General features: G+C 46.6%; 1 protein-coding gene across 1 annotated transcript; it reads right to left on the bottom strand.

The window, feature by feature from the left end:
• Window positions 1–13,668: 13,668 nt before the first annotated feature.
• Window positions 13,669–49,277, bottom strand: LOC129693517 (NACHT, LRR and PYD domains-containing protein 3-like). Its single transcript, XM_055630327.1, has 11 exons — window positions 48,893–49,277; window positions 48,041–48,133; window positions 36,754–37,038; window positions 30,309–30,401; window positions 22,578–22,744; window positions 18,714–18,885; window positions 18,548–18,613; window positions 14,816–16,553; window positions 14,293–14,379; window positions 13,974–14,141; window positions 13,669–13,805 (listed from the first exon to the last, which is right to left on the bottom strand). The coding sequence occupies exons 2-11, from the start codon at window positions 48,099–48,101 to the stop codon at window positions 13,703–13,705; spliced, it is 2,940 nt and encodes a 979-aa protein (XP_055486302.1). The 5' UTR covers window positions 48,102–48,133; window positions 48,893–49,277; the 3' UTR covers window positions 13,669–13,702.
• Between the last annotated feature and the right edge of the window lie 22,812 nt (window positions 49,278–72,089).

Here is a 72,089-nt window from a genome sequence, read left to right as displayed (position 1 = left end):
AGCCCCAGTCCCTGGTAAGGCCTGGTTAGAACCTACAAACCAGGAGTTTTAAATTTTGATGGCATGGATGACTCATGCCGGATACTGGGTGAGTCAGCAGTTGTGGGTCGCTATGAAAGACCATTGGTGACTCGACCACCATGTCGTGAAAGACTGGGAACCATGGTTGGGTAGGCCAGTCGGGTACGACCAAAATTCCAGAAGCAGAGTCTGTCTGAATTTTCCGGAGTACCCGACTGATGAGGCAGAAGGGAGGGAAAGCATAGAAGAAGAAATTTCCCCAATCCAGCGTGAAGGCATCTACCGCTGCTGCCTCTGGGTCTGGTTCCCAAGCCACATACATGGATAACTGGTGATTCAATCTAGACGCAAACAAATCTATATCTGGCGTTCCATATTGCTTGATAATTTTCGCAAAGATTCTTGGATCTAACATCCATTCGATGTTATCATTGAATTTTCGTGACCTGGTGTCTGCCACTGTGTTTAGCTTACCTGGTAAATAGGCAGCTGATAACCAAATATGTCTCTTGACACACCATAGCCAGATTGCATTAGCCAATTTGTCGCATGATAATGATTTTATGCCACCCATGTGTTTGATGTAAGCCACCACCGTTGTATTGTCGATCTGTAACCTAACATGCACGTGCTGCATCTTAGATGCATATGCTTTTAGCCCATAATAGGCGGCCAGCATTTCCAAATAGTTTATGCCTAGTGAGTGTAGTAGCGATGACTCTGAATTAGTCCATCTGCCACCTGTGCTGGATATAGAGTTAGTAGCTCCCCAGCCTAAAGCACTGGCATCCGTTCTGATGACTAAGTTAGGATTAGTGATGACAATGGGACTGTAACTGTGCCAAACATTTTCTGACCACCACTGTAGTTCTGATATAGCTTCAGTGGGTAAATACATTGTTCGGTCATAATGCCCCCTACTTTGATGTAGTGCATGTGCCCTTGCTCTTTGCAGATTTTGATAATGCAAGGGTCCAAATTGTGTAGCTGGAAATGCTGCTACAATACTTCCAATTACTCTAGCAACATGCCGGATCATTGTTTGTTTGTTAACCATTAAATTGTTGCATGCTTGTGCTAATGCAACCTTTTTATCCCTTGGCAGAGTAACAGTCATGTGGATTGAATCAATAGTGAAGCCTAGATAGTCCATGTTAGTTGACGGCTTCAATTTTGATTTATCTGGGTGTAGAACAAATCCCAACGTTTCAAGGAGCTGTTTAGTAGCTAAAACTGCTGCCACAGCTAATTCCTTGGTTCTTCCCAATATGAGAATATCGTCCAGATAAGCCATGACTAGATATTTTTGTTCTCTTAGCATTTTCATGGCTACTTTAAGGATTTTGGTAAATAATCTGGGAGCTGACGTTAGGCCATTGGGCAATGCTCTATACTGCCATAGTTGCCCCATCCAGATAAATTTTAGGTATCTAAAATGATCCTTATGAATGGGTACTAAATAGTAAGCATCTTTGATATCTATGCTTGCCATGAAGTATCCCTTTGAGATCAGTTGTCTGGCAGTGACAAATGTCTCCATTTTGAAATGTAGATACTCAACAGATTTATTTAGTGATGTTAGATCAATGATGATGCGACATCCACCATCTTTTTTGGTTTTGGTAAATATGTTTGATACAAATTCCAATGGCTCATGTCTGGTCCTTTCAATGACTCCTTTTGACATGAGCCTTTCTAGTTCAGCCTGTCCTTCCCGCTTCTCTTTTTCAGTGGGAAGGAATACCCTTTGGGGTATATGCTGAACCAGCGGTATTATGCCTGTTTTAAATTCAATTTTGTATCCACTAATACTGTTTAGTATATGTATTTATTGTTAGTGATAGTACACCAAACGTTTTTGAACAAGCGTAATCGCCCTCCTGTTAATAGAGCACCCTTGTTCAGCGTATGTTGACAGGAACCAGACCCACCTACCTCCAAGTTCATTTTTGGGAGCGTCTTCGTTTGTAGGTTTGGGTCAATGGTGTTGTTGATGGTACTGTCACAGGGCGGCGCATTTTCCCACGGCTCCGCTCTGGGCCCCTCTCTAAAAAAGAACTGTGGGGGTAATGAGGAGCGGTCGCCAGGCTTTCACCAGTCCGGTATCTGCTGGTGGATGCCGAGGGGTGCTGCCAACTGGGTGTCTTCGCCCTGCTTGGCGCTGGGCCTGCCCTCATGAGGCCCACAGGTTTGGCTGCCTCTTCGAGTTCCTTTAGCCTTTTCCCAAGGTCAGCCCCAAATAGCAGTGCCTCTTTCTCTGGCGCAGGGGCTCTACATAGCCCCGCATATTTGGGGTTGAGGGCAGGCCTGATGTTTTCCCGCCTCAGATTGTTCATTTCAAAGTGGGTATTGCACATAAGTGCGAGTACATCCTGTTGAGGGGTGGTGAGGTCGGTATTCTCAGCAGACCGAGCAAAGGCGGTGATGGCCGCTGTATGGAGCTTCAAGATGCGCTGCATCTTTAGTTCTTGGCTTCTGATGTGTTGGCCTAGCTGGCTCCAAATTTGGCCATTAACAGTCTTGACCCGCAGCGCCTCACAGTTCTCGGGTGCTGTGTAGGTCTCGAGTGCCTCTTGGATCACCTTCTCCTGGAGGGCTTTGTTCGAGAGCCCGTTGATACTTGCTGCCATTCTTGGGTCCAGCATTCTCCCAGCCCTCGGGGGTCAACTACACCCAGCAGCTCTTCATGCTCCTGCTCCCCTGGCATACTTGCGCAGTCGTCCGCCTGCCCATGAGATAAGCCAGCCCAGTCCTGGCCTCCCTTGCTAACCTCAAACAAGGAGGGAGCAGAGGGGTGTGGTGACAATTTTGAGGAGGCCTCAGCCCGTCCTCCGTAGGGATGCTTTTCTTGCATCTCCTGCTCGAGCATCTGCTCGAGGAGCTGCCTCATACAGCTCAAGCGGCTGTCTCTCCGTTTTGCAGGTGGAGACTCTTCCCGTTCCTCCGACGAGTCGGAGACCACCGGCCGGTCCGTTTTGCGGGTGGATTTCCTCTCTGTGCGCGGTGTAGAAGTCGGCGGCACAGGGAGCGGCTCGGGTTCGGGTGTATGGGAGCGTTCAAACAGCTCTCCCGCCGCCAGTGGCTGCCGCCCGGATATCGAACCCTCCTCGGGGGGAGTTGGGCAGGCAGTCCTTTTCGCTAGTCGCTTACGTGTTGCCATGTTAGCGACTGCTTTCTCCATAATACAAAAAACTCACTTACCTGAGGTCTCGTCTTTATCCTGCACCTGGAGAGCCTGACTCCAGCTGCCGCCGCTGTTGCGCTGCTGGCGTAATGCCGCGCCTGCGCACTGGGTGGGTTCTTCACGTAGTCACTCACGTGACTCCGAAGTAAAATCAAGCTCATAACTGTTGGAAACATCTTCCTTTAGTTTAGTTTCTACAAGTGGGGTTTAATTCATTGCAGATTTAACTTTCTCCTGTGAAGCATTATCTTGTCCATCACTCGGGTTTAATCAACATATTTCATTTCTTGAAATATCAACAGTTTCTTGTTGACAGCAAAGTTGGAGCTTGTGTGCGTTGGCAATGTAGTTCTTTCATATAAGCAAGACACCAGCCAAACCATAAAGGAACAGAGTGCTGCAGTAACTCAGCAGGTCGAGCAGCATCTATGGAGAACATGGGTGGGTGACTTTTTGGTTCAGGACCCTTCTTAAGGACCAGACATCAACGAGTGCTGGACTCATGATGACATAGAAACATAGAAAATAGATGTAGTAGTTGGCCATTCGGCCCTTCGAACCAGCACTGCCTTTCAATATGATCATGGCCCAGGAGCCGTTGGTGAGGGAGAAGCGACCAAAATCTGCAACATTCCATTCGCAGATCACACTTCAAATTAAGGGGGCTAGTGGAAGCCTCTGATTGGTCGAACGGACTAAAGGAAGCAGCCGTTACAGGACTAGAGGAAGCAGCTGATTGGCTTGTATCCTGGGTAAGGCTTTGTATTGTATCCAGGATAAGGGGGAGAATGAGGGCCAGGGCAGTTTACTGTTCTGGATGTCAGATGTGGGAGGTCATGGAGTCTGAGTGCCCTCCAGACGTCCACATCTGCGCCAGGTGCGTCGAGATGGGGCTCCTAAGAGACCGTGTTAGGAACCTGGAACAGCAACTCAATGACCTCTGTCTGCTCAGGGAGAGCGAGGAGGTCATAGAAAGGAGTTACAGGGAGGTGGTCACTCCAAGACCACAGGAGACAGAAAACTGGGTCACAGTTAGGAAGGGCAACGGGCAGAGGCAGGGACTTGGTGAGTACCCCGGTGGCTGTACACCTTGAAAATAAGTACTCATGTTTGAGTAAGGGTGGGGGAGACAGCCTACCTGGGGGCAGCGACAGTGGCCGGGCCTCTGGCATAAAGACCGGTCCTGTTGCTCAGAAGGGTAAGGAAATGGATATTGGGGGTTGATGCTGGCACATGTAACTGGGTCCTGAACTTTCTATCACAACGGCAGCAGACAGTCAGGGTGGGCAGTAGGATATCAAAAACCATTGCCGTGAGCACTGGCTCGCCCCAAGGCTGTGTCCTAAGCCCCCTGTTGTTTAGTCTGCTTACACACGACTGTACTGCTAGACTCAATAACAACTTCATCAACATGTTCGCTGATGACACAACAGTGGTGGGTCTCATCAGTGACAATGATGAGTCGGCGTACAGGATGGAGGTGGAGCTGCTCACAGGATGGTGCAAATCCCACAACCTCATTCTCAACGTGGGAAAAACTAAGGAGATGGTGGTTGACTTCAGGAGGGCGAGAAAACAACACCATACACCTCTGCACATCGATGGAGCTGATGTGGAAAGGGTCAGCAGCGTGAAGTTCCTAGGACTCCACCTGTCAGATGACCTGATGTCCACAACCAACACCACAGCACTGGTCAAGAGAGCCCAGCAGCGACTACACCCTCTCCGAAGACTACGTAAAGCAGGTCTCCCCACTACACATCTACGAACTTTTTATAGGGGGACAGTCGAGAGCACATTAACCAACGCATCACTTCCTGGTTCGGGAGCTGCAAGGCGTACGAACGGCACCAACTTGACAGGATTGTGAAGACCGCCAGCAGGATTATTGGTGCTCCACTCCCTTTCTTGCTGGACATATACAGGAAGAGATGTATCAACAGAGCCATCTCCATCATCAAAGACCCCTACCACCTATCGCATCACATATTCTCCATCCTGCCATCTGGGAAGAGGTACAGGAGCATTAGCTGCAAAACCAGCAGGGTGCTCCTCAGCTTCTTCCCACAGGCTATAAGACTGTTAAACGGACTTAGCCCCCTGCCAAAGTATCGCGCACCAACCACCAACCTGGACACACTGCAGCAGCTGTCGATCGGAACGCCTGTTAATGTTTAGTAGAGAGTAGAGTGTTTAATTTAATTTGTTCATGATATATGTATTTTTATTTCTATTTACTTGTTGTTATTTGCACTGCACACCGAATGGACACTGGTTGAGCAACATTTTTTTGTTTCCTCTGGGTATGTGAGTACTCAAGAAATAACAATAAAGATATACTGATACTGATACTGAAAAGAAGAGGAGGGCAATTGTAATAGGGGACTCTATAGTCAGGAGGCCAGATAGGCGATTCTGTGGACGTAGACAGGAGTCCCAGATGGTAGTTTGCCTCCCTGGTGCCAGGGTCAGGGATGTGTCTGAACGGGTCCAAGAAATCCTGAAATGGGAGGAAGAGGAGCCTGAGGTTGTGGTACATATAGGTACCAACGACATAGGTAAAAAAAGAGAAGAGGTCCTGAAAGAAGAATTTAGGGAGTTAGGTAGAGTTAAGGAGAAGGACTGCAAAGGTAACAATCTCAGGATTACTGCCTGGAGCGAGGTGGAGAATAAATGCGTGGATGAGGGACTGGTGCAGTGGGTGTGGATTCAAGTTTCTGGATCATTGGGACCTATTTTGGGGAAGATGCAACCAGTACAGAAAGGACGGGTTGCACTTGAACTCGAGGGGGACCAATATCCTGGCGGGGAGATTTGCAAAGGGTACTGGGGAGACTTTAAACTAGTATGGTTGGGGGGGAAGGACTCAAATTGGGAAAGCTAGCAGTCAGTGTGTGAGGCAGGAGGTAGAGAATGGTAGCACTCTGACCCAAAATGTAGGGGAGAGAGAAGAAAAAGACAATAAACAGAGAATAAGAGAGGGTGGGTTTCTTAAATGTGTATATTTTAATGCTAGGAGCATTGTAAGAAAGGTGGATGAACTTAGAGCCTGGATTGACACCTGAAAGTATGATGTTGTGGCGATTGGTGAAACATGGTTGCAGGAGGGCTGTGATTGGAAACTAAATATTCCAGGATTTCGTTGCTTCAGGTGTGATAGAATTGGAGGGGCAAGAGGTGGAGGTGTTGCATTGCTTATCAGGGAAGATATTACAGCAGTGCTTTGGCAGGATAGATTAGAGCGCTCGTCTAGGGAGGCTATTTGGGTGGAACTGAGAAATGGGAAAGGGGTAGCAACACGTATAGGGGTGTATTATAGACCGCCAAATGGGGAGCGAGAATTGGAAGAGCAAATATGTAAGGAGATTGCAGATATTAGTAGTAAGCACAAGGTAGTGATTGTGGGAGATTTCAATTTTCCACACATAGACTGGGAAACACATTCTGTAAATGGGCTGGATGGGTTGGAGTTTGTAAAATGTGTGCAGGATAGTTTTTTGCAGCAATACATAGAAGAACCTACTAGAGAAGGGGCGGTGCTGGACCTCCTGTTAGGAAATGAGATGGGTCAGGTGGCAGAGGTATGCATTGGGGAACAGTTCGGGACCAGTGATCACAATACCATTAGTTTCAATATAATTATGGAGAGGGTCAGAACTGGACCTAGGGTTGAGATTTTTGATTGGAGAAAGGCTAACTTTGAGGAGATGCGAAAGGATTTAAAAGGAGTAAATTGGGACATTTTGTTTTATGGGAAAGATGTGGAAGAGAAATGGAGTACATTTAAAGGTGAAATTTTAAGAGTACAGAATCTTTATGTCCCTGTTCGGTTGAAAGGAAATAGTAAAAATAGGAAAGAGCCATGGTTTTCAAGGGAAATTGGACACTTGGTTCGGAAATAAAGGGAGATCTACAATAATTATAGGCAGCATGGAGTAAATGAGGTGCTTGAGGAGTAAAAGGATAATGAGGGATAAAATTGGTCCATTAGAGAGTCAGAGTGGACAGCTATCTGCAGAGCCAAAAGAGATGGGGGAGATATTGAACAATTTCTTTTCTTCGGTATTCACCAAGGTGAAGGATATTGATTTATGTGAGGTAAGGGAAACAAGTAGAGTAGCTATGGAAACTATGAGATTCAAAGAAGAGGAAGTACTGACACATTTGAGAAATATAAAAGTGGATAAGTCTCCAGGTCCGGACAGGATATTCCCTAGGACATTGAGGGAAGTTAGTGTAGAAATAGCAGGGGCTATGACAGAAATATTTCAAATGTCATTAGAAATGGGAATAGTGCCGGAGGATTGGCGTACTGCGCATGTTGTTCCATTGTTTAAAAAGGGGTCCAAGAGTAAACCTAGCAATTATAGACCTGTTAGTTTGACATCAGTTTTGGGCAAATTAATGGAAAGGATGCTTAGAGATAATATATATAAGCATCTGGATAAACAGGGTCTGATTAGGAACAGTAAACATGGATTTGTGCCTGGAAGGTCATGTTTGACTAATCTTCTTGAATTTAGGTTACTCTGGAAATTGATGAGGGTAAAGCAGTGGATGTTGTATATATGGACTTCAGTAAGGCCTTTGACAAGGTTCCTCATGGAAGGTTGGTTAAGAAGGTTCAATGGTTGGGTATTAATGGTGGAGTAGCAAGATGGATTCAACAGTGGCTGAATGGGAGATGCCAGAGAGTAATGGTGGATGGTTGTTTGTCAGGTTGGAGGCCAGTGACTAGTGGGGTGCCACAGGGATCTGTGTTGGGTCCACTGTTGTTTGTCATGTACATCAATGATCTGGATGATGGTGTGGTAAATTGGATTAGTAAGTATGCAGATGATACTAAGATAGTAGGGGTTGTGGATAATGAAGTAGATTTTCAAAGTCTACAGAGAGATTTATGCCAGTTGGAAGAGTGGACTGAAAGATGGCAGATGGAGTTTAATGCTGATAAGTGTGAGGTGCTACATCTTGGCAGGACAAATCAAAATAGGACGTACATGGTAAATGGTAGGGAATTGAAGAATGCAGATGAACAGAGGGATCTGGGAATAACTGCACAGTTCCCTGAAAGTGGAATCTCATATACATAGGGTGGTAAAGATAGCTTTTGGTGTGCTGGCCTTTATAAATCCGAGCATTGAGTATAGAAGTTGGGATGTAATGCTAAAATTGTACAAGGCATTGGTGAGGCAAATTCTGGAGTATGGGGTACAATTTTGGTCGAAGGATGTCAACAAAATAGAGAGAGTACAGAGGAGATTTACTAGAATGTTGCCTGGGTTTCAGCAACTAAGTTACAGAGAAAGGTTGGACAAGTTAGGGCTTTATTCTTTGTGCGCTGAAGGTTAAGGGGGGGGGACTTGATAGAGGTCTTTAAAATGATGAGAGGGATAGACAGAGTTGACGTGGATAAGCTTTTCCCGCTGAGAGGAGGGATGATGCAAACAAGGGGACATGACTTGAGAATTAAGGGACTGAAGTTTAGGGGTAACATTCTTTAACTTTAACTAAGGGGTAACATTTAGGGGAACTTCTTTACTCAGAGAGTGGTAGCTGTGTGGAATGAGCTTCCAGTGAAGGTGGTGGAGGCAGGTTCGTTTTTATCATTTAAAAATAAATTGGATAGTTATATGGACGAGAAAGGAATGGAGGGTTATGGTCTGAGCGCAGGTACATGGGACTAGGGGAGAATACGTGTTCGGCACGGACTAGAAGGGTCGAGATGGCCTGTTTCCGTGCTGTAATTGTTATATGGTTATATGGTTATAATTGACAGTAATATTGATCTGCGAAGCCATTTAGACCATCTCCGTCGTCCTTCTTGTTGTCTGTCTCCATCTGACAACTTTGCTCATATTTGAGGAAAACATATTAACCTGAAACATTCACCCAGTTTCTCCCTCCACAGATGCTGCCTGGCTTTCTAAATATCTCCAACAATGCAATATTTTTCCATTTGTGGTTTTGCAGCAGCCACTGGGTGCAATACAATACAATAAAACAATACAATACAAATTTATTTGTCATTTGAACCTCATTGAGGTCCAAATGAAATGTTGTTTCTGCAGTCATACATACAAAAAGAAAAGGCCCAAGACACAACACAATTTACACAGACATCCATCACAGTGCATCTCCTCCTCGCTGTGATAGAAGGCAAAAACATATCTCTCCCCTGCACTCCCCTCTCCCCCCCGATGTCCGAGTCAAAGCCCCCGGCGGGCGATGGTAATTGTCCCGCGGCCATTAATGCTGCGCCGGGTGATGCAAGGCCGCCCTCCGGGTCTTGTTGTTGGAGCCCCCGGCGGGCGCGAGCAAAGTCCAACCGCCATTCCAAGCCACGCGGGGCGGTGATGTAAGGCCCCGCTCCAGGCACTCTTCAACCCCACAACTCGGGCGGGTGAAGTCGCCGTTGCAGAAGCCCCGAAAAGCGGTCTCCCAGCAGGGACCCGCGGGCTCCCGATGTTTCTGTCCACCAGACCTGCGGTTGGAGCCTCCGAATCCCCGGGATTGTGTCACAGCAGCGCTCCACCACAGCTCCACCCGCTCCGGACTCGGCCAGCTCCATGATGGTTAGTAAGTCCGCAGGTTCCGCGACTGGAGCCCCAGGTCGTTCCGGTTGGAGGCCGCTCCACGGTGCTAGGCCCCAACGACAACGGAGACCCGACAGAGAAAAGGTCGGGTTTCTCATGCAGGGGAAAGGTTTTAAAGTCCCCCCCCCCGCCCACACACACATACCCCGTCAAAAAAAAAAAGGTGGCACAAACCTGGCCCACACAGTAACGAGAGCAAAGGGAAGAGTTTTAGTGTAATACTAGACCAAGTGGAACCCGTTGGGTCCCTTCCCCTCAACGCCCGCTTGTGGGGGGGGGGCTACTCACCACCCACTTGAGAGGGAGGCGTGGGGGGGGTATAGTGTGAGGGGGGTATAGAGGGAGGGGGAGCAGAGATGGAGGGGACAGAGAAGGAGGGGGGCAAAGATGATGGGGCAGAGAGGGGGAGGGGATAGTGAGGTGGAGGGGATAGAGAAGGGGAGTGGACTAAAGAGGGAGAGGGTAGGAGGGTAGAGAGGGAGGTGAAGGACAACTTGTTCTATTTGATCTTAATGCCAGTTTGAGTGCATTGGTGGAAACAGAGCAGACCACATGACGGTTGCAATCTCCCACCCCTGTCCCATTGTGATGTCATTTGTAAATGAGATCCATTGTGTTTGGACATCTGTGAGATGACACAGTAACATCGTCATTGGAAAGTGTTGCAAGAGTCGTTCATTATTTGAAACAAACAATTACAACTTTTAAAACGTTGGAATGCGAAGGGAAGATGTCTACCCGTCGAGGGAAAAATGTGAGCAGAATATGTGAAAATGGGAAAGCTGTGGCCAAGTGTTTGGAAAAATATACAAATTAAGGAGATTGAAAAAAAAAATCCAGCACAACCCTGACACACACATACACGAGAACAAAGGGAAGAGTTTTAAATTCACATTTTATCCTTAAATAAATAACTTTTCCACTTACCGCTCCTGCGTGCTCTACGTCACAATGGGAAACCAATGGGTAGGAATGGGGGATCACGGGCGTCACAACGGGAACCAATCAGCCACGCCTGCGCAGTTGAGGGTTATAGGTGAGTGGTGGAATATTGCGTTGGGAGAGCAGACCCCACGGTTTCTAGTTTCGACTAAAATCATCAGCAATCCGACTGGAACACTGGAATTAACAAGTGTTTATTGATCTCACCAAATATTAGTAACCTAGCCATCCACTAAATTTACAGTTTTTAAACTAATAAAACATTTACGTTTCAAGTTCAAGTGAGTTTATTGTCATGTGTCCCTGTATAGGACAATGAAATTCTTGCTTTGCTTCAGCACACAGATCATAGTAGGCATTTACTACAAAACAGATAAATGTGTCCATATAACATGATAGAAATATATACACACATGAATAAATAAACTGATAAAGTGCAATAACAGATAATGGGTTATTAATAATCAGAGTTTTGTCCGAGCCAGGTTTAATAGCCTGATGGTTGTGGGGAAGTAGCTATTCCTGAAGCTGGTTGTTGCAGTCTTCAGGCTCCTGTACCTTCTACCTGAAGGTAGCAGGGAGATTAGTGTGTGGCCAGGATGTTGTGGGTCTTTGATGATACTGCCAGCCTTTTTGAGGCAGCGACTGCGATAAATCCCCTCGATGGAAGGAAGGTCAGAGTCAATGATGGACTGGGCAGTGTTTACTACTTTTTGCAGTCTTTTCCTTACCTGGGCGCTCAAGTTCCCGAACCAAGCCACGATGTAACCGGTCAGCATGCTCTCTACTGTGCACCTGTAGAAGTTAGAGAAAGTCCTCCTTGACAAACTGACTCTCCGTAATCTTCTCAGGAAGTAGAGGCGCTGATGAACTTTCTTGATAATTGCATTAGTGTTCTCGGACCAGGAATGATCTTCAGAGATGTGCACGCCCAGGAATTTAAAGACGATAAACCATCAATTACATATAACCATATAACAATTACAGCACGGAAACAGGCCATCTCGACCCTTCTAGTCCGTGCTGAACACATAATCTCCCCTAGTCCCATATACCTGCGCTCAGACCATAACCCTCCATTCCCTTCCCATCCATATAACTATCCAATTTATTTTTAAATGATAAAAACGAACCTGCCTCCACCACCTTCACTGGAAGCTCATTCCACACAGCTACCACTCTCTGAGTAAAGAAGTTCCCCCTCATGTTACCCCTAAACTTCAGTCCCTTAATTCTCAAGTCATGTCCCCTTGTTTGAATCTTCCCTACTCTCAGTGGGAAAAGCTTTTCCATGTCAACTCTGTCTATCCCTCTCATCATTTAAAAAACCTCTATCAAGTCCCCCCTTAACCTTCTGCGCTCCAAAGAATAAAGCCCTAACTTGTCCAACCTTTCTCTGTAACTTAGTTGCTGAAACCCAGGCAACATTCTAGTAAATCTCCTCTGTACTCTCTCTATTTTGTTGACATCCTTCCTATAATTAGGCGACCAAAGTTGTACATCATACTCCAGAATTGGCCTCACCAATGCCTTGTACAATTTTAACATTACATCCCAACTTCTATACTCAATGCTCTGATTTATAAAGGCCAGCACACCAAAAGCTTTCTTTACCACCCTATCTACATGAGATTCCACTTTCAGGGAACTGTGAACAGTTATTCCCAGATCCCTCTGTTCACCTACATTCTTCAATTCCCTACCATTTACCATGTATGTCCTATTTTGATTTGTCCTGCCAAGATGTAGCACCTCACACTTATCAGCATTAAACTCCATCTGCCATCTTTCAGCCCACTCTTCCAACTGGCATAAATCTCTCTGTAGACTTTGAAACTCTACTTCATTACCCGCAACCCCACCTATCTTAGTATCATCTGCATACTTACTAATCCAATTTACCACACCATCATCCAGATCATTGATGTACATGACAAACAACAGTGGACCCAACACAGATCCCTGTGGCACCCCACTAGTCACTGGCCTCCAACCTGACAAACAACCATCCACCATTACTCTCTGGCATCTCCCATTCAGCCACTGTTGAATCCATCTTGCTACTCCACCATTAATACCCAACCATTGAACCTTCTTAACCAACCTTCCATGAGGAACCTTGTCAAAGGCCTTACTGAAGTCCATATAGACAACATCCACTGCTTTACCCTCATCAATTTCCCGAGTAACATCTTCAAAAAATTCAAGAAGATTAGTCAAACATGACCTTCCAGGCACAAATCCATGTTTACTGTTCCTAATCAGACCCTGTTTATCCAGATGCTTATATATATTATCTCTAAGTATTCTTTCCATTAATTTGCCCACCACTGACGTCAAACTAACAGGTCTATAATTGGTAGGTTTACTCTTAGACCCCTTTTTAAACAATGGAACAACATGCGCAGTACGCCAATCCTCCGGCACTATTCCCGTTTCTAATGACAATTCAAATATTTCTGTCATAGCCCCTGATATTTCTACACTAACTTCCCTCAATGTCCTAGGGAATATCCTGTCCGGACCTGGAGACTTATCCACTTTTATATTTCTCAAAAGTGTCAGTACTTCCTCTTCTTTGATCCTCATAGTTTCCATAGCTACTCTACTTGTTTCCCTTACCTCACATAATTCAATATCCTTCTCCTTGGTGAATACCGAAGAAAAGAAACTGTTCAATGATAAACAGATTTACAGATGATAAACCAGTGGCAGACATTGCTCTGTGAATGAATAGTTTGAACATTGCTGCTGTTGTCACCATAAATCTGCAGCAGGAGCGGGGGGCGCTGATAATAAAGTTATATCCGAGATCCTGCAGCTCCATCTGCAATTCCAGTACTGGGTTTAAAGGCCGTTTCAAGTGGAGGGCCGCCGTTCAAACGAGAGGGAAGCCGTTTAAATTGGAGAGCGGGGAATCGGTCGGTCAACAATATTCCAGTCCCCAGGCTGGTGACGTTTACACGTGGAGAGGATCACACGTCACTTTCAGTCCTGGTTTCCGTTCCTGCAGCGACCTCAGTTCCTTCCTCCCTGTTGGACTGAAGCTATTCCCCCACAGCCTGAAACAAGTCCAAGAATAAAGAAGAAATAAACAGATGAAACAACAGTGTCAATAACAGGGACTGGGGTTAATATTTCAACAACACTTACAGAACAAAATCACAGGAGGAAGAAGCCCATGGATTCTCTGATATTTTATCACGTTAAACATTAACACAAACACTCACCAAATCCGCTCCAGTCTCGGGAGGTTCAGTATGAGTTGGCGGAGAGCGGGGACAGATCTGTATGTGAGGGAGTTGTGTCCGAGGTCCAGTTTTGTCAGTGAGGGCTTTGTAATGAGAGCGGAGACGAGATACTCGGCTCCAGAATCTGTGAGACCGACTTTGTACAGCCTGGAGATGAGAGAGAGGGTGAGGAACACAGTGAGACAGGAGACGGTGCAAATCCCCAGTGTTTATCAGTGACACAATTACTGATCATATTAATGTTCAGTGTCAGACACCCAGTGAGTTTAAACACAATCTCTCACAGTCTGGGACTTACGTCAGTGTCTGTAATTTACAGTCCGGGTTCATCAGAGTCGCAGCCACCAGTTTCACCCCGGAATCTCCCAGGTCATTGTCTCCCAGTCTAAGCACAAACAGACAGTATAAGAAACAAACTGATGCAAACACAGGGGCTGACATAACTTCTCCTAAACTGATTTTTCTGGAAGCACCTCTGCAAATGATTGAATACACCACTATGTTTGTGGTTAAGAAAGAACTGGAGATGCTATCAAAATCGAAGGTAGATACAAAATGCTGGAGGAACTCAGCGGGTGAGACAGCATCTACGGAGAGAAGGAATTGGCGAAGTTTGGGTATTCTCATACCCCGCTGACTGGGAATTGTTCCCTGTGCAGAGAACGGCTGCAACACACGTGACCAGCGGGGGGGACAGGTGGGGGTGTGGGGTTAGAATAGGATGGGTGCTGTGCCCAGTGACGGCCGCTCGGCCCCATAGAAGAGGTGCTGGACAGGAGAACAAAATAGTGAAACAGTGTTAGTGTCAAATGGACAGTTACCCCAAGTGCTGACACTTGTGCAGAGCCGGTCCCAGCCGCTGGAGACCTTCACACCGAATGCTGCAGTGATCCAGATCGAGGCGTTTGATTGTATCACAGAGCCTGATGGCATGAGACAGGACCGCACAGTCAATCGGGGTCAGTCGCAGGCCACTGAATGAAAGTGTTTCCACAGATCCCAGTGTCTGCTGAGCCAGTGCAGGATTCTGAGACTCAAACAGGTAGTGCATCGTGTTCAGGAGCCTCCGTTTACCAGCTTCATTCCCTGTGTTTTCTGCATGGCTTTTAACTTCATCCTTCACCCAGTCAATCACTTGGCAGATTGTTTCATTAGGAAATGGACCCAGAAACTCCTCCAGAACATGAGCTGCCCGTGGGGAGGAGAGACCAGCGACAAAACGGAGAAATACTTCAAATCGCCCGTCTGTCATGCTGTGGGCTTCAGACAGGAGTTCCACGATATTCATGGGATCTACAGTCAGGAATTGTGCGAGTGCGGCTACAAACTCTTGGATGGTGAGGTGCGGGAAGGTGTACACCACACTCTGGGCTGAATCCTCTCTCTCCAAAAGTTCCATCAGGAACCCGGACAGGAACTGGGAAGGCTGCAGATTGTATTTGATCAAATCTCCATCTGTGAACACAATGTTCTTATTGGACACTCCAGTGAAGGCCATCTGACCAACCCTCAGTAACACCTCACGGAGGTTCTCAATCTCACGGCCGTGGTTTTTCAGGATGTTGTAAATAAAGTAGCAATATAGTTGTGTGATGGTCTTGGGAACTTGCTGCGGGTCCCGGTGTGTTTGTGTGAAGAAGGGGCCCAGTGTCAGGACAAGGATCCAGCAGTAGGAGGGGTTGTAGCTCATGGTGTACAGGATCTCGTTCTCCTTCACATGTTTGAAAACAGCTGCTGCCACCGTCTGATCTTCAAAATACCTGGTGAAATATTCCTTCCGTTCCTCACCAACAAATCCCAGGATTTCAGCCCAGACACTGATCTCTGCCTTTTCCAGTAAATGTAACGCAGTGGGGCGGGTGGTCACTAGCACTGAACACCCTGGGAGCAGCTTGTGCTGGATTAAACTGTACACAATGTCAGACACTTTACACCGGGATTCAGGATCTGGGCACTGGTGCTGAGGTTCTGTGTCTCTCCGACTGTCAGCAAAATCGATTCTGCCCTTGAATTCATCCAGACCGTCGAATATAAACAGCAATCCCTCTGGGTTCTTCCAGACCTCTCCCAGCATATTCCCAAAGTAAGGATACTGATCCAGAATCAGTTCCCTCAAGTTTAGTCTGCAGTTAATAGTGTTCAAATCCCGGAATTTAAAACTGAAGACAAACTGGAAGTGTTGGTATATTTTCCCCATGGCCCAGTCATGAACAATCTTTTGCACCATTGTTGTTTTTCCGATCCCCGGGACTCCGGCCACAGCAGATGAACTCCCAGATCGGGAATTCCTCCGGGAAAAGCTGCTGTGGAACAATTGATCAGTCCTGATTTTTTCCAGTTCTCTCCGGAGACATTCCTCTCTCCACTCTTCATGGTCCCGACCTCTTGCCAGCAGCTCATGTTCCACCAGTGTCCGATCTCGAACAGTGGAGATGATTGTGAGCTCAGCGTATCGATCAAGCAACTGGAAAACCTTAACCTTCTCCTTCATCAGGATGGGGTTGACGCTCAGTGTTTCAGTCTGTGCTCGCAGAGTCTCCTTGTGTTTCTGTTGAACATCTTGCATGGGAACAGGCAGATAATGGGCACAATGTTAGATGAAGACTCAAAACTCAACATTCAAGATTACAAGAATGAGTTCAATGCCCTTCAATTAAATCAATTCACTGATGATTTTCAGTGGAGTGAGGTAAACCTGGTTACAGACACGCGAGCCAATGCTGAACTAATAACCAGCCAAGCACATTGTGATATTAACTGCGCTTTGAAAGTGAGACCATTCCTCGGACAGTTCACTGGTCCTTGCATGTTCTGCAGTACATTCTCCCATGACAAACATAGCTAACATTTTATTTTGGGTTTGAACACAGTTTTGAAGAAACCAGTGTTGATCTTCTGGGCACAGACAGGGTGAAGGACATTGTGTGTTCTGTCAGAGGGACATCTGGAGGGAAATACCCAGCAGCTCAGGCAGCACATGTGGGGAGGGGGGGAATGAGGGAGGGGGGGGGAAGGAGGTGGGCAGGGAGGAGTAGCAGAATGGGAGGGAGAGAGAGAAAGAGAGAGAAGGGGGACAGAGGGAGAGGAAAAGGGTGCAGGGGTGGAAGGGCGAGAGGGAAGGGTGCAGGGAGAATGGGACTTGGAGGGGAAGCAAAGTGAGGGGAGGAGGAAGAGATTGGTAGTTGGGGAAGGGGAGAGAGAGCGAGTGGGAGAAGGAGGTGGGAATGGAAGGGGAAAGGTGATGCTGATCATTGAAACATATTGCGATCAATGTCGAGTCCAGAAGGCTGTCACGCATTTTACTGGGAGATGAGATACTAATCTGTGATTCACCCACGGTTTGTGTGGTGGACCAAAGCCAGAGGGGACAGACTGGGACTGGGATGAGCAGAGTGACAGTCAATTGTTCAGAGTCATCGGTGAAAACTGCAAGTAGCTTCAACTAGAAAGACATGTTGTGTCCCTTCATGGTTGGAAGCAAAGTGGGGAAAGGACAGGTGTTCATGGGGAAGTGACTTTAGAAATGGAATAGACAATAGACAATAGGTGCAGGAGTAGGCCATTTGGCCCTTCGAGCCAGCACCGCCATTTAATGTGAGCATGGCTGATCATCCCCAATCAGTACCCCGTTCCTGCCTTCTCCCCTGATCCCCTGACAGTTTTGAAGAACCCAGTGTTGATCTGCTGGGCACAGACAGGGTGAAGGACATTGGGTGTTCTGTCAGAGGGACATCTGGAGGGAAATACCTCATGATAGGGCTCTATTTTTAAGAGCCCTATCTAGCTCTCTCTTGAAAGCATTCAGAGAACCTGTCTCCACCGCCTTCTGAGGCAGAGAATTCCACAGACACCACCCTCTGTCAGAAAAAGTGTTCCCTCGTCTCAATTCTAAATGGCTTACCCCTTATTCTTAAACAGTGGCCCCTGGTTCTGGACTCCCCCAACATCCGTAACATGTTTCCCGCCTCTAGTGTGTCCAAGCCCTTAACAATCTGATATGTTTTAATGAGAATGCCTCTCATCCTTCTAAACTCCAGAGTGTACAAGCCCAGCTGCTCCATTCTCTCAGCATATGACAGTCCTGCCATCCCGGGAATTAACCTTTTAAACCTACGCTGCACTCCCTCAATAGAAAGAATGTCCTTCCTCATTTGAGGGGACAAAAACTTCACACAATACTCCAGGTGTGGTCTCACAAGGGCTCTGTACAACCGCAGAAGGACCTCTTTGCTCCTATATTCGATTCCTCTAGTTATAAAGGCCAACATGCCAACACTCAATTCACTTTCTTCACTTCCTGCTGTACCTGCATGCTTACTTTCATAGACTGATGTACAAGGACCCCCCAGATCCCATTTACTTCCCCTTTTAATACACTAAACTAAGCTAAACCTGAATCTACAGTCAAAGAAATAATCCATAGTGAATCCCCGTGTCAATCTAACAATTGCTTAGCCTTTGATCTTCTGATTTTCCATTCTGCAAAGCTAATAAGTTTCAGTATTACATCAATTGGAAAGTCATTGGTGTGAACTGTACATTTCAACTCTCACCTTCCATATGAGAGGGTAATTCAGATAAACCTCTGATGATGTTCATGTATTCTTGTGGATCAGGACCTGTTCAAATCAACGAGCATTCATTAAACCAGACTTGCATAACATTGTTAACTCCAGTGTTTCAATGTGATATTCAGTTCAGTGTGTTGATTTACCGTACCGAGCTCCTGGATTTCTTTCAGTATTTTGTTCAGCTTTGGTAATTCATTCTGCATTTTCACAAAGGATTCCCACATCACCCGCCGGGGCCGGTTACCCTTCTCCATCACCAGACTGAGGAAGAGTATGGAACTGTCTCTGCGGTTCCCCTTTACCACCAGCTCAGCAACACTCTGTGAAGAACAACAATGAATATATTGACAAGTGTCTGCGACAATGCTAATTAGATGTTGAGTGATGGATAGTCTGGACGTTTTGAGCATAGTGGCAGGCATTGGTTTGTCCCTTCATACACCCACGACAAAGTGCTGACAAACTGTGTACTCCCAGCATCCTGACTGAGTGAAACTTGCTTCATACCTGGCTGTGTCCACAAACACAGCAGCTTCCAGCAAGCGAACAGGCCATTCAGACCATGTGCAGACGTGGCATCGACGAACGAGAAGCCAAAGCAAAGATGTGGAAGCCAAATGACCGAATGGAAACAGCTGAAACGCCAAATGACCGAATGGAAACAAAGCCGAAATGACAAATAACCGAAAGGATGGGATGCTAAATGCAAACTAAGCAAAAGGGCGGGACACCTAAAAGCCAACTAACTGAAAGGCTGCGTCACCTAAAAACAAACTCACTGCTCTGACGAAACGCCACCGACCCGAAAGGTGACGTCGCTTACAAGCCAACGAACCGAATGCCGCTGAACAGAGAAGTCCAATAACGGACATGACGTTGCTGGGGGCGGGACTTGTCAGCGATTGGTCTAGACCCCCGCGTCCATCACAACACAATGGAGGTATGAACATTGTCCTATACCTCCAATCCACCCTACCCGCAGCCCGCGGAGGATGGCCGTGGGAGTGTGGGGGGCTGCCCTGAGGGATGCACACCTTCAGCCGCTTACAACTTGGTGTTTGGATTCAGATTGCCCAGTCACCTATGGCTTGTGTGGGAAAAAGACCCCCATGCTCCCGTCTCCCCTTTCTCTCTCCCCTCTTCTCTATCTCTCTCCCCACACTCTCCCCCTCTATCTCCCTTCTCTCTCCCCTTCTCTCGCTCCTCCTCTCTCTCCCCCTGCTCTGTCTCTCCCCCTCTCTCCATTCTCTCTCCCACTACTCTCCCCCCCTCGCTCTCCCTTCTCCCTTTCTCTCCCCTCTTCTCTATCTCCCCCTCTCTCCCCCTCACTCACCCTTCTATTTCTCCCCTTCTCTCTCACCTCTCTCCCCCCTTTTTCTCCCTTCTCTCTCTCCCCTTCTCTCTCACTTCCTCTCTCTCCTCTTTCTCCCTTCTCTCTCTCCACTTCCCTCTTTCTCTCCCATTTCTCTCTCTCCTTCGTCTCTCTCCCTTCTCTCCCCCCCCCCCCCATCTCTCTCCCCCCCTAACTTATTCAGAGCGGCAATGGAAGTTGAGAAAACTGGCACCGACAGCAAAGATAGACACAAAATGCTGGAGTGACTCAGTGGGACAAGCAGTATCTCTGGAGAATTGCCTACTCCAGATTTTTGTGTCCATCTTCGGTTAAAACAGTTTCCAGATTCTGGTGTTTTGTGCGTGGGAGCTTGCTCTGTGTGTTCCGAGGGAGAGTGGGGGCTGTCCTGAGGGATGCGCACCTTCGGCCACTTACAACTTGGTGCTTGGGTTTGGATTGCCCAGTCACCTATGGCTTATGTGGGAAAATGAACCCCACCCTCCTGCCGGTGGAGACGGAGGAGAGAGAGGGGGAGAGAGAGAGAGAGAGAGGGGGGAGAGAGAAGGGAGAGAGAGGGGAGAGAGAGGAGAGAGAGGGGGAGAGAGAAGAGAGGAGGAGGTCAGAGAGAGAGAGAGAAGGGGGAGAGAGAGAGAAGGGGGAGAGAGAGAGGAGAGAGAGAGAGAGAGAGAGACGGGGGAGAGAGAGAAGGGGGGGAGAGACAGAGAGGGGAGAGAGAGAGAAGGGGGAGAGAGAGAGAGAGGAGGGGGAGAGAGAGAGAGAAGGGGGAGAGAGAGAGAGAGAGAGAGGGGAGAGAGAGGAGGGAGCTATGGACGGGAGAAAGAGAGAGGAGGGTACAGAGATGGGAGCGAGGCCAACACTGTACACAATACTCCAGATGAGGTCTTACCACATCCTTATAAAATTGCAGAAATCCTCTTTACCCCTATACTGAAATCCTATTGTTATGAAGGCCAACATTCCATTAGTTTTCTTCATTGCCTGCTGTACCTGTAAGCCGACTTTCAGTGACCGGTGTACAAGGATGCCCAGGTCTCGCTGCACCTCCCCCTTACCTAACCCCATTGAGATTATAATCTGCCCCCTTGCTTTTGCCGCCAAAGTGGATAACCTCACATTTATCTATATTATACTGCATCTGCCACGCATCGGCCCACTCACTCAACCTGTCCAGGTCATCCTGCAACGTCCTAACATCCTCTTCACAGTCCACACTGCCACCCAGCTTTGTGTCATCTGCAAACTTGCTAGTGTTGCTCCAAATTCCCTCTTACAAATCATTAATATATATGGTAAACAGTTGCAGCCCCAACACCGAGCCTTGCGGCACTCCACTCGCCACTGCCTGCCATTCTGAAAAGGACCCGTTCACTCCTACTCTTTGGGGATAGGGAGGAGAGAGAGAGAAAAGGGGAGAGAAAAAGAGATGGGGATAGAGAGAAGGGAGCGAGAGGGAGAGAGAGAGAGGAGGGGAGAGTGAAGGGGAGAGAGAATGGGGGGGAGAGAGAAGGGAGAGAGAGGGGGGCAAAGAGAGGAGGGCAGATAGAGGAGAGAGAAGGGAGAAAAAGGTATAGAGAGGAGGGAGAGAGAGAGAGAGGGGGGAGAGAGGAGGAGAGAGAAGAGGGGAGAGAGAGAAGGGAGAGAGGGGGAGTGAGAGGAGGAGAGAGAGAAGGGGGAGAGGGAAAGGAGAGAGAGGGGGCAGAGAGAAGGGAGAGAGAGAAGGGGGTGAGAGGAGAGGGAGAGGAGGGAGAGAGAGGGGGAGCGGGAGAGAAGGGAGAGAGAGAAAAGGGAGACAGAGAAAGAGAGGAAAGAGAGAAGGGGGTGAGAGGAGGGGGAGCAGGAGAGAGAGAGAAGGGAGAGAGAGAGAAGGGAGAGAGAGAGAAGGGAGAGAGAGGTTATTTGGCATTTCGGCTTCGTTTCCATTCGGTTATTTGGCTTCCACTTATTTGCTTCGGCTTCTCGTCTGTCGGTGCCACGTCCGGGTGCCAGTGTTGTCCTATTTAAGCTGTCAAATGCTTTCTCAAAGTCAATGGAGTTGATGTACAGGGACGTATTCCATTAAATAGACTGCTCAATGATAATGCGTAATGTTGTTAATGTGGTCTATGCATGAGCGATCCTTCCTGAATCCTGCTTGTACTTTTGTTTATTTTATTTGTGTAAATGTAATTTTATTTATTTTATTTGTCAATTGAATGATAAGCAAACAGTTCAATGTCTTAGAGTAATTCAGCAGGTCAGACAGCTTCTCCAAAAACAGAGTTATTTTGTGCAGTACATTGTGTGTTTTTCTGTAAAATAGGATCTGTGCTTATGCCCTCTATTGTTTAATGAACTAAACTAAATGTGACCAATGAAACTGGTCACACTTGAAAAGTATTCTCGTTTTTGGTACAGGTTTACTGCTCCTGACCGTTGAGCTAAGATGCATGGGTAGGAAGAACAGCTGGATCAGAATGGACAATTCTCAGATATCCCCAGGTTAAAGTTTTATTCCTGATAGCAGATCAACAGGATGCAAACTTATCAAAAATCAGCGCCTCAATTGCACTGTTCAACCCAGGGAATGCGAGGTGAATATGATTGCTTTGGTCACTCTTCCCCCCTTGATGCCTTCAGTTCTGTGACAAAAAAAATTGTCACCGTGTTTCTTCCACTTACCGCGTGTTCTTGTTCACTGAAATATCCCTGAGGCCTCATCATGAGACGGAGACTTTCAACCCTTTCTTCAATCGCCTGTTTCAGTCTCTCCCGATAGAATTTTGTCAGCTGGAACAATTGGTACTCGCTCCACTGTGTCAGGAGCTCAGAGAATGCAGACGTTAGATCTGTGTATTCAAAGAGAGAAACTAAACACCATCTAAACCAGTCCCATTGGCTCCCGCTATAACAGCAACCCTCATACTGACTGTTCCTGCCCCCTCATTACAATGATCAAAACTGAATATCGGAATAAGACAATGTGCTGGAGGAGCTCAGTGGGTCAACCATCATCTCTGGAGAACATGGATAGGTGACGTTTGGACCTTTCTTCAGGCTGATTGTGGTGGAGGTGAGTGGGGAGAAATATGGACAAGAGGAGGGACAGGTCAAAACCTGGTAAGTAAGGTGAATACAGGTGAGGGGAGTTTTTGATAGGCTAATAATTGGACAAAGACCAGAGATGAAAAGGTGGATGTGAAACAAGGAGTGAAAAGTTGCAAATTGTGAAGCGAGACTAATTAATGTATGTGGAAAGAGAGGGGAAGGGTGAATTCTGCGCAAGGAATAAAAATGGTTAGCAACCTGAAAATCCAGTAGGTCTTAGCGGAATGTTCAGCAATACAGTCACCGAAAATCCCAGTCGCCGAGTCTATGCATTGACTCGCCAATTGCCAACCATTGTAATTCTCTTCCCATTGACATTGCAACCTCTCTGTCCTTAGACACATGCTTACTGGAGGAACAGCGCCTTAAATTCCGCTTGGGTAGCCTACATTCCAATTGTATGAACAATGAATTCTCCAATTTTAATTGACAATCCAAACCGCACACCCGCCTTATTTCCTCCCACTCTCTCCAGTGTCTTGCACCGCTTACTGCCTCCCTCCCCCCCCCCCCCCCCCCCCCCCCCCCCCCCCCACCCCCCCACCCATTTTTTCCTCCTATATTCCTTTCATTATTTACGCAATTTTCAACACTCAATCCTTCTGCCTAACTGCGACAACGTGGGTCCCAGGAGGATGGGACAGTGTGTGACCCAGGGGGATGGGACAGTGTGTCAGCATTAAACTCCATCTGCCATCTTTCAGCCCATTTTTCCAAATGGTCTGTAGACTTTGGAAATCCACTTCATTATCACAACACATCTTGGTATCAGCTGCATACTTACTAATCTAATTTATCACACCTTCATCCAGATCATTGATGTACATGACAAACAACAAAGGACCCAACACAGATCCCTGCGGCACCCCACTAGTCACCTGCCTCCAACCCGATAAACAGCCATCCACCATTACCCTCTGGCTTCTCCCATTCAGCCACTGTTGAATCCATCTTGCTATTCCTGCATTTATACCCAACCATTGAACCTTCTTAACCAACCTTCCACGAGGAACCTTGTCAAAGGCCTTACTAAAGTCCATATAGACAACATCCACTGCTTTACCCTCGTCAATTTCCCTAGTAACCTCTTCAAAAAATTCAAGAAGATTAGTCAAACATGACCTTCCAGGCACAAATCCATGTTGACTGTTCCTAATCAGACCCTGTTTATCCAGATGCTTATATATATTATCTCTAAGTATATTTTCTATTAATTTGCCCACCACTGAAGTCCCTTTTTAAACAATAGAACAACATGCGCAGTACGCCAATCCTCGGGGACTATTCCCATCTCTAATGACATTTGAAATATTTCTGTCATAGCCCCAGATATTTCTACACTAACTTCCCTCAATGTCCTAGGGAATATCCTGTCAGGACCTGGAGACTTATCCACTTTATATATTTTTCAAAAGTGTCAGTACTTCTTTTACTTTGAACCTCATAGTATCCATAGCTACTCTACTAGTTTCCCTTACCTCACATAATTCAATATCCTTCTCCTGGGTGAATACCGAAGAAAATAAATTGTTCAATATCTCCCCCATCTCTTTTGGCTCTGCAGATAGCTGTCCACTCTGTCTCTCCAATGGACCAATTTTATCCTTGTTATCCTTTTGCTATTAATATAGCTGTAGAAACCCTTTGGATTTACTTTCACCTTACTTGCCAAAGCAACCTCATATCTTCTAAATCCATGCTGACTTTGTCCAATGATTTCACCACTTACCAAATGTGCTGCTATCCCATCTTTAATAACTGACTCTAGCAGTTTCCCCACTACCGATGTTAGACTAACTGGTTTGTAATTCCCCGTTTTCTCTCTCCCTCCCTTTTAAAAAGTGGGGTTACATTAGCTACCCTCCAATCCTCAGGAATTACTCCAGAATCTAAAGAGTTTTGAAAAATTATCACTAATGCATCCACTATTTCTGGGGCTACTTCCTTAAGTACTCTGGAATGCAGCCTATCTGGCCCTGGGGATTTATCGACCTTTAATCCATTACCTAAACTACCTACCACCACTTCCCGACTAACCTGGAATTCACTCAGCTCCTCCATCTCATTTGACCCCCGGTCCCCTGCTATTTCCGGCAGATTATTTAGTCTTCCTTAGTGAAGACAGAACCAAAGTAGTTATTCAATTGGTCTGCCATGTCCTTGTTCCCCGTGATCAATTCACCCGTTTCTGACTGTAACGGGCCTACATTTGTTTTAACTAATCCTTTTCTCTTCACATATCTATAAACGCTTTTGCAGTTAGTATTTATGTTCCCTGACAGTTTCCTTTCATCATCTATTTTCCCTTTCCTTATTAAGCCCTTTGTCCTCCTCTGCTGGACTCTGAATTTCTCGCAGTCCTCTGGTAGGCTGCTTTTTCTGGCTAATTTGTATGTTTCATCTTTTGTTTTGATACTATCCCTGATTTCCCTTGTTATCCACGGATGCACTACCTTCCCTGATTTATTCTTTTGCCAAACTGGGATGAACAATTGTTGTAGTTCATCCATGCAGTCTTTAAATGCCTCCCATTGCATATCCACCGTCAACCCTTTAAGAATCAATTGCCAGTCTATCTTGGCCAATTCGCGTCTCATACCTTTCTTTAAGTTCAGAACCCTTGTTTCTGAATTAACTATGTCACTCTCCATCCTAATGAAGAACTCAACCACAATTGAAAGACGGACCTAGCAGGTAAGAAGAAATTTATTCTAAAGTTTTATTTCTTCCCCTTGCTGTGCTTTCTGTTGCAGCACGTTGGACAAGGGGAAGAAAAAACGGGCACCTGGACCGCAGGCTGTGGGGAACCAGGTAGATCCCGGCAGCCGTCAGCCATGAGTGACCAGCGGCTCCAGGACCGCAGGCTGTGAGGAACCAGGAAGGTTCCGGCAGCCGACAGCCAGGTATGACCGGCGCAGGCTGAGCCCAGCACCGTGAGCTGTATACCCGGAAACAGCACAGTGGGCTGCAGGCAAGCAGAACAGGAGTCGGTCCGGCCGATAGACTCAGGGAGTCCGGCCAGGAGGAAGCGCTGCCCAAGGGCAGTGGAAGTGACCATTGGAGTGGTTACTAAGGTTCACTTACCAACTCCAACTCTGCTAAGCTAACTCCAGCACCATGAGTCGTACAGCTCAAATCAGCGCAGCTGGCTTCAGCCCGGCTGATCATACTCATCTGCGTCCGGCCGAGAGGACGCGCTGCCCGAGTGCAGCAGAGGTCCGCCCGTGACTTGCTCCAGAAGATGGAGCAAGCTCACTATGGGAGTCGTCGCACTCCCACAACAGCACCTTATCGAGGGCTGTAAAATAATGCATCTCCCTCGACAGCATTGTGGACCAGGGATGGGCTGGTCCTGAAGAAGGGGATGTGGCTGAAGAAAACGGCAGTGTGCAGGGGGTGCAGAATCCTGAGGAGCTACTGGGAGTGGTCACCAAAATTACGGATCAACGAAAGCAGGAGTACCATTGCAGACCAAGCTGGCGGCCAGCATCGACTACCTGTACTTCCATCCTCTGCAGGAACAGGTAACAAAGTTACGGAGAAGTATATGCCTCCTGTGAACTTTACTTCATTAAAAGTGCCTGCAATCTGGGGGTACAGTGGACCTGGCACAAAAACCCAGGAGGTCAAACTACAGAAGATTCTAAAACTTCTGACAGCGGGCATATCATTGGTGCTCGCCCAGACGATTGCACTGAGATGACAGCAGGACTGACATTGCTCCGCAATACCCACTATGAAATCAATTGCTTGCGAAAGCACAGTAAACCTGCACTAAACCTCAAATTTGCAGGGTTGTGCGAAACAGCTGCAACACAACCGGGGGGGGGGGGGGGGGGGGGGGGGGGGGAAACTTGTCTAAACAAGTAAAAAAGCTCGACAAAGAGTTTAAAGTGGTCAGGCTCATAACAGCGTCATCAGCAACGGGCAGACCACACACCTCAGACGGCAGCACCCCTATGCATCCACCAGCAGGCATCAACACCAAGACGCTGGTGAAAGCATGAGGGCAGCGTAGCAACCACAATGGTCCTTTTTAGGCCAAGGCCCAGAGCGACTCTCATGGAAAATGTGCCAACCCCGTACTCCGACGCCTCTTCCGCAGAAGAGGCAGAAGTTGAAGAAAGGGTCGTACCACCGGCAACCAGGGAGGTAGGTGGATCTGGTTCCTTCCAGAACACAAAGGTGTACGACCTGCACTAACAGAGGGAATGTTACACTTGTTTTGGGAGACATGGAGGGATCATTGTCGATACCTAAAATTTAACTGGATAGGGCAACTATGGCAGAGTTTAGCGTTGACTAATGGACTAAACTTCAGCCCCAAGACTGTTCACCAATATATTAAAACTGGCCTTGGCAATACTCAGGAAACAAAATATATTTTCATGGCATATCTTGATGATATATCAATTGTGGGAGAAAACCGTGGAACTAGCTAAATCAGCAGTCTTAGCTACCAAACATTGGGTTGAAACTCTGGGGTCATCTCCATCCAGATAAATCTTAGTTGACGGCATCCACAACTATGGATTTACAATTAACATTATCCATATGTCTGTAACATTGCCAAAGAGTAAAGCAGCAGACTTGGTGGAAGCCTACAACAAATTTAATTATTATAAAATAAACCATCTATTCGACAGGAGACAAGAGTATTTGGGAAACTAGTAGCAGTATTTCCAGCCACTCAGTTTGGGCCTTGCATCATTAAAGCTCAAAAAGGGCGAAAGTGCAAGAGCAAAAACACCTTGCAGGTCACTTTGATCGATCTATGCAGTTACCAGCCAAAGCAATTTGGAGTTATAATGATGAAAGGGAATACTTGGCATAGTTCCAGCCCATCATTATTAGTAATCATCATTCACATTACAAATGGAGGTCAGCGCTCATGGCTGGGGAGCTACTAACACTATATCCAGAACTAGTGGTAGATGAAACATTAGGAATCATAATTACTAAAAACACTGGGTATAAATTATTTAGAGATGTTGGGTGCGTTTCATGGGCAAAATGCCTACTGCTCACAATGCACCATCTGCATGTCCGCCTACAAATTGATGATACCACAGTGGTGGCATATATACATCATATGGGTGGAATAAAATCGATATAAGGTTGTCAATCTGGCCAATACAATCTGGCAATTGTGTGTTAACATACATATTTGGTTATCAGCAACTTACCTACCAGGTAAGCTCAATACAGTGGCAGACACCAGGTCATGAAAATTCAATGACAACACCGAATGGCTGTTGGACCACAAAAACGTTTGCTGATATTACTAAAAGATAGGGACACCAGATATCGATCTATTTGCATCTAGACCCAATCACCAGTTACCAACATATGTCGCTTGGGAACCACACTTGGAGCAATGGACGTTTCTCACTGAATTGGGGAAAATTGTTTACAATGTTTTTCCCCTCCTGCCTCATCAGTCGGATCCTATGCAAAATACATATGGTCTGAACATCAGGTGTCTTGAAAGTACCTGATTGGCCTACACGGCGATGGATCCCTGTGGTCTCGAACATAGTCTCTGAACCATAGTCCACCATGCTAAGATCCGGGCTGGTGGACAGGACCATGAACATGATCACGGCGACCTATCAAAAATCAACAAGGACTGGTGTAGCGTATAATACAGCTACAACCACCAACGTCCTGGGAATTCCAATCCAACCTCCATGTACATGAAGGTCTGAGCGGCAGCGCTATAATTGGGCAGCAGTGCCCTGTCAGCTTGCTGGTGGCGGGCACCACGACAACTCTCCATGGGATCTCACCCTCTAGTTGCCAAACTTATGAGGATTATTTACAATACTAACCCTCCTACAGCGAAGTACTCCCAGATCTGGGACGCCAGTGTTGTACTAACATTGCTAGAGGCACCAGCAATGTCTCTGTCCCTGGGGGGTAAACTGGAATTCCAGGCATACCCATATGACACCTGACTGTGTGTAATGACACACCTTCTACTATACCTTAAGACTACTAAAACTTTAAGAGGTAGTAAATTGGGACTATGAGCAGCCATAAACAGCCTAATGGCCGGGTATCCGCACAAACCATCGCTAGATGGCTCAGACAGGTTTAGGAGCTGCTGGGGTGGATACTGACATCTCTATCCACAAGGGCAACAGCAACACCGGCAGCAGGAGACAAGGAAGTGCCTATGGACCATATCCTGGCAACAGCAGGCTGGTCTAGAGAAAGACCTTTGAATTCTTTATAATAAGCCCATAACCAAAACTGCAGTGTTGCAGAATCAAGTTTGAATTCTGTAATATATTTAGCCCTAGGGAGCATTATTTTGTTAAAATAAATTGTTATTGTTTGAATTGGATACATGTCTGAATACGATAACATACTTCCTCCTTTGAATGACTTCGGCAGTGAGTGAAGCATGGACTGTTCCACGGCTTGAAATCATAGATCTTTAAAATCTTCACGTAGTCACTCACGTGACTCCGAAGTAAAATAGTAAGATTAAATGAGAATTTACCAGTCTGAAGTTTAATCTTTATTTTATGAGGAGTTACGATGAGGGATTACGTGCCTCCGCTCCCGCCCTCTATTATAAAGGTCAACTGGTATATTAGTTTTTCTTATCTTACTATGTTTATTTCAATTACTATTACTGTGATTCCACACCGCTGCTTTGAAGAAAGACACGCACGCGTGCTGGCGGGGTCTTCACGTAATCCCGCATCGTAACTCCTCATGAAATAAAGATCAAACTTCAAACTGATAAGTTCTCGTTTAATCTTACTATTATGTTGAAAAGTGGCCCTTTTTGATTTTTGCCCTGGATTTGTCTGCCTGCCACTTTTACTTTTCACCTTGCTACCTATTGCTTCTACCCTCATTTTACACCCCTCTGTCTCTCTGCTCATGCTCCCATCCCCCATGTTGGTTGACGTGTCCAAGGTGGGCCGGAGAGTCTTGTTCCATGCCGCATGCCTCTATGTCTCTGAGGCACACCTTGCACCATAATACATCTAACAGTGCGGACTACACATAGTCCAAACACATAAGAGTCGCCACGTTTTATGCACCCTTATAATCTTCTCTCTTCATTCCTCAGTCACTGCATTAATGCACATCTGAATCTTCAATGAGGATGATTCATCACCTCCACGATCACTCCCTCTGTCCTTTCAACTACTGCCTGCAGATGTTAACATCCTCTCTTTCTCAGTCCCTTCCTTAATCCCCAATCCTTCTGACCTGTGGACCATGTATTAGATGCAAACCAGATATCAAGACAACATTTATATTGTGAAGAATTCTGCAACACACCTGTGTCCGTCCTTGTTGTTGAGGTCACTGGAGCCACAGTCTTGTTTCCAACTTCAGCCGTGGTGTGGATAGGTGTTACCATATTCTGCTGTTCTGTAGTAACCCGAATAATAATAGTGGGATTAGACAATGATTAAATCGAGAAGGAAAAGATTACTCAGTGAACCGTGAACCACTATCTACCACTATGATCTCCCGGTGTTGGGGGTGGGAACGGGTAGGTCTTGGGGGGGGGGCGTGGAATGTTAATATTGAACCAGAAACTAAACTGAATCAGCCATTTCCATCCTGTGGCCTGGTGGTGGAATTCAAACCTTTCCCCATGGACCACAAGGGACACATCAAGAGATGTGACAGCTCCTACACTATCCAGGATAACACTGGCCACTTGCCTGGCAGCTCATTCACTTGGATAAATGGGTCAATAACTAGACCAATGCTGCAAAGGCCAGTGCTGGGTCTCCCGGCTTTACAGCCTATAATAATGACGCGGATAAAAGGACTTCAGTTTAGCAGGGCACTTGAAAATATGGCACGTGGATTGTTTGGATCGTCGAAATAGGCTGATTGAGCAACTAATGAAATGGAAAGATGCAGCCTGTTGGGAGTTGTTGTATTGGTAGAGTGGCTGTGTTGAGATAAAGTGCTGCGTAGAGGGCAAGTGCGAGTTTTTGGCAAGGAGTCTAAGGAGATCAAGGTACAGTCTGTTGAACATGCGTGAGATTGTTGAGCTTGTTGGTTCTGATTTCAGTGCCGTCAACAGGCAGGTGGAATGATGCGACGTTCCTCCGGCAACACGTGGGATGTCAGAGCAACTGCTGGTGTCCCTGGTGACTAAACCTGTGGGACATGTGTCCAGGAGCAGCTCCTTGCAGGCAGTATTTGGGAACTGGAGATGCAGATGGATGACCTAGGGATCATCTGAGAACTCTTTTGGACAAAACTAACAGCAAGGTGGTCATGCTCAAAGACCAGGATGAAAGGATGAGGGTGAACCACCAGGACCTCTAGTCAGTAAAGTGTGTAGGTGACCATTCTTTATGGCCATTCCCTTTCAAAGCAGGTAGCAGTTTTGGAGACTGTTAGGGGATGACCCATCAGGGAAGAGCAGTAGTATCAGGCAGGATGAGGCTCCGTGCCTGGCAGAGCCATAGTGGTAGGATACACATCTGTTGGGGAGAGGGGCTGGGTGGTGGACAGGAGATTGTGTGGCAACAATCGAGACTGCAGGATTGTGCGTTGCTTTCTGGTGCCAGGGTCCACGATGACTCGGAGCGGCTACTTGATATTCTCAAGGGGGAGAATGAGCCAGAAGACGCCGTGCATGTTGACACAAATTACATTGGACTTTACGAAAAATGTAAAAATAAAACAGGGCAGTGATCTTGTGGGTGTACTCCTTGTGCTCTGTACAGGGAAACAAGGGCAGGTGAATGCATTGCAAAGGAGCTGATGGGGGGTGCAGGAATTCATACTTTTGTACCAATGGGATTTCTTCTAGGGCAGACGTGACTGTACAAGAGCGGTGAACCCAAGGGGAATGTCAATATTCCGAGAGGAAGCTCCCACAGTCTTCATCACAAGAAACAGACAATTGACTGATGTCTTTTACAAACCCACCGACTCCCACAACTATCGTGACTACATTTATTCCCACTCTGCTTCCTGCAAAGACTCTATCCCCTACTTCAATTCCTCCGTCTACGTCACATGTGCGCCCAAGATGAGGGTTTCCATACTAGAACATCTGAGATGTCTTCATGCTATATGGGGGTTCTCCTCTCCCATCATAGATGAGGCCCTCACTCGTGTCTCCTCGGTACCCCGCAGCTCTGCCCTTGCACTCCCTCCGCTTAGTCGTAACAGACAGAACACTCCCTCCGCCTTACCTTCCACCACAGCAGCCGTCGCCTGCAACACATATAACCATATAACAATTACAGCACGGAAACAGGCCATCTCGGCCCTACAAGTCCGTGCCGAACAACTTTTTTCCCTTAGTCCCACCTGCCTGCACTCATACCATAACCCTCCATTCCCTTCTCATCCATATGCCTATTCAATTTATTTTTAAATGATACCAACGAACTGCCTCCACCACTTCCACTGGAAGCTCATTCCACAACGCTACCACTCTCTGAGTAAAGAAGATCCCCCTCATGTTACCCCTAAACTTCTGTCCCTTAATTCTGAAGTCATGTCCTCTTGTTTGAATCTTCCCTATTCTCAAAGGGAAAAGCTGGTCCACATCAACTCTGTCTATCCCTCTCAACATTTTAAAGACCTCTATCATGTCCCCCCTTAACCTTCAGCGCTCCACAGAATTAAGACCTAACTTATCCAACCATTCTCTGTAACTTAGTTGTTGAAACCCAGGCAACATTCTAGTAAATCTCCTCTGTGCTCTCTCTATTTTGTTGACATCCTTCCTATAATTGGGCGACAAAAATTGTACACATAATCTTCCAAAATTTCCGGCACCTCCAACTGGATCCCTATCACTAGCCACATTTTCCCATCCGCACCCCTTTCCGCCTTCCGCAGAAGCCGTTCCCTCCGCACATCCCTGGCTAACTCATCCTTTCCCACCCAAACCAGAACCAGGGGCCACAATTTAAGAATAAGGAGTAGGCCATTTAGAATGGAGACGAGGAAACACTTTTTCTCACAGTGAGAGTTGTGAATCTGTGGAATTCTCTGCCTCAGAGGGCTGTGGAGGCTGGTTCTCTGGATGCTTTCCAGAGAGAGCTAGATAGGGCTCTTAAAGATAGCGGAGTCAGGGGATATGGGGAGAAGGCAGGAACGGGGTACTGATTGGGGATGATCAGCCATGATCACATTGAATGGCAGTGCTGGCTCGAAGGGCCAAATGGCCTATTCCTGCACCTATTGTCTATTGTCTAAACCACCCCCTCCCTCGGCTCGGTCCAGGGACCCCGACAGACATTACAGGTTAGGCAGAGGTTCACTTGCACGTCTTCCAACCTCATCTACTGTATCCGTTGATCAAGATGTGGACTCTTATGCCCTTGTCCGACTTAGGAAACCTGAACAGAAACCTCTGGAGACTTTGCGCCCCGCTTGAACCAACCTGATATCCCGGTTGCTTGCCACTTCCCATTCCCACACAGACCTTTCTGTCCTCGACCTCCTCCATTGTCAGTGAGAGGCTAAACGCAAATTGGAGGAACAGCATCTCATATGTCGCTTGGGCAGTTTACAGCCCACTCTGCACATCACTGTCTATATCTCTCGTTTCCCTTATCCCTAACCAATCTGAAGAAGGGTCTAGACCCAAAACATCACCCATTCCTTCCCTCCAGAGATGCTGCCTGACCCGCTGAGTTACTGCAGCTTTGCGTGTCTATCTTTGGTTCAAACGTGCATCTGCAGTTCCTACTTATACATCCTGACCGGCAGGTTTGCTACTGCTATGTGGGTGGATCAAACCTAGATTGGTTGAAGGCTGGGATCCAATGCATGACTGAGGCAGATGAGAAGCTGGAGGTTAGTATGGATTGTGATCTTGACAACGAGCAAGGAAGGGCTGCTTCATTGAATTGCAATTATTTTAATGCGAGAGGACTGAGAGGTAAAGTGGATGAGCTGAGGGTGTGGATAGGTGTGTGCAACTGGGATGTTGTAGCCATTACAGAAATCTGGCTGAGAGGGCCAGGTCTGGCAGTTTAATGTTCCAGGATATAGGTGCTACAGGAGCGAGTGAGGTGAGGGTGAAAGAGGACGTGTGATGCTTTATTGATTAGGAAGAATGTTACAGCAGTAGACGAGATGACATGACTAATGGATCCTTCAAGTAAGTCTGTATATTCGGGAACTGAGGAACATATTAAATGAAGCAATCCGGCGGGTATAAAGGGGTCAGGAGATCGCTGGCAGATAACATTAGGGGAAATTCAAAGATCTAATATTTACATAAAGGGAAATTGGGCCCTTTAGAATCCTAAGCGGTCATCTCTGTGTGGAGCCATAGGAAATGTACAATACTCCTATTGAGTATTTTACGTCTGTGTTTAATGTGGAAAAATATGAGTAAACCAGGGAACGTGGGACAATTAATGGAAGTGTCGAGGAGGTGCTGAATATCTCAAGGTGTATGAAGGTGGATACACCTCCCGAGTCTGATCAGTTATATCCGAGGTCAGTATGAGAAGGTAGAATAGAAATTGTAGGTGACTTGGCTTAGAAAAAAGAATAATCATTAAGTATGGGTAAGGTTCCGGATGACATGGGGGGGGGGGGGGGGGGGGGAAGCTATGCTGTGGCTGCATTTAAGATGGGCTGCAAGGTAAACCATGGGAAGTATAAACTAGTGAACATAACGTCTGTGGGAGGCAAATTACAGGAAAATATTGAATGGAACGATATCTATTGGTATTGATAAGGGCTGATAACGGATAGTTAACATAGTTTTGTACGTCAGATATCATGTCTCACAAATCTGATTGAATTATCTGAAGTAACTTAAAAGATCTATAAGGGACTTTACTTACATGGTCTTCAGGCTATTTGGTAATGTTCCACATGATAGGCTGCTTTGGAAGGTTTTGTCACAAGTGATCCAGGGAGAGCTAACTGACTGGATAGAGATGTGAGGGTGGACGTTTGTTTTACAGACTGCAGGCCTGTGACTAGTGGTCTTCCCCAGAGATTATTGTTGGCCCCATTGCTGTTTGTGGTTGATATCAAATATGTGGATGAGAACACATGAGAAGGCATGATTATCAAATGTTGCAAAGGGGTCTTCATCTGTTGGGCTGAGGAATGTTGAATGGAGTTTAATACAGATAAGCACAAGGTATTGCATTCTGGGAGGACAAAGCAAGACAGGACCTCAGTGAATGGTCAATCAGAATATTGAGTGTAGAAGTCGGGACATTATGTAACAGATGTACAAGACTTTGGCCAGGTCACATTTAGTGAATCGTGTTCAGTTCTGGACACCCTGTTATAAGAAATATGTCACCAAACTGGAAAGGGTGCGGAGAAGATTGACGAGCATGTTGACAGGACTTGAGGGCCTGAATTACATGGAGAGGTTGAGCATGCAAACACTTTATCCTTAGGAGCGCAGGAGGACGAGGAATGATCTTATTGAGGTGGATAAGTTTGTGATGGGAGTGAATAGTGTTTTAGACCGAGAGTAGGGGAATGAAGAACCAGAGAACATAGATTTAAGGTTCGAGGAGAAAGATTTAGGAATCTGGGGGAGACCATTTTCACACAGAACGTGTTGGACATATGGAACGAGCTACTAGAGGAGGTAGTTGAGGCAGGAGCTACCACAATATGTAAAATATATTTGCATAGGTGCACAGATCAGGAAGGTTTACAAGGGTTTGGGCCAGATGCAGGCAGGTGGGACCAGTACAGATTGGTCCGAAGAGCCCATTTCATTGCTGTATGAGTCTATGACTTTATGATTTGGATTAATGAAGCCAAACCTGGAGATGATGCATAGAACATTGAACAGTGCAGCACAGGAACTGACCCATTGATGCCCCATATCTGCACCAACAATATCATGCCAATTTGATCTAATCTCATCTACCTGCTCATGGATTGGATCCTCTGTTCCCTGACTGTGTCAGACATGTGTCAGTCTAACAGCGTTTCCACCGCCTCCTCATGCAGGACCTTCCAGGAACCGACCGAAATCTGTGTAAAAAACTAGTCCAGCCTGTCCCCTTTAAACATTCCTGTCTCCAGTCAGAGACATCCCCACCCTGGGAACAAGACTGACAATATCTATGCCCCTTATATTATGTACTTCTATTGGGCCTCCACTCAGCCTTCATTACTCAGAGAAAACAATCCAGTCTTTGTCTGCCTTAACACAGACCATATTTCCAACTGATGTGTATTCTAGTGGATCACTTGACAGCTTTCCTCATGATCCACAACTCTGCAAATAGTTCTACAAATAGAGTCTGCATCCCGGGGGCATGAACATCGAATTCTCCCAATTTTGTTAGTCCTTGCTGTCTCCTCCCCCTCCTCAGCCCCCCTGCTGTCTCCTCCCATCCCCCAGCCTTCGGGCTCCTCCTCCTTTTCCCTTTCTTGTCCCCGCCCACCCCCGCCCCCGATCAGTCTGAAGAAGGGTTTCGGCCCGAAACGTTGCCTATTTCCATCGCTCCATAGATGCTGCTGCACCCGCTGAGTTTCTCCAGCTTTTTTGTGTAATCTGCAAATAGTTCTATTGTCCACCAATGTTTTTGTCCAAACCATGGACATGTTTAGAAATTGTGGATGTTCCAGAACTGATACTTGCAGAATACTATTGGTCACGAACCTCGTCAGTATAATACTCCTCCACCACTATTCCTCTCTCCTGTTCCTCCTCGTTCTAACCCCTTTGGTTTTTCTCTTCCCCGTCCCTACAATCTTCACCATTCTGCAGCATCCAATCCACTCCAATTTCACTCACCTGCTCCTTGGATGAGACTCGATGATTCCTTGTTAGATGAAACTCGGTCATGATGGATTTCCCCACTTGGGTCAGTTCCAGGGCCGTGAACCACGTCTCCTGTTCCACTCTCTCGGGACTGACATTGTTCCCTTTCCTCTTCGGCGGCTTCACATTCCACCGAGGTTCTGCTCTCAATCCGACTTTGCTTTTCTGTCGTTGTTCCTGTGTTCTGGCCATCTTTCTTTGATTTGGTGCCTGGCCAAAGTCTTTTGAGGACCTTGCCCACTTGAGTTAATTTCCCACCTGAAAAAAAAAATTCCCGGTTGCAGAGCAATTTCTAATTGAGAAAACCACAGGTTGGGAATAGCTGGCAGCATTCTGAGCTGACATTCTGGGGCAAGTGGATGTTAACAGTCGTCTTAAATACAGAGCAAAAAATAGTCCCTTTGGTTCAACCTAACCAAAATCCCCCATCAATCCACATTGACCTTAATATCTCTAAACCACACTGTCCAAATGTCTTTTGGGGAAAAGATTTAATAGGAATCTAATGGGTAACTTTTCACACAATGGGTGTTTGGAACAAGCTTCCAGAGGAGGTAGTTGAGGCTGGGATTATCCCAACGTTTAATAAACAGTTAGACAGGTTCATGGATAGGACAGAATTGGTGGGGTATGTGCCAAACGCGGGCAGGTGGGACGAGTGCTGCTGGGACATGTTGGCCTGTGTGGGCAAGTTGGGCGGAAGGGCCTATTTCCACACTGTATCACTCTACAACTCTATGACACGTTATTATTGTACCCAATTTATTTGCCACACCGGACAGCTTGTTCCAGAAACCCACCACTCTGTGTGATGATGTTAACCGCCAGGTTCCCTATTAAAGGGTTCCCCTCTCACCTTAAGCCTTCGCCCTTCAGATTATTCTACTTTGAGGAAAGAAATACCTGTGCATACACCCTATCTATTTCCCCGCAAGATTTTATACAACTCTATAAGAAAATGCATTTCGTTGTCTCTGTACTGTACACTGACAATGACAATTAAAATTGAATCTGAATCTGAATCTGAAGATCGCCCTTCACTCACAATATTCAATGATTTTCTCATGTTCCGAGGTACCGTGAAATGCTTTGTTTTGCACACAATCCTGTAAAAGCATACAGCAGACCGCAGCTTGGCCATACACAAGGGTCGCCACGTTAATGTTTAAAGAACAACAGAAGATAACCAAAAAGACAATACGGGGAAAAAAGATGAGGTACAAAGAGCTAGCCAAGAATATAAAGCAGGATAGTAAAAGCTTCTTTAGGTATGTGAAGAGGAAACAATTAGTTAAGACCAAAGTTGGACCCTTGAAGACTGAAAAAGGTGAATTTATTATGGGGAACAAGGAAATGGCAGATGAGTTGAACAGTTACTTTGGATCTGTCTTCACTAAGGAGGACACAAACAATCTTCCTGATGTACTAGTGGCCAGAGGATCTGGGGCGATGGAGGAACTGAAGGAAATCCAAATTAGGCAGGAAATGGTGTTGGATAGACTGATGGGACCGAAGGCTGATAAATCTCCAGGGCCTGATGGTCTGCGTCCCAGGGTACTTAAGGAAGTGGCTCTAGAAATCATGGACGCATTGGTGATATCTTTCCAATTTTCTATCGACTCAGGATCAGTTCCTATGGATTCAAGGGTAGATAATGTTATCCTACATTTTAAGAAGGCGGGAGAGAGAGAACAGGGAATTATGGACCAGTTAGCCTGACATCGGTGGTAGGGAAGCTGCTGGAGTCAATTATAAAAGATGAGATAACCGCACATTTGGATAACAGTAACAGGATCGGTCCTAGTCAGCATAGATTTACAAAGGGGAAATCATGCTTCACTAATCTTCTGGATTATTTTGAGGATGTAACTAGAAAAATTTACAAGGGAGAGCCAGTGGATGTAGTGTACCAGGACTTTCAGAAAGCATTTGATAAGGTCCTACATAGGAGATTAATGGGGAAAATTAGGGCACATGGTATTGGGGGTAGAGTGCTGACATGGATAGAGAAGTGGTTGGCAGACAGGGAACAAAGAGTAGAGATTAACAGGTCCCTTTCAGTGACTAGTGGGGTACCGCAAGGCTCGGTGCTGGGACAGCACCTATTTATAATATAAATTAATGATTTAGATGAAGGGATTCAAAGTAACATTAGCAATTTTTCAGTTGGCACAAAGGTGGGTGCTATTGTGAACTATGAGGAAGATGCCATGGGAATGCAGGATGACTTGGACAGGTTGGGTTAGTGGGCAGATGCATGGCAGATGCAGTTTATTATGGATAAATGTGAGGTTATGCACTTTGGTAGCAAAAACAGGAAGGCAGATTATTATGAAAATGGTGTTAAGTCGGAAAATGGGAAGGACAACAAAATGGTATCTGGTGGTCCTTGTTCGTCATTCAATGAAAGTAACCATGCTGGCACAGCATGCAGAGAAGAAAGCAAAAAGCAAAGAGGTCCTTCTGCAGTTGTATAGGGCCCTAGTGAGACCACACCTGGAGTATTGTGTGCAGTTCGTTCCCCTAATTTGAGGAAGACATTCTTGATAGTGAGGGAATGCAGCGTACATTCACAAGATTAATTCACGGGTTGGCTGTAGTGTCATATGCTGAGAGAATGGAGCAGCTGGGCTTGTACACTCTGGAATATAGAAAGATGAGATGGGATCTTATTGAAAAAGTTAAGATTATTAAGGGTTTGGTCACGCTAGAGGCAGGAAACATGTTCCCGATGTTGGGAGAGTCCAGAACCAGGGGCCACAGTTTAATAAATAAGGGATAAAACATTTAGAACGGAGATGAGGACACACTTTTTCACACAGAGAGTTGTGAGTCTGTGGAATTCTCTGCCTCAGAGGGTGGTGGAGTCCGGTTCTGTAGGTACTTTCATGAGAGAGCTTGATAGGGCTGTTAAAGATAGCGGAGTCAGGGGATATGGGGAGAAGGCAGGAACGGGGTACTGATTGTGGATGGTCAGCCATGATCACATTGAATGGCAGACTTTAAGGGCCGAATGGCCTCCTCCTGCACCTATTGTGTATTGTCTATTGTCTATTCCCTCTTGGACATTTCAACTGAGCTGGGAGGACAAATTCTGGACAGACCCAAGAGTACCACACTCCTGAAGAACTAAGATTAATGTCTCCTGCACACCAAAGAATAAAGTCCTAGCCGACTCAACCTCTTTCTATAGTTCATGCCATCAGGAACTGGGCACATCCCAGTCAATCTTCCTAGCACAATCTTCCAGATCAATGTTATCTTTTCTGAAATAGGTTTACTAAACTGACAAAATACACGTGGGTCAATGTATTGTAACATAATGTCCCAACTTCTATACTCAATTTCCAGAACGATGATGGCCAGCATGCCAAAACCACCATTATACACTCGTGATGCCATGTGTTGGGACATAGGTAGTTTAATGAAGTTTACACATAATGGGCATAATGGTCTGCGCTGACCAGCGAAACCCTCACAATAGCACTATCCTACACACAACATGGACATTTTTTTAACAAAGCAAATTAACCTACAAATCTGCACATCTTTGGAGTGTTGGAGGGAACCGGAGCATTCGGAGAAAACCCGCGCAGGTGACAGGGAGAAACTAAATCCTCCATGCAGACATTACCCATAGTAAAGATCAAGCCCTGGACTCTAGTGCTGTGCATTCAAAGTTCTCCAGGGCGATACTCTCCAGGGTGCTTTCGTTCAATGTGAAGGTCCTGTCCTAGTTCAACTTCCCAAACATTCATGTTCAAACTTACTAAAGATACGTTGTGCATCCCCATTTATTAAATTTCTTCAGATCAGTTAGCAATGGGCCCAACATGGACCCCAAGTTGCGCACCATTCACAGACCTCCGATCTGAAGAGCAATATTCGCTCTGCATCCAGCCATCAAGCCAATTCTGTATCTAGTTAGACATCTCCCCTAAGACACCATACAATCTAACCTACCACATGCAATCTTATCGGCTGAAATCTGTATAGACTCTGTCTCTGGCCCTGCCCTCATCAACGTTCTCAGTTACTTCATCAAAAGAGCCAATCAAATTTGTGAAAGACGACCTCCAAACCCAAAACCATGCTGACTATCCCCAATACCTGTCTTGTCAAATACACATACATCTTTATATCCTCTCCCGTAACTGTCTTACCAAAAACATTAGGCTTACTATAGCTTTCATTCTGCGCATGGTTCCCAGTCTTGAGTTTACTGTTTTTTTCTTTGCAATGTTAAGGACATCCAGCATCACCACGACTGTAATGCAACTGCACTCACATGTAGATGACAACTGAGGGTATCCTTTCACTCTCCAGTTACCAATTTTCCTTTAATATAGTTGTAAAATCTATTTGGCTTCTCCTTAATTATAAGTACCACCATGTGCATCCTTTTGCCCTCCTCAAGTCAAGTCAGTTTATTCGTCACATACACATACGAGATGAGCAGTGAAATGAAATGTGGCAATGCTCGTGGACTTTGTGCAAAAAGACAAACAAACAAACAACCAAACAAACTATAAACACAATCATAAACACACATATTTTTTTACATATTAAATATTGGAAGGAAAAACGTTCAGTAAAGTTAGTCCCTGGTGAGATAGGAGTTTACAATCCGAATGGCCTCTGGGAAGAAACTCCTTCTCAACCTCTCCGTTCCCACAGCATGGCAAAGGAGGCGTTTGCCTGACCGTAGCAGCTGGAACAGTCCGTTGCATCGGTGGAAGGGGTCTCCCATGATTTTATTGGCTCTGGAGTTGCACCTCCTGATGTATAGTTCCTGCAGGGGGGCGAGTGAAGTTCCCATAGTGCGTTCGGCCGAATGCACTACTCTCTGCAGAGCCTTCTTGTCCTGGGCAGAGCAATTCCCAAACCAGATGGTAATGTTCCCGGACAAGATGCTTTCCACAGCCGCTGCGTAGAAGCACTGGAGGATCCTCGGAGACACTCTGAAATTCCTCAATTGCCTGAGGTGGTAAAGGCGCTGCCTTGCCTTACTCACGAGTGCTGCAGCGTGTGATGTCCATGTCATATCCTCAGAGATGTGGACTCCCAGATATTTAAAACGGCTCGCCCTATCCACAGGATCCCCATTTATACTCAATGGAGTGTACGTTCTCGGATGATGTGCCCTCCTAAAGTCCATGATCAGCTCCTTCGTTTTTTTGATGTTCAAGAGGAGGCTGTTACCCTGGCACCAGAGTGCTAGATCAGCCACCTCCTCCCGGTAGGCCTTCTCATCGTTGTCTGAGATCAGGCCCACCACCACAGTGTCATCAGCAAACTTAATTATTGAATTGGAGCTGAACCTAGCCACACAGTCATGTGTGTACAGGGAGTACAATAGGGGGCTGAGGACGCAACCCTGGGGCGATCCTGTGCTCAGGGTGAGAGACTTTGATGTATTCCCTCCCATCTTGACTACCTGGGGCCTGGTGGTGAGAAAGTCCAAGGCCCAGGCACACAGGGGGGTGTTGAGCTCTAATTCCAGTAGCTTCCCGGCCAGTCTGGTGGGGACTATCGTGTTGAAGGCTGATCTGTAGTCTATGAACAGCATCCTCACGTAGCCCCCCTTCTGGCTGTCCAGATGGGAGAGAGCGGTGTGCAAAACCTGGGAGACCGCATCGTCCGTGGACCTGTTCGGACGGTATGCGAACTGCAACGGGTCCATGTTGCGAGGGAGGAAGGCGCAGATGTGTTTCTTCACCAGCCTCTCAAAACATTTCATGACTACCGAGGTAAGGTCCACCGGACGGTAGTCATTCAGACAGGCTGGGGAGGCATTTTTTGGTACCAGTACAATGATGGATTTTTTGAAGCAGGCAGGGACCACGGACTTTTCCAGGGAGAGGTCGAATATTGTAGTGAGCACCGGAGCTAGCTGCGTAGCACAGGACTTGAGTACTCGCCCCGAGATGCCATCGGGGCCTGCAGCTTTTCTCGTGTTCACCCGTGTCAGAGCTCTCCTCACGTCGTGCTCGGACAGCGAGAATGTGTGCATATTCCTCCCTTCAGTATCGGTAGCCAGCCCACTGGTGGTATTGTTGATAGTCGGCAGACCTGGGGTGGTGTTGTGCATCTCGAAACGAGCGTAAAAGGAGTTCAGGTCATCAGCTAGGGAGATGCCGGCACTTGCGGATGAGGGAGGGGTGCTCTGGTAGTTGGTTACAATCCGTAGCCCCTGCCACAGGCTTCTGGTGTCCTGCTGCTCCATCTGTGTCTCCATCTTGTCTCTGTACCTCCTTTTTGCGTCCTTCACCGCCCTTCGCAGTCGGTAGGACTTTGCCTTGTAGACGTCCATGTTTCCTGATGCCAGGCCCGAGTTGTAGGCAGCGGTGCGAGCATTCAGGGCCACGCGAACAGACCTGTCTACCCAGGGTTTTTGGTTCGGAAAGGTGCTTACCCTTACCGTGGGGACGATGTTGTCGGTTACTGTTGCGATGAAGTCCGTGACTGCTTCCGCGAACTCACTGACGTCACTGGAACTTGGTTCAAACATATTCCAGTCGACATCACTCAGTGCATCTTGCAGCATGGCCTCTGACTGGTCGGACCACCGCTTTACGTCCCCCGTCTCTACCGCTTCCCGAACTATCCTCTGTTTATACTCCAGCAGCAGGAAAATGGCAGTGTGGTCAGATTGTCCTAGGGGAGGGAGTGAAACGGCTTTGTAGCCTTTCCTGAACGGTGTGTAGCAGTGGTCCAATGTTCTCTCCCCCCTGGTGGCACACGTGATGTGTTGGTAGAAGTTCGGCATGACCCTCTTGAGATTTGATTTATTAAAATTTCCAGCCACCACCATAGCCGCATCCGGGTATTTGTTTTGATGTCGACATAGCACATCGTGTAGGGCAGATAGTGCTACGTTGGTGTCCGCCTGCGGTGGAATGTAGACGGCTGTGACGATCACTGAGCCAAACTCCCGGGGAAGGTAGAATGGGCGGCATGAGATCGTCAAGTGCTCCAGGCTCGGCGAGCAGGAACGAGAAAGCGTCTTAATATTTCCAGGGTTGCACCAATTGTTATTGGTCATGAAGCAGACTCCTCCACCCTTGCATTTACCAGATGCTTAAGTATGCTCCTCAACCTCTCACCCTTGCCCCAGGAAAGCATTGATATGAGCAGCCTATCCCTAACCCATGTCTACTTTTCCATAACCAGAGTCTCAATTTCTCTCATCATCCTGGGTTCCTTACTTCCACTTCACCAATAATATGCATATCTTGAAATCTCACTGTCATAATTTAAAACTTCCCCTTGCAGACGTCCCTTTGCCCACATACGACTTACTCCAATGTATGTTCCTATCTCATATTGACAAAGGTGGACTTTGTCACCATTCAATTTAGAATTTTACATTGAAGGCCAGAACTGTTGATTTCCGCAAGGTTTCAAAGCTAATTAAAGAGTAGTCATTGGTCACATCGTGCTCGTCCACTGACATCTCAGTTTGAACGGTCTGAATGCTACTTTGGATGATGTTCACCAGCCAAACAGTTTAAAACTTCCTTTGCATCACTTTCAAAACTGCCCACCAGGATGTTAGTCTCCTTCCAGTTCAGGTCACCTCTATCCCTTAAAAGATCCAAATTGTCCAAATATCTAAATCTCCGACCCTTGCACCAACTCCTCAGTCGTGCGTTAATTTTAACTGTACGTGCATTAAAAATTGTACCAAAACTTGGTTTTGCATGTAATCCAAATATACCACACACATACAATTAGTTGAAACTGAAGAACAGATGGAGCAAATGTGGAGATACAGTGGAGAATGTAGTTCACAGCATTACAGCACAGCTGTTCCTTAGAGAAAGTGCAATGTCATTGATGGGGTATGTAGTGGCCATTTGGCCTGTTTTGCATGTCATTGAGGATGGCATGTGCCTTTAAATTATAGACTGCCCATTATATTGTGGGTGGGATTTATGACGTGTTTTTGGGCATCTTTGGAGCTCAGATGCTTACGCAGAAGTTTAGTTTTTAGTGTATTTGGAGCGAACAGGGAGAGGGTTCGATCATGCGAGTTTTAAAGGAGATCATGCCCGTGTTACGGAGGCACGTGGAGTTTTCTAATATTTAAAGTAATAAGCTGGAGTTCGATGAAGATTGCAGTAACGTCGGAAGAAGTTTGGATGTATTTTACTGTTTTCTACCAACAATAAAGCATTTATTAATCAAAGGACTGGGTTGTTGAAGACTTATCTGAGAAGGAGCTCTGAAGGTCCCTGTGTGATGAGCTCGCATGTGTTTCAAAGACACCCCCTTTAACCATGCTTATCCATTTAGCGGCTAGGGAGTTACTTTCTCGAAAGATATGAAAATCTACCGCTATAGGGAAAACGTAAATAGGTAAAAAGGTAAATTGGGAGAACAGGAATTCTTGCTTCTGAGGGGTTCATTCATGAATTCGATAAGAGCGTGGAAGAAGCTGCCCTTGAAACTTGTGTTATGTTATCTCCAGATATCCAATATCAAATTTGGAAGCTTGTTACTTTGACATAATCTGATAATTTTGTTTCAAGTATTCCTGATTTTGGCCTTTCAGTTACCATATAAGATATAACTATATAACAATTACAGCACGGAAACAGGCCATCTCAGCCCTACAAGTCCGTACCGAACAACTTTTTTCCCTTAGTCCCACCTGCCTGCACTCATACCATAACCCTCCATTCCCTTCTCATCCATATGCCTATCCAATTTATTTTTAAATGATACCAACGGACCTGCCTCCACCACTTCCACTGGAAGCTCATTCCACACCGGTACCACTCTCTGAGTAAAGAAGTTCCCCCTCATGTTACCCCTAAACTTCTGTCCCTTAATTCTGAAGTCATGTCCTCTTGTTTGAATCTTCCCTATTCTCAAAGGGAAAAGCTTGTCCACATCAACTCTGTCTATCCCTCTCATCATTTTAAAGACCTCTATCAAGTCCCCCCCTTAACCTTCTGCGCTCCAGAGAATAAAGACTGAACCTATTCAACCTTTCTCTGTTACTTAGTTGTTGAAACCCAGGCAACATTCTAGTAAATCTCCTCTGTACTCTCTCTATTTTGTTGACATCCTTCCTATAATTGGGCGACCAGAATTGTACACCATACTCCAGATTTGGTCTCACCAATGCCTTGTACAATTTTAACATAACATCCCAGCTTCTATACTCAATGCTCTGATTTATAAAGGCTAGCATACCAAAAGCTTTCTTTACCACCCTATCTATATGAGATTCCACCTTCAAGGAACTATGCACGGTTATTCCCAGATTCCTTTGTTCAACTGTACTCTTCAATTCCCTACCATTTACCATGTACGTCCTATTTTGATTTGTCCTGCCAAGGTGTAGCACCTCACATTTATCAGCATACCTGCCAAAATTGTGATCACTTGACTGTGCATTTATACCCCCAGAACTGGATTTGGACCAGTTTTTTGTGGAAAAGTCAACATGTTTGGCGGAGAAATCACATTTCAAATTTAATCCTGATAAGGGCAAGTGAACGCATGCTGAAGGGATAAATAAACCAGGATATTCACCATGAATGACAAGGACCTGGACACCACTGAGAAACACCCATACAAATCCATAGATCCCTAAAGTCAGCAGCACACAGCATTTAGCATTCTTGTCATTAGCTACAGCATAGAATGCAAGTGCTGGGCGGCCTGGATACAAATTTATAGGGAGTTAAATAAGCCTTCAGTTGGAGGAAAGATGCCTTTGCACTGGAGAAGATGCAGAGGAAATTCTTCAGGATATTGCTTGGAAATCAAGATTTAAATTATCAGCTGATGGCAAAAAAATACTTTCGAATTGTATGGATAGTATGCAACAAACCTAGGAAATGGAATTACTTTAGTTGAATTTATTGTTGTCACGTGTACCAAGCGACAGTGTAAAGCTTTTTTGTTGTTGCGTAGTTGATGTGGACAAGCTTTTCCCTTTGAGAATAGGGAAGATTCAAACAAGAGGACATGACTTCAGAATTAAGGGACAGAAGTTTAGGGGTAACATGAGGGGAAACTTCTTTACTCAGAGAGTGGTAGCGGTGTGGAATGAGCTTCCAGTGGAAGTGGTGGAGGCAGGTTTGTTGGTATCATTTAAAAATAAATTGGATAGGCATATGGATGAGAAGGGAATGGAGGGTTATGGTATGAGTGCAGGCAGGTGGGACTAAGGGAAAAAAGTTGTTCGGCACGGACTTGTAGGGCCGAGATGGCCTGTTTCCGTGCTGTAATTGTTATATGGTTATATGGTACTAACCAGAGAAAAAGCTATACATTGCAATCAAGTCAGCCACTAGGCTCTGAACAAGAAAATGGGAATGGGATTCAGTGTATGCTAAATTCCAGTAAAGTGTGATTAAAGATAGTCCGATGTTCCTCAATTGAGCGGATGGAACTACTAGCTATCTAGTGAGAGGATGGTTCAGTTGCCTGATAACAGCTTGGAAGAAACTGTCCCTGAATCAGAAGGTACGCCTTTCCAAACCTAAACCTCTTGTCTGGTGGGAGATGGGAGAAGAGGGGATGATCGGCGTGAGACTCATCATTGATTGTGCAGGTGGCATTGCCAAGGCAGCGGGAAGTGTAGATTGAGTCAATGGTATGGATGTTGGTTTATCTGATCATCTAGTTGCATTCACAATTTGTTGCAACTTATTGAGGTCTTGAATGGAGCTCTTACAAAACCATAGATAGACACAAAGTGCTGGAGTAACTCAGCGGGACAGGCACCATCTCTAGAGGGATGGGTGACGTTTTGGGTCGAGACCATTCTTCTCGATCTGAAACATCACCCATTCCTTCTCTTCAGAGATGCTGCCTGTCCCGCTGAGTTACTCCAGCACTTTGTCTATCTTCAGTTTAAACCAGAATTTGCAGTTCCTTCTTACAAAACCATGCTGTGATGCACCTTGATAAAATGCTTACCGCGGCGCATCTGCAGATATTGGTAGGAGTGTAGAGCTGGCAGACCCATTGTGGGTCAAAGACCCATTTCTGCGCTGTATGACCCTTGATTCTGGACATAGATATTCTGACAACTTTTGTCATAACACAAACCAAAATGCAGCGTTTTATCACACAGTTCCTGCATCCGTCCACATGTGACTGTGCGGTCCTTGAAGATGTAAATTGTCTCTGCTCAGCCCCTTCTCTATTTCCACTTCTTTTGTAAACCTCAGTATTTGCACGAACTCCACGCACATTGTCGGGGCAACATTAATATTTCACAGAATGCTCTACAAACCTTTATGTTGACTTGATGTAGATGTCACTGCACCCCTTCCACAATCGCCACCTTCAGCCATGATGGTGACAAGCGTTCCAAAATTCTGTGGTTCTGGAATGAACAATATTAAGATATCCGTCAAGCAACAATTGAATGTGAAGGAAAACGTTGCCTTGGTGAACCAACACACACAATATCTGATCCAATCAACCCGTCCTCCCAAGATCATAGACTATTTGTGCTCACACAACGTCCGACAAAGAGATTTGTAAGTCGAAATACAACCCACTACCTAATTCCCGCTTTTCTATTCTAAATGTTATCTCCTCAGAGAACTGGAAGATGATTGCATCCTATTGTCAGAAAACCGACTTAAAGTGATTGTTTAATTTCTCTGCCGTTCATTACTCACGGATCTTTACAAACTCTTCAATGTTTGTCAGCTTAGTTTCGTTTGGGCGATCACGGTGGCGCAGCGGTAGAGGTACTACCGTACAGCGAATGCAGCGCCAGAGACCCGGGTTCCATCCTGACTACGGGTGCTGTCTCTACATTGTTTGTACGTTTTCCCCGTGATCTGCGGGGGTTTTCTCGGAGATCTTCAACTTCCTCTCACACTCCAAAGTCGTACATGTTTGTGGATTAATTGACTTGGTAAATGTAAAAAAATGGCCCAAGTGGATTAATGTGCGGTTGGTCGGCGCGGACTCGGTGGGCTGAAGGGGCTGTTTCCCCACTGTATCTCTAAACTAAACTAAATTATATCCCCACGCTACTGATTATGGTGCCAATAATATGTATGTCATTTTACGTTTTAAGTATTGATTGAAAACAAAGATCAGAAATAAATCTGAGCTGTGATAGCCTCACCTTAATTCCACAAGGATGTGTTCACTGCGCACGGATATGTTTTTAAATTGTTTCTTCCATACCGCATTCCAGCTAGTCAGGTGAATATTGATTTAAAAGGTGCGGCTGTTGTTGTGAGCTGCAGCGTTCAGTATCTACGTGCAAGCAGCTGCCTGTCCACAGCATGGATTCCAACTCTCACATTCCACACAACAGGGAGTGGTCTCGCTGCAGAAACCAAGACCAACCGATTTGACGATCTACTACTAAATGCTGTGAATAAAGTTGCTTTAAAATTCCTGGTAACCCGTTCTGCTGGTCGGAATACAGTGGATAGGATTCCTGGCCAGTCCTGGAATACAGAAATACAGGTATACCATATAAATAGCAGGAAGAAGATTTCTGGTGTGTTCAAGAAGGAACTGCAGATGCTGGAAAATCGAAGGTACACAAAATTGCTGGAGAAACTCAGCGGGTGCAGCAGCATCTAGGAGCGAAGGAAATAGGCAACGTTTCGGGCCGAAACCCATCTTCAGAAGAAGATTTCTGTTCGCTTAAATTGTATCCATGTTGAAATAATCCCTCACGCGGGTAGATACATCCGAACTGACCTCTGGAGAGGACAGTTCTGTCACCAGTTTTTAAATAACAAAAACATGGCGACATAACTCTCCTCTCCAGAGGTCAGTGAGCAATAGCGGGCAGGAGGTGACGAAGATGTTTCCTTGAATGTCGCAGACAGAATTCCTACAGCCAGGTTATATTCAAATCGTCTTCATGCTCAAGAAGCTTCTTCCTGCTATTTTTTATGGTCTCGTGGACGTGAGTCTATTGCGATTCCCGTCTCCCTCTGTGTTCACATCTGATACTGTTCTGTTGAATCGGAGAACACGTTTCTCTTTGTGGGTTGTTTTAGTTTCGGATTGAATTCTCATGCGTGGGATAAACATCGACAATCGACTCGCGCAGCATGTTCGTCTAGCAATGAGCTGAAGGGTTAACTAGAATTTATTCCATCTCGAGGTAAACGGGACTGCAGCAGTCCCGGTTCCAGCCCCGTTTCATTGGCCACGCTCTGCTGCAAATCGGTGTCAATCTGGTGCACCATCTTCCTCTAATTGTGGGGGTGGGGGATTAGGAGGGGCCTCACAAGTTGAGCAACTTAGGACCAAAGATCCTGCTATAGGATCTTTGCTTAGGACCTCTCTTCATCTAAATCCAGCCCTGACCACCCATCCTCACAGAGCGGCCGGGCCACTGGTCCACGACAGGTCAGAAAGCGGCAAGAAAGGGAGGGGGCCAAATGGAGGAAACATAGGTAGCAACATCAAAGACAAACCTTACCTCACCATCGTAATCACGTTCTGCCTAGATTTCTGTGTAGATCTCACCAGTTGGATCTCACAACTTGTGTATTTGCTATTCCATTCGGACCAATGGGGCGGGAGGTTTTCAGCTCCGCCCTGTGTGTGAATGGTGCTGCTCGCCGCAGTACGAGTTTCAGCTTAAACACCCCTCACCCGTAACATGACAGAAAACCGCATTACTGTGGAAATAAAAACATAGCCCATCGGAAATGTACTCTCTCTAATAAACGTGGTTAATGGCACCAAGTCGGTCCTTCAGAAAAGTTAAAAAACATATTTAAAACCTGTGGATTGGAGGGTAGCTAATGTTATCCCACTTTTTAAGAAAGGCAGGAGAGAGAAAACGGGGTATAATAGACCAGTTAGCCTGACATCGGTGGTGGGGAAGATGCTGGAGTCAATTATAAAAGATGGAATAGCGGCACATTTGGATAGCAGTAACAGGATTGGTCCGAGTCAGCATGGATTTACGAAGGGGAAATCATGCTTGACTAAACTTCTGGAATTTTTTGAAAATGTAACTAGGTAAATGGACAAGAGAGAGCCAGTGGATGTAGTGTACCTGGACTTTCATAAAGCATTTCATAAGGTCCCACATAGAGATTAGTGGGCACAATTAGGGCACATGGTATTGGGGGTAGAGTGCTGACATGGATAGAGAAGTGGTTGGCAGACAGGAAACAAAGAGTAGGGATTAACGGGTCCCTTTCAGAATGGCAGGCAGTGACTAGTGGGGTACCGCAAGGCTCGGTGCTGGGACCGCAGCTATTTACAATATACATCAATGATTTGGATGAAGGGATTCAAAGTAACATTAGCAAATTTGCAGATGACACAAAGCTGGGTGGCAGTGTGAACTGTGAGGAGGGTGCTATGAGAATACAGGGTTAGGGGAGTGGGCAGTTTGGGGGAGTGGGCAGATGCATGGCAGATGAAGTTTAATGCGGATAAATGTGAGGTTATCCACTTTAGTAGCAAATACAGGAAGGCAGATTACTATTTAAATGGCGTCAAATTGGGAAGGGAAGTACAACAGGATCTGGGGGTCCTTGTACATCAGTCTATGAAAGTCAGCATGCAGGTACAGGAGGCAGTAAATAAAGCGAATGACATGTTGGCATTTATAACAAGAGGAATCGAATATAGGAGCAAACAGGTCCTTCTGCAGTTGTACAGAGCCCTAGTGAGACCAAACCTGGAGTATTGTGTGCAGTTTTGGTACCATAATTTGAGAAAAGACATTCTTGCTATTGAGGGAGTGCAGCCTAGGTTTACAAGGTTAATTCCCGGGATGGCGGGACTGTCATATGCTGAGAGAATGTAGTAGCTGGGATTGTACACTCTGGAGTTTAGAAGGATGAGAGGGAATCTCATTGAAACATATAAGATTGTTAAGGGCTTGGACACACTAGAGGCTGGAAACATGTTCCCGATGTTGGGGGAGTCCAGAACCAGGGGCCGCAGTTTAAAAATAAGGAGTAAGCCATTTAGAACGGAGACGAGGAAACGAGGTGAGTCTGCAGAATTTTCTGTCTCAGAGGGTGGTGGAGGCCAGTTCTCTGGATGCTTTCAAGAGAGAGTTAGATAGGGCTCTTAAAGATAGCGGAGTCAGGGGATATGGGGAGAAGGCAGGAACGATGTACTGATTGGGGATGATCAGCCATGATCACATTGAATGGTGGTGCTGGCTCAAAGGGCCAAATGGTCTACTCCTGCACCTCTCCCGTGAGGGCGGCCCAGCTCAAGGGTAACGACGCTCCCGTGAAGGCGGTCTGGCGTGGGGCTGAGACGCTCCCGTGAGGGCGGCCTGGCTCGAGGGTGGAACGGCGCTCATGTGAGGGCGACCCGGCTCGGGGCTGGAACGGTGCTCCGGTGGCTGAGACGGCGTTCTGGTGGCGGCGGCCTGAGTCTGGGGTTCGGCCGCGGGCCAGTGGATGACATCGTCAACAGCTGCGTCCGCTGGACTGGAGGGCGGCAGCTTCGACCACCCCCGGGCTGTGGAGTTTGAACCGGCCCGTTCGCGGAGCTCGGTGAGCCGCGGGACTGACTTACCATCGCCCGGTGGGGTATCGCCTCAGCGCAGAGGGAGAAGAGGAGGGAAGAGACAGCAGCCTTATGATTTTTGCCTCCATCACAGTGTCACAGTGAGGAGGTGTTTGGTGGACTCACTGTGGTGGATGTTAATTTGTGTTTACTGTCTGTTCTGTTGTTTATTATTGTATGTATGGCTGCAGGTAAGGACATTTTGTTCAGACCGTAAGGTCTGAATGACAAATAAAGAATCTAATATTGTCCATTGTCTATTGTCTATTGTAAAGCCATTTTGTTTACAGCTGACTAACCCTGTGTTGCCGAACTGGTTGGATGTGGTTTCAGGAGAAAGGCCACTCCCTGTTCTAAGGAATGTAGGCGTCGGAATCCATCCTGTATACGGGCAGGTGCTTGCACACAGTCTCACGCAATGACAGCCCGCATCCCCTAAATCAATCAAAAAAATGCTGTAGTTTAATAACTGGAAGCATAAAGCGCCAGGAGATTGCCCAAATGTAGTCGCAAACATCACGTCGATTATTGCAGTGTCTAGTATGTTTTTTTGTCTTTATTTCATATCCACCATGGGCTTTTTTCTCTCAGGTACATGCCCACCCTGCGATATAGGTGAACCGGACAGTTTAGCTACCCAGCTATTTTCAAGTTTCGCTATCAATGTAGCTACAGTGTCCTCCATAATGTTTGGGACAGATACCCATCATTTATTTATTTGTCTCTGTGCTCCACAATTTGAGATTTGTAAAAGAAAAACATTGCTTGTGGTTAAAGTGCACATTGTCAGCTATAATTAAAGGCCATTTTGGTTTCACCATGTAGAAATTGCAGCTGTGTTTATATATAGTCCCCCCATGTCATGGCACCATAATGTTTGGAAAACATGGGTTCTCAGGCGTTTATAATTGCTCAGGTGCTCTTAATTTCCTCCTTAATGCAGGTATAAGAGAGTTCTCAGCGCCTAATCTTTCCCCCATCTTTCCATCACCCTTGGAAACTGTTTTATAGCTGTTGATTAACATGAGGTCCAAAGATGTGCCAATGAAAGTCAAATAAGCCATTATGAGACTGAAAATCAAAAATAAATCTGTTAGAGACATCAGCCAAACCTAAGAATGGCCAAAATAAACTGTCTGGAATATTGTAATGCTTGAGTGAGCTTTCCAGACGCAAAGGAACTGGCAGGCCAAGTAAGACCTCCACAGCTGATGGCAGAAGAATTCTCTCCATAATAAAGAAAAAAAACCCAAACACCTGTCCGAGAGATGAGAAGCACTCTTCTGGAGTCAGATATGGATTTGTCAATGACCACTGTCCGCAGAAGACTTCATCAATAGAAATAAAGAAGCTACACTGCAAGATGCAAACCACTGGGTAGCCACAGACATAGGATGGCCGGATTTCAGTTTGCCAAGTAGTACATGAACGAATCATCCACAATCAGTACCCCGTTCTTGCCTTCTCCCCATATCCCTATCATTAAGAGCTCTATCTAACTCTCTATTGAAAGCATCCAGAGAAACGGTCTCCACTGCCCTCTGAGTCAGGGAACTCCACAGACACACAACTCTCTGTGTGAAGCAATATTTCCTTCTCTCCGTTCTAAATGGCTTGCTGCTTAACTTAACTGTGGGACCTGGTTCGGGACTCCTCCAACATCGGGAACATTTTCCTGTCTCTAGCGTGTCCAAGCCATAATAATCTTACATGTTTCAATAAGATCACCAATCATCCTAAATTCCAGAGTATATCATAGAAACATAGAAACATAGAAATTAGGTGCAGGAGTAGGCCATTCGGCCCTTCGAGCCTGCACCGCCATTTAATATGATCATGGCTGATCATCCAACTCAGTATCCCATACCTGCCTTTTCTCCATACCCTCTGATCCCCTTGGCCACAAGGGCCACATCTAACTCCCTCTTAAATATAGCCAATGAACTGGCCTCAACTACCCTCTGTGGCAGAGAGTTCCAGAGATTCACCACTCTCTGTGTGTGAAAAAAGTTCTCCTCATCTCGGTTTTAAAGGATTTCCCCCTTATCCTTAAGCTGTGACCCCTTGTCCTGGACTTCCCCAACATCGGAAACAATCTTCCTGCATCTAGCCTGTCCAACCCCTTAAGAATTTTGTAAGTTTCTATAAGATCCCCTCTCAATCTCCTAAACTCTAGAGAGTATAAACCAAGTCTATCCAGTCTTTCTTCATAAGACAGTCCTGACATCCCAGGAATCAGTCTGGTGAACCTTCTCTGCACTCCCTCTATGGCAATAATGTCCTTCCTCAGATTTGGAGACCAAAACTGCACGCAATACTCCAGGTGTGGTCTCACCAAGACCCTATACAACTGCAGTAGAACCTCCCTGCTCCTATACTCAAATCCTCTTGCTATGAAAGCCAACATGCCATTCGCTTTCTTTACTGCCTGCTGCACCTGCATGCCTACCTTCAATGACTGGTGGATCAGCCCAGACGCTCCATTCTCTCAACATATGACAGTCCCGCAGTCCCGAAAATTAACCTCCTGACCTATGCTGAACTCCCGCAAAACCAAGAATGTCCTTCCTGAAATATGGAGACACCAACTGCACACAATACTCCAGGTGTGGTATCACTAGGGCTCTGTACAACTGCAGAAGGACCTCTTTGCTTCTATACTCCACTCATCTTGTTATGAAGGCCAACATGCCATGCTTACTCTCAGTGACTGATGAATAAGAACCCCCAGGTCCCGTTGTACTTCCCCTATTCCCATCTTGACACCAAACTCTGCTTTTCCCAACTTGACACCAATTTCCTGCTGTAGAACAGCTGTAGAACTGCTGTAGATTTGGGAGGAACAACAGCAGCAGCAGCAGATTAGCAAGAGATACGACTGATTGGCTCTAGCCCATGTGGGAGGAGAGAAGTGAGTCAGAGGGGTGAAAACAGTTGAAAACTGAGGAATTTGCTTTGTAAATTGGTAAATCAGGCAATTTATCAGTCAATTTAAGCAAGACAGCTCTTAGCGAGCGGCAGTGAGTGAGCGAAGTGCCCTGTGAGTAAAGTGTGAGTCTTTGGCTCGAGAGTGCCCTGTGAGAAAAGTGTGAGTCTTTGGTTCGAGAGTCTTCAGCGAGGAGGCTGAGGAGAGGAGACCACGCAATACACTTGAGAGGTAGAGACGAAAGAAGGAGATGTCAGGCAAGCTGATTCAGTGCGATGCTTGCAGTATGTGGGAGGTCAAGGACACCGTTTGTGCCTCTGGCTGCTACAAATGCGAAAAATGCATCCAGGTAGAGCTCCTGAAGGGCCGTGTTGGGGAACTGGAGAAGCAAGTGGATGACCTCCGGTTTGTACGAGAAACGGAGTCGTTCCTCGACAAGTCCTACAGTACGATTGGTAAACCTAAGGTACTGGAAGAGAGAAGGTGGGAGACAGTGAGAAAGGAAGGGAAGCATGGAATGCCAATGTCCCCAGGTGGTGTACCTCTTGTAAACAGGTTCATCCGCTTAGAAGCTGTTGGGACAGAAGACGTAAGTGGTGGACTGGCTTGCGATGCGAATAGGGCTGTTGAGCCAAAACCAAAAAGGGCTAAGGCAGGCAAGGCCATTGTAGTGGGAGACTCCATCGTGAGAGGTATGGACAGGGGTTTCTGCGGCAACAGACGGGATGCAAGGATGGTGTGCTGCCTTCCTGGTGCCAGGATCCAGGATGTCACGGACAGAGTGCAGAAAATCCTCAAGGGCGAAGGTGAACATCCGGAAGTGGTAGTGCATGTCGGCACAAACGATGTCGGAAAAAAGGGGATGAATATTCTGCAGCGTGACTTTAGAGAGCTCGGAAAAATGTTGAAAAGCAGGACCTCCAGGGTTGTTATCTCCGGTTTGCTTCCAGTTCCCCGTGCTGGCGAGAGCAGGAACAGGGAGATACGGGACCTGAACGTGTGGCTGAGGAACTGGTGCACGGGACAGGGATTTAGATTCTTAGATCACTGGGATCTGTTTTGGGGTAAGGGGGAACTGTACAAAAGGGACGGATTGCATCTTAACAGGTGTGGGACCAGCATTCTGGCAGGCAGGTTTGCCACTGCTACACGGGTGGCTTTAAACTGAATAAGGGGGGTGGGGTGTTGAATGGGATAGTGGAGGATGGAGTTAAAGGGAAAGGGTTTCTTAAATGTGTGAGCGTAGAGACCGAGGGGTGTAAAATGAGGGTAGAAGAAATAGGTAGCAAGGTGAAAAGTAAAAGTGGCAGGCAACCAAAACCAGGGCAATAATCAAAAAGGGCCACTTTTCAACATAATTGTATAAGGGGTAAGAGTGTTGTAAAAACAAGCCTGAAGGCTTTGCGTCTCAATGCAAGGAGCATTCATAATAAGGTGGATGAGTTGAATGTGCAGATAGCTATTAATGACTATGATATAGTTGGGATCACGGAGACATGGCTCCAGGGTGACCAAGGCTGGGAGCTGAACATCCAGGGATATTCAATATTCAGGAGGGATAGACAGAAAGGAAAAGGAGGTGGGGTAGTTTTACTGATTAGAGAGGGGATTAATGCAATGGAAAGGAAAGACATTAGTTTGGAGGATGTGGAATCGGTATGGGTAGAGCTGCGAAACACTAAGGGGCAGAAAACACTGGTGGGTGTTGTGTACAGGGCACCTAACAGTAGTAGTGAAGTTGGAGATGGTATCAAACAGGAAATTAGAAATGCGTGCGACAAAGGCAAAACAGTTATAATGGGTGACTTCAATCTACATATAGATTGGGTGAATCAAATTGGCAGGGGTGCTGAGGAAGAGGATTTCTTGGAATGTATGCGGGATAGTTATCTAAATCAACATGTAGAGGAACCAACGAGAGAGCAGGCTATTTTAGACTGGGTATTGCGTAATGAGGAAGGGTTAGTTAGTAGTCTTGTTGTACGTGCCCCCTTGGGCAAGAGTGACCATAATATGGTTGAGTTCTTCATTAGGATGGAGAGTGACATTGTTAATTCAGAAACAATGGTTCTGAACTTAAAGAAAGGTAACTTTGAGGGTATGAGACGTGAATTGGCCAAGATTGACTGGCAATTAATTCTAAAAGGGTTGACGGTAGATATGCAATGGAAGACATTTAAAGGCTGCATGGATGAACTACAAAGATTGTTCATACCAGTTTGGCAAAAGAATAAATCAGGGAAGGTAGCACATCCATGGATAACAAGGGAAATCAGGGATAGTATCAAAGCGAAGGATGATGCGTACAAATTAGCCAGAAAAAGCAGCATACCGGAGGACTGGGTGAAATTCAAAGACCAGCAGAGGAGGACAAAGGGCTTAATTAGGAAAGAGAAAATAGATTATGAAAGAAAACTGGCAGGGAACATAAAAACTGACTGCAAAAGTTTTTATAGATATGTGAAAAGAAAGAGATTAGTTAAAACAAATGTAGGTCCCTTGCAGTCAGAAACAGGTGAGTTGATCATGGGGAACAAGGATATGGCGGACCAATTGAATAACTACTTTGGTTCCGTCTTCACTAAGGAAGACATAAATAATTTGCCGGAAATAGCAGGGGACCGCGGGTCAAAGGAGTTGGAGGAATTGAGTGAAATCCAGGTTAGCCGGGAAGTGGTGTTGGGTAAATTGAATGGATTAAAGGCCGATAAATCCCCAGGGCCAGATAGGCTGCATCCCAGAGTACTTAAGGAAGTAGCTCCAGAAATAGTGGATGCATTAGTAATGATCTTTCAAAACTCTTTAGATTCTGGAGTAGTTCCTGAAGATTGGCGGGTAGCAAACGTAACCCCACTTTTTAAGAAGGGAGGGAGAGAGAAAATGGGGAATTACAGACCAGTTAGTCTAACATCGGTAGTGGGGAAACTGCTAGAGTCAGTTATTAAAGATGGGATAGCAGCACATTTGGAAAGTGGTGAAATCATTGGACAAAGTCAGCATGGATTACGAAAGGTAAATCATGTCTGACGAATCTTATAGAATTTTTCGAGGATGTAACTAGTAGCGTGGATAGGGGAGAACCAGTGGATGTGGTGTATCTGGACTTCCAGGAGGCTTTCGACAAGGTCCCACATAAGAGATTAGTATACAAACTTAAAGCACAAGGCATTGGGGGTTCAGTATTGATGTGGATAGAGAACTGACTGGCAAACAGGAAGCAAAGAGTAGGAGTAAACGGGTCCTTTTCACAATGGCAGGCAGTGACTAGTGGGGTTCCGCAAGGCTCAGTGTTGGGACCCCAGCTATTTACAATATATATTAATGATCTGGATGAGGGAATTGAAGGCAATATCTCCAAGTTTACGGACGACACTAAGCTGGGGGGCAGTGTTAGCTGTGAGGAGGATGCTAGGAGACTGCAAGGTGACTTGGATAGGCTGGGTGAGTGGGCAAATGTTTGGCAGATGCAGTATAATGTGGATAAATGTGAGGTTATCCATTTTGGTGGCAAAAACGGGAAAGCAGACTATTATCTAAATGGTGGCCGATTGGGAAAGGGGGAGATGCAGCGAGACCTGGGTGTCATGGTACATTGAAGGTAGGCGTGCAGGTGCAGCAGGCAGTAAAGAAAGCGAATTGTATGTTAGCTTTCATTGCAAAAGGATTTGAGTATAGGAGCAGGGAGGTTCTACTGCAGTTGTACAGGGTCTTGGTGAGACCACACCTGGAGTACTGCGTACAGTTTTGGTCTCCAAATCTGAGGAAGGACATTATTGCCATAGAGGGAGTGCAGAGACAGTTCACCAGACTGATTCCTGGGATGTCAGGACTGTCTTATGAAGAAAGACTGGATAGACTTGGTTTGTACTCTCTTGAATTTAGGAGATTGAGAGGGGATCTTATAGAAACTTACAAAATTCTTAAGGGGTTGGACAGGCTAGATGCAGGAAGATTGTTCCCGATGTTAGGGAAGTCCAGGACAAGGGGTCACAGCTTAAGGATAAGGGGGAAATCCTTTAAAACCGAGATGAGAAGAACGTTTTTCACACAGAGAGTGGTGAATCTCTGGAACTCTCTGCCACAGAGTGTAGTTGAGGCCAATTCATTGGCTATATTTAAGAGGGAGTTAGATGTGGCCCTTGTGGCTAAGGGGATCAGGGGGTATGGAGAGAAGGCAGGTACGGGATACTGAGTTGGATGATCAGCCATGATCATATTGAATGGCGGTGCAGGCTCGAAGAGCCGAATGGCCTACTCCTGCACCTAATTTCTATGTTTCTATGTTCTATGTTTCCCTTTTCCCAACTTGACACTTTTTCGTACTGCGGAAATCAAAAAATAGCCCAAGGGAAATGTACTCTCGAATAGATGGAGTTCATGACACCAAGTCGGTCATTCAAAAATGTTAAAACACATACTTAAAGCCATTTTATTTACAGCTGACTAACACTGTGTTGCCGAACTGGTTGGGTGTGGTTTCAGCAGAAAGGCCGCTCCCTGTTCTAAGGAATGTAGGCATCGGAATCCATCCTGTATATGGCAGGTGCTTGCACACAGACATTGAGCTCTGAGTCTCGTGCAATGACAGCCCGCATCCCCTAAATCAATCAAAATAATGCTGTAGCTTAATAACTATAAGCATAAAGTGCCAGGAGATTTCCCAAACGTAGTCGCAAACATCACGTCCATTATTGCAGTGTCTAGTATGTTTTACTGTCTTTGTCGTACGCCCTCTTGGGAACTGTCAGGGGAAACGATGCTTCCAGTCTGAGCAGCGGGCACGTCGGTGGCTCCAATCCTAGAGGTGGGACTCGACCGGTGAGACCAACGTCGGCAGAGCCATAGTGGTGGGTAACTCCATTGTCCGATGACCAGACAGGAGATTCTGTAGCAGCAGACGAGATGCGAGGATGGTCTGTTGCCTCCCTGGTGCCAGGGTTCAGGATGTCACGAGCCAAATTCAGAACATCCTCGAGAGAGAAGGTGAACAGCCGGCAGTAGTTGTGCACGTAGGCACAAACAACATCAGGAATAAGAGGAAGGAGATTCTCCAACATGAGTTCAAAGAGTTGGGAAGAGACTGAAATGCCGGACTTCTAGTGTGGTTATCTCTGGATTGCTTCCAGTACCTCGTGCTAGTGCGGACAGGGACAGGGAGATAGGGGATCTGAATGTGTGGCTGAAGGGCTGGTGCAGGGAGCAAGGATTTAGATTTATAGACCACTGGGATCTTTTCTGAGGTAGGGGTGACCTGTACAAAAGGGACAGGTTACACCTTAACTGGAGGTAGACGACATTCTGACAGGCCGGCTTGCGTGTGGGTTTAAACTAAATAGTGGGGGGAGGGATTGACAAATTAGGAGTATAAAGATGGAGTTGAATGGGAAGTGAGTACATGGAAATTACAAAAGACTCGAATTAATGGGAAGAAAAGTTCTGGAAGGGATAAGAGAGTAAGGTCCAGACAAATTGAGAGCGGTGCGAGGGGGGAAGTGACTACAAAGGTTAATGTGCTGTATGTGAATGAGGGAAGTATAAGCAATAAAGTGGACAAGCTTGAGGCTCAGTTAGAAATTGCCAAGTATGTTGTTGTGGGAATTACAGAGACATGGCTGCAAGAGGGCCAGGGCTGGGAACTGAATATTCAAGGGTATACTTCCTATCGAGAAGACAGACAGGTGGATAGAGGGGGTGACATTGAAACAGGAGAAGTGGAGTCAGCATGGGTAGAACTAAGGAATTGTAAGGGTAAAAATACCCTAATAGGACTTATCTACAGGCCCCCAAACAGTAGCCTGGATATAGGGTGCAAGTTGATTCAGGAGTTAAAATTGGCATGTCATAAAGATAATGCGACGATTGTTATGGGAGATTTCACCATGCAGGTAGACTGGGAAAATCAGGTTGTTATTGGACCCCAAGAAAGGGAATTTGTGGAGTGCCCCCGTGATGGATTCTTAGTACAGCTTGTATTGGAGCCAACCAGGGAGAAGGCAATTCTGGATTTAGTATTATGTAATGAACTGGATTTGATAAGAGAATTGGAGGGAAAGGGGCCATTAGGAGGTAGTGACCATAATATGGTCAAGTATAATCTACAATTGTAGAGGGAGAAGGGTGAATTGGAGGTGTCAGTGTTACAGTTAAATAAAGGGGACTATGGAGCCATGAGGGAGGATCTGGCCAAAGTTGACTGGAAAGATACCCCAGCAGGGATGACAGTGGAGCAACAATGGCAGGTGTTTCTGGGAATAATACAGAAGGTGCAGGATCTGTTCATTCCAAAGAGGAAGAAGGATTCCAAGGGGGGATAAGGGGCGACCGTGGCTGACAGTCAGGGACAGAATAAAAATAAAAGAGAAGTACAACATAGCAAAGAACAGGCGTTTGAACGCAGTAACTACCGCCGACAGGTATCCAGTCCCGAACATGCAGGATTTCTCGGCCCATCTGGACGGTGCAACTATCTTCTCGAAGTTCGACCTTATCCGCGGGTATAATCAAATCCCGGGCCACCCCGACGACGTCTTTAAACGTTCACCATTACCCCTTTCGGCCTTTTCGAATGGCTCAGGATGCTTTTTGGCTTGAAAAACGCTGCTCAGGCGTTCCAACGGCTAATGGATCAGGTCGGCCGGGGTTTGCTGTTCATTTTCATCTTCCTGGATGACATCCTGGTGGCCAGCAGTTCGCAAGCGGAGCATACCAAGCACCTCCGCCTACTTTTCGAATGGCTGCGCAAACACGGGTTGGTGATCAACCCTGAGAAGTGCCAGTTTGGACTGGGCTCCATCTCATTCTTAGGGCATAACATCACCTCCCAGGGAGCGCAGCCACTGCCCGAGAAAGTTGACGTTATCCGTCACTTCCCGAGGCCCCTTTCAGTCAAGGGTCTACAGGTGTTTATCGGGGTGGTTAACTTCTACCACCGATTCATCCCATCAGCAACCGCCATCATGCGACCATTGTTCCAATGCCTGGCCGGTAAGCCCAAGGACCTGGTCTGGTCCAAAGGGGCACAGAATGTGTTCGATGGGGCTAAGACCGCATTGGCCAATGCCACTATGCTGGTACACTCCAGCCCCAACGGCCCTCACTGTGGACGCCTCCGACGTCGTGGTAGACGCTGTCCTCGAGCAGCATGTAGGTAATCGCTGGGTGCCGCTGGCATTTTTCAGCAGGCAACTGTGAGCCCCAGAAATTAAATACAGCGCTTTTGACAGGGAGCTCCGTGCCCTTTACCTGGCGATCCGCCATTTTCGTTATTTCTTGGAGGGGCATGCTTTCACTGCATTCACTGACCACAAGCCGCTAACGTTCACTCTGACCAAGGTGTCTGACCCCTGGTCTGCCGGACAGCAACGGCACCTTGCCTACATTTCCCAATTCACATCTGACATTCGACATGTGGCAGGAAAGCGGAATGTTGTGGCCGACGCGTTATCCCATCCAGCACTGCCCGAAGTCTCAGCGCTTAGCCTAGGCGTTGATTACCAGGAGCTGGCAGCTGCCCAACGGTCGGATGCCAATATGGAGGTTTACCACAATGCTGAATCAGGGCTCAAGCTGGTTGAAGTGCCCTGTGGTGCCGCCGGCGTGCAAGTCCTCTGTGATATTTCCACCGGTAAAGTCCGTCCTATTGTCCCGGTCACTTGGTGGCGCCGGATTTGCAACACCATCCACAGCCTAGCGCACCCGTCCATTCACGCCACCTCTGCCTTGGTCGTGGCAAAGTTCATCTGGCACGGGTTAAGGAAGCAAGTCGCTGCATGGGCTCGTTCCTGTATCCCATGCCAGACCTCCAAAGTGCAGAGACATATACACCCGCCGGTCCAGGATTTCTCCATCCCGGACGGCAGGTTCCTGCACATTCATGTCGACCTGGTTGGTCCCTTGCCTTGTTTGCGTGGGGCGACCCACTTACTGACTATAGTAAACAGGTTTACCAGGTGGGCGGAGGCAATCCCGTTGGTGGATGCCTCTGCTGATGCATGCGCGAGGGCCATGGTATCCCAGTGGATCGCTCATTTTGGGGTCCCTCAGATAAAACTACCAATTGTGGGGCCCAGTTCACGTCCTCCTTGTGGTGTAGTATGGCGCAGCTGTATGGCGCGAAGCTGCATCATACTACTGCTTATCACCCAGAGTCCAACGGGTTAGTTGAGCGTTTCCACAGGCACCTCAAGTCGGCGTTAAAAGCTCGACTCACTGGCCCTGATTGGGGTCGACCAGTTACCTTGGGTCCTCTTAGGCATCAGAACAATGCCCAAGGAGGACCTCAAAGCCTCTTCGGCCGAGTTGGTTTACGGTTCGGTTTTGCAGATTCCCGGGGATTTCTTAACTGTCCCTCCAGACCAGGAGGTCTCCACCTCTCAGTTGTTGGTGGATCTTCACGAGCGGGCGCGCGCTTTGGTCCCGGTTCACAATTCCCGGCATGGTTCGTCTTCGGTGCATGTGCCTACTATGTTACGGGATTGTGCTTATGTTTTTCTTCAGAGAGACGCTGATCGCTCGCCGTTACAGCGGGTGTACGAGGGCCCGTACAAGGTGTTCAGTACTGGTATCTCGACGTTCACGATAGACATGGGTGGTAAGGAGGAGTTTGTCTCCGTGAGCCGCCTTAAGCCTGCACACGTTGACGAGGATAGCCCAGTGACAGTGGCTACTCCACGGCGTAGAGAACATTTACCTGCTGTTTTACCGCCCTATGCACCTGTTACCCCTGGTCGAGTTTCTCCGGTCCCGTTTGTTACGCCCGTCCCTTGTTCACTGTTTTCGCCTCCCTCCAGTTCTGTTTTACTGGCCCCTAATGTTATGCTCGCCCCGCGACCTAGGACTACGCGTTCCGGTCGAACCATCCGGTTACCCATGCATTTCCGTACCGCAAATTCTGGGGGGGGGGGGGGGGTAGCGGCGCCTGCTAGCGCATGCAGATATCAAACCTGGCGTTCGGAAGCCGCGGTCACGTGACTCGGGAGGGGCTGCTGGTTTCGCGCCTTTTTTGCACTTGCGCGCGTTAGTTCAGCGCTGACCACCGTTGTGGGCAGACGTGACTGGTTAACCTGTATGTTGCAACTTGAGCTATCGAATAAAATTTTGTTGAAAACTCCAGTAGTCGTTTCTCAGACCACTAAACACGTTTCAATAAAATTCTCCTGCATCCATCGAAATTCCAGAGTATACAAGCCCAGCCGCACCATTCTCTCAACATGCGACAGTCCCGACAGCCCGAAAATTAACCTTGTGAACCTATGCTACATTCCCTCAATAGCAAGAATGTCCTTCCTGAAAATTTGAGACCAAACCTGCACACAATACTCCAGGTGTGGTCTCACCAGGGCCCTGTACAACTGCAGAAGGACCTCTTTGCTCCTATACTCCACTCATCTTGTCATAAAGGCCAATTCGCTTTCTTCATTGCCTGATGTACCTGCAGGCTTACTCTCAGTGACTGATGAACAGGGATCGCCAGTTCCTGTTGTACTTCCCCTTTTCCCAACTTGACACCAACTTCCTGTTTTCCCACTTGAAAACCATTTCGCTTTTCCCAACTTGACACTTGATACTTTTTATTTCTGCGGAAATAAAAACAATAGCCCAATGGAAATTTACTCTCAAAGGTCATTGGGAAAAAATGTTAAAACACATACTTGAAGCCATTTTATTTACAACTGGCTAACACTGTGTTGCCAAACTGGTTGGATGTGGTTTCAGCAGAAAGGCCGCTGCATGTTCTAAGGAATGTAGGAGTCGGAATCCATCCTGTATACGGGCAGGTGCTTGCACACAGACATTGAGCTCTGAGTCTCACGCAATGACAGCCCGCATCCCCTAAATCAATCAAAATAATGCTGTAGCTTAATAACTGTAAGCATAAAGCGCCAGGAGATTTCCCAAACGTAGTCGCAAACATCATGTCGATTATTGCAGTGTCTAGTATGTTTTTCTGTCTTTGTCGTACGCCCTCTTCGGAACTGTCTGGGGAGACGATGCTTCCAGTCTGAACAGCGGGCACGTCGGTGGCTCCAATCCTAGAGGTGGGACTCGACTGATGAGACCAACGTCGGCAGAGCCATAGTGGTGGGTAACTCCATTGTCCGATGACCAGACAGGAGATTATGTGGTGGCAGACGAGATGTGAGGATGGTGTGTTACCTCCCTGGTGCCAGGGTTCAGGATGTGACGAGTTGAATTCAGAACATCCTCGTGAGAGAAGGTGAACAGCCGGCAGTAGTTGTGCACGTAGGCACAAACAACATCAGGTAAAAGAGGAAAGAGATTCTCCAACATGAGTTCAATGAGTTGGGAAGACCACTCCATTTGCCGCCATTTGCAGTCAGTAGTGCCTTTCAACCTCAAGCCAAAGCACCCAAGCCACCATTTGCAGTAAGAAGTGCCTTTCAACTTGAAGCCAAGTCACCCGCCATCCAGCAGGTGCAGTGAGAACGGTGATTTTTTTAAACTTCAAGCCAAAGCATCCAAGCCACCAATTGCAGTAAGAAGTGCCTTTCAACTTCAAGCCAAATCACACGCCACCATTTGCAGTAAGTAGTGCCTTTCAACTTCAAGCCAAAGCACCCAAGCCACCATTTGCAGTAAGTGGTGCCTTTCAGTTTCAAATAAAGAACTCAAGCCACCATTTGCAGCAAGTAATGCCTTTCAACCTCAAGCCAAAGCACCCAAGCTGCCATTTGCAGTGAGTAGTGCATTTCAAATTCAAGCCAAAGCACCCAAGCCACCATTTGCAGTAAGTAGTGCCTTTCAACTTCGTCAAAGCTCCCAAGCCACCATTTGCAGTAAGTAGTGCCTTTCAACTTCAAGCAAAACACCCAAGCCACCATTTGCAGTAAGTAATGCATTTCAACTTCAAGCCAAAGCACCCAAACAACCATTTGCAGGCAGTGCCTTTTTACTTCAAACAAACCATATTTTCATTTTCAAACCACATTAAGGGTACTCACAGTTGTGCAGACATTTGTTCAGTGTTATTCAGATCTCAGAGAGACGTGACCCTTGGCTTCTACCATCTTGCAGAGACTTTGAGGCACACCATTTCCTGGTTTCATAGTCTCCCCCCCTCCCTCCAGCAGGGGCAGCAGAGAGAATGGTGATTTTTTTTAAAACTTCAAGCCAAAGCTCCCAAGCCACAATTTGCAGTAAGTAGTGCCTTTTGAACTTTAAACCAAAGCTCCCAAGCCACCATTTGCTGTAAATATTGCATTTAACAACAAGCCAAAGCACCCAAGCCACCATTTGCAGTAAGTAGTGCCTTTCAACTTCATGCCATCATTTGCAGTAAGTGGTGCCTTTCAACTTCAAGCCAAAGCACCCATGCCACTTCAAGTACAAGCACCCATGCCACCATTTGCAGTAAGTACTGCCTTTCAACTTCAAGCCAAAGCACACATGCCACCATTTGCAGTAAGAAGTGCTTTTCAACTTCAAACCAAGTCGCCGGCCACCATTTGCAGTAAGTAGTGCCTTTCAATTTCAAGCCAAAGCACCCAAGCCACCATTTGCAGTAAGTAGTGCCTTTCAATTTCAAGCAAAGCACCCAAGCCATCATTTGCAGTAAGTAATGCCTTTCAACCTCATGCCAAATCACAAACCACCATTTGCAGTAAGTAGTGCCTTTCAACTTCAAGCCAAAGCACCCAAAACAACCATTTGCAGGCAGTGCCTTTTTACTTTAAAAAAAACATATTTTGATTTTCAAACCACATTAATGGTATTCAGCTGTGTAGACATTTGTTCAGTGTCATTCAGAGCTCAGGGAGACGTGACCCTTGGCTTCATCCATCTTGCAGACAGTTAGTGAGGCACATCACATCCTGGTTTTATAGTCCCTCCCCCTCCTTCCAGCAGGGGCAGCAGAGAGAATGGTGATTTAAAAAAAAACATTAATATCTCTCTGATTTGTCATCGATACGAAAAATCCTCCGGACCTGTAAGGCGGAGGGGGGCTCTGTGCGAGGTGGCCAAAAAATGACGGCCGTAGGTGGCGGCATTCTGTCGGAAATCGCAGCACAGTATGCCAAACGCGGTCAAGTTCAGAGATTTAGTAATGTAGATTTTGTTGTAGGCTTCCACCAAGTCTGCTTTACTCTTTGGCAATGTTACAGACATATGGATAACGTTAATTGTAAATCCCAGAAAGTCCACTTGTGGATGCTGTCAACTTAGATTTATCTGGATGGAGATGACCCCAGAGTTTCACCCAATGTTTGGTAGCTAAAACTGCTGATTTAGCTAAATCCAGGGTTTTTCCCCACAATTGATATATCATCAACATATATCAAGACAATATGTTTTGTTTCTAATATTGCCAAAGCCCGTTTTAATATCTTGGTGAAAAGTCTTGGAGCTGAACTTAGCACATTAGGCAATGCTATACCCAGTTATAGTTGCCCCATCATGTTAAATTTTTGGTATCGACAATGATCCCTCCATGTCTCCCAAAACAAGTGTAGTATTCCCCCTGTTAGTACAGGTTGTACACCTTTGTGTTCTGGAAGGAACTAGATCCACCTACTTACCTGGTTGCCGGTGGTACGTTCGTTTCTTCAATTTCTGCCTCTTCTGCGGAAGAGGCGCCGGGGTGCGGGGTTGGCACGTTTTCCATGAGGGTCACTCTGGATTTTGGCCTACAAAGGACCTTCGTGGTTGCTACGCGGCCCTCATGCTTTCACCTGCATCCTGGTGTTGATACTTGCTGGTGGTTGCATAGGGGTGCTGTCGTTGCTGATGACGCTGGTATGAGCTCGACTGCTTTAATCTCTTTGTCGAGTTTTTTTACTTGTTTAAACAAGTTTTCCCCCTGGTTATGTTGCAGCTATTTCGCATAACCATGCAAATTTGGGGTTTAGTGCAGATTTACTGTGCTCTCGCAAGCAATTGATCTCATAGTAGGTATTGTGGAGCAATGTCAATCCTGTTGTCATCTCTGTACCATCGTCTGGGCGAGCAACCAATGAAATGCGCGCTGTCAGAAGTTTTGAAATCTTCTGTAGTTTGACCTCCTGGGTTTTTGTGCCAGTCCCACTGTACCCCCAGATCGCATTGTCTGCTGCAGGCATTTTTAACAAAGTAAAGTTCACAGGAGGCCTATACTTCTCCATAATTTTGTTGCCCGTTCCTGCAGAAGATGGAAGTACAGGTAGTCGATGCTAGCCATCAGCCTTGTCTGTAATGGTACTTTTCGTTGATCTGTAATTTTGGTGATCACTCCCAGTAGCTCCTTAGGATTCTGTACCCCCTGCACACTGCCGTTTTCTTCAGCCACGGCTCCTTCTTCCGGACCTGGTCCGCAACGCCCAGCCCTGGTCCACAACGCATTCCTATATCGAGGGAGATGCATTGTTTTACAGCTCTCGATAAGGTGCTGTTGTGGGAGTGCAAAGACTCCCATAGTGAGCTTGCTCCATCTCCCGGAGCAAGTCACGGGCGGACCTCTGCTGCACTCGGACAGCACGCCCCTTCGGCCGGACTCAGATGAGTATGATCGGCCGGGCTGAATCCTGCTGGGCTTTGCCTCCAGCCTGCTGCGCTGCTTTGAGCTGTACGACTCATGGTGCTGGATTCAGCTTGGAGTTGGTAAGTGGACCTTAGTAACCATGCCAACGGTCACTTTCACTGCCCTTGGGCAGTGCGTCCTTCTGGCCGGACTCCCTGAGTCTATCGGCGGGACCAACTCCTGCCTGCCTGCAGCCCGCTGTGTTGTTTCCAGGTATACAGCTCGCGGTGCTGGGCTCAGCCTGCGCCGGTCGTACCCGGCTGTCGGCTGCCGGAACCTTCCTAGTTCCTCACAGCCTGCGGTCCTGGAACCGCCTTTTGCCCATGGCTGTCGGCTGCCGGAACTTTCCCTAGTTCCCCGCCTCCTGCGGTCCTGGAACCGCCGTTTGCTCATGGCTTGTTGGCTGCCGGAACTTTCCCTAGTTCCCCGCCTCCTGCGGTCCTGGTACCGCCGTTTACTCATGGCTGTCGGATGGCAGAACCTTCCTGGTTCCCCACAGCCTGCGGTCCTGGAGCCGCTGGACATCCGTGGTGTCGGCTGCCAGGAAATACCTGGAGCCGCTGGACGTCTCTGTGTCGGCTGCTGGGATCTACCTGGTTCCCCGCGGCAGCCTGTGGTCCAGGTCCGTTTTTTCTTCCCCTTGTCCAACGTGCTGTAACATAAAGCACAGCAAGGGGAAGAATACAACTTCAATTTTTCCTTACCTGAGTAGGTCTGTTTGAATTTTGCCGCAGGGACGCTCCACCCCCGCCCGTCGCTGTTGCATCGCGTGAGACGCAATCCATGCACGCGTGCTGGCGGGGTCTTCACGTAGTCACTCACGTGACTCCGAAGTAAAATTGGAGATGTCAGTGTTACAGTTTAATAAAGGGCACTATGGAGCCATGAGGGAAGACCTGGCCAAAGTTGACTAGAAAGATACACCAGCAGGGATGACAGTGTAGCAACAATGGCTGGTGTTTCTAGGAATAATACAGAAGGTGCAGGATCAGTTCACTCCAAAGAGGAAGAAGGATTCCAAGCGGGGGGGGGGGGGGGGGGGGGGGGGGGGGGGGGGGGGGGGGGGGGGGGGATACCGTGGCTGACAGTCAGGGACAATATAAAAATAAAAGTACAACATAGCAAAGATGAACAGGAAGCAAGAGGATTGGGTAATGTTTACAGAGCAACAGAAGATAACTAAAAAGGCAATACAGGGAGAAAAGATGAGGTACGAAGGTAAGCTAGCCAAGAATATAAAGGAGGATAGTAATAGCTTCTTTATGTATGTGAAGAGGAAAACATTAGTTAAGACCAAAGATGGAGCCTTGAAAACTGTAAAAGGGGAACAAGGAAATGACAGATGAGTTGAACAAGTACTTTGGAGATGTAACTAGGAAAATGGACAAGGGATGTAATGTACCTGGACTTTCACAACGCCATTTAGAACGGAGATGAGGAAACACTTTTTCTCACAGAGAGTGGTGAGGCTGTGGAATTCTCTGCCTCAGAGGGCGGTGGACACTTTCTGGAAGCTTTCAAGATCGAGCTTGATAGGCCTCTTAAAAATAGCTGAGTCAGGGGATATGGCGAGAAGGCAGGAACGGGTTACTGATTGTGGATGATCAGCCATAATCACATTGAATGGCTCGAAGGGCCGAATGGCCTACTCCTGCATCTATTGTCAATTTATCAGAGGCCCTCTACCACCAGGCAAAAGAGGAGTTGAGCGATTCAGCAGGTTGTTGGCACTGAACACGTGGTTTCCAACTGCGTGTGCCATCCATTCCGTGCATTTTATTGACTATGGAGACAGTACTGGTTTCTCTTCAAGTACTCTGGTTTCTCTTCAGATCGTATAAATCTTTCGCCTTATTACAACTTTTTCTGGGACCGCAGACACCTTTTTAAGGCAGATGTACTTTTCCTTAATAAGTCAGGAGTAAGGCTGTTCACCTCTAATCTACTTTACTTCCTGTGTCACCCATCTGTTCAAGGACAAGAGGCAAGAGGAATCAAAACTACAAGAAGAAATAACACACCATGGCAGAGAATCACCTCAACCCTCGCCTGAGAAGAGCTTTGACCATGGGAGACATCAGAGCTGAGACGAGGAATCTCCACCCCCTTCACCAAAACCAACGCCTCTGCGGATCCATCTCCTTCACCGCCCCAGACTGCATCCATGTCACCGTTCTCTCCACTCACCCTTTCCCCCTCCTCCCCCTTGTTGGAGTTCACTGACCAGATGAAGGAGCTGCTCATTGCTGGAACCAAACTTACCCCCCTCCCTACTCCATTTTTCTCCTGCATTATTCCCGCCTGGCATCCACCTCTCCCAGTTTTGACACAATCATCACAGATACGATGCTGTCACCTCCGCCCCCTGCATGACAGTAACATCTTCTGTCTCCCCAGCCTGATAAACTTGCCCGTCAACAAAATGCAGCAAGCTCTAATCAATATGCGCTGGGTCCAGGCCACAGGGCTCATGGCACTCATGACTCTTTTCAGAACAAGCCAGGCCCCTGTGTACCAAAAGCTTCCTCAAGTTCTGTCTTGATAATAATAGAAAAAGTATGGTGAATCAACTAAGAAACAAGAAGCACTCAACAGCAAATGTATCAAATTTAGCATCCATTCCTCGTCAGCCACAGCCTGTCCTAGAAAATGGGACAGATAATGCTTTTAACACACTAAAACTATCTTTATGTCAGGTCTTTGACAGGAACATCTTTTTTAATCAATGATTTCATTATTAAGCACAATCATGATTTGATGTGTGTAACTGAATCTTGGTTGGACCAAAATAACAGTGCAGCTGTTCATATCAAGTCAACCCCTCCCAACTGCAGTTTTAGGAGTAAGGCTAGTGTGCATAAGAAAAGAGGTGGAGTCACCATAATGTTTAATGACTCACTCCAATGCAAGCAGATATCTTATGAAAATGTTGCTTCTTTTGAGTATGTGGCTCTTCAGCCGAGTTCATCCTCTCGAGGAACTATGTTCCTAAATATTTACTGGCCACGTAAATACTGTGCAAGCTTCTTTAATGAGTTTACTGAACTGCCATCTATAATCTGTATTGACTTTGATGAGCCTTTGTCAAGGCCGGCCCTCTCCGTCCTGTCATGGAACAGTGACGGCTACACTAATAGGAAAGATAGTTTCTGAAGGAAAGTGGGATGTTCTCTGTCTACAGGAAACCCACCGAGGACCGAAACACCGATGACCAACAATACCAGGCATGCTACTTGTTGCAGAACGCAAACATGACAAACATGGAAGTGCTGCCTACATTAGTCCATTAATCAAGAGCTACTAAGCACCGCTGTCTCTGATGGAGGTATTGAGACCATCGAATGCAGCGTCTCATCGGTGGCCATCACA

This window comes from Leucoraja erinacea, unplaced genomic scaffold (genome assembly GCF_028641065.1).
Source record: "Leucoraja erinacea ecotype New England unplaced genomic scaffold, Leri_hhj_1 Leri_323S, whole genome shotgun sequence".
Taxonomy (NCBI): Eukaryota; Metazoa; Chordata; class Chondrichthyes; order Rajiformes; family Rajidae; genus Leucoraja; species Leucoraja erinaceus.
The sequence above is the reverse complement of the archived record's forward strand: the minus strand, read 5'-3'. Positions and strand labels throughout refer to the sequence as shown.

Bases quoted from the DNA above. Each gene is read 5' to 3' on its own strand.
- LOC129693517 (XM_055630327.1), bottom strand. From the start codon at position 48,101: ATGGCTGAAGGTGGCGATTGTGGAAGGGGTGCAGTGACATCTACATCA. The intron at 30,402-36,753 runs GTGAGTGAAATT...GGGTTACTACAG, and splicing joins GAGTCTCATCCAAGGAGCAG to AACAGCAGAATATGGTAACA. The intron at 16,554-18,547 runs GTGAGAGTTGAA...TTCCCATGCAAG, and splicing joins ATTACCCTCTCATATGGAAG to ATGTTCAACAGAAACACAAG.